Source organism: Monodelphis domestica, chromosome 6, assembly GCF_027887165.1.
Source record: "Monodelphis domestica isolate mMonDom1 chromosome 6, mMonDom1.pri, whole genome shotgun sequence".
Classification (NCBI taxonomy): Eukaryota; Metazoa; Chordata; class Mammalia; order Didelphimorphia; family Didelphidae; genus Monodelphis; species Monodelphis domestica.
Genome location: NC_077232.1, coordinates 1,754,429 through 1,824,847, shown reverse-complemented (window position 1 = coordinate 1,824,847; position 70,419 = coordinate 1,754,429). Strand labels below are relative to the sequence as shown.

The 70,419-nt window shown below is 42.0% G+C and overlaps 2 protein-coding genes across 4 annotated transcripts; one reads left to right on the top strand and one right to left on the bottom strand.

Moving 5' to 3' along the window:
* The first annotated feature begins 3,129 nt into the window (after positions 1–3,129).
* LOC130455156 (mas-related G-protein coupled receptor member X4-like) lies at positions 3,130–6,152 on the top strand. Its single transcript, XM_056803558.1, has 2 exons — positions 3,130–3,611; positions 6,116–6,152. The coding sequence occupies exons 1-2, from the start codon at positions 3,130–3,132 to the stop codon at positions 6,150–6,152; spliced, it is 519 nt and encodes a 172-aa protein (XP_056659536.1).
* A 27,357-nt stretch (positions 6,153–33,509) lies between these two features.
* LOC100016476 (zinc finger protein 260) lies at positions 33,510–68,663 on the bottom strand. Of its 3 annotated transcripts, XM_056801129.1 has the most exons (8): positions 65,963–68,663; positions 65,641–65,800; positions 64,489–64,686; positions 62,356–62,547; positions 61,560–61,612; positions 50,376–50,502; positions 48,847–48,942; positions 33,510–35,991 (listed from the first exon to the last, which is right to left on the bottom strand). In XM_056801129.1, exons 4-8 carry the CDS (start codon positions 62,423–62,425, stop codon positions 34,115–34,117), a joined length of 2,223 nt encoding a protein of 740 aa, XP_056657107.1. In that variant the 5' UTR covers positions 62,426–62,547; positions 64,489–64,686; positions 65,641–65,800; positions 65,963–68,663; the 3' UTR covers positions 33,510–34,114. The 3 variants fall into 3 exon arrangements, with proteins under 3 accessions (XP_056657107.1, XP_056657108.1, XP_007497832.2); XM_056801130.1 differs by lacking the exons at positions 65,641–65,800; positions 65,963–68,663 and adding an exon at positions 65,801–65,894 and having other exon boundaries at positions 64,489–64,658; XM_007497770.3 differs by lacking the exons at positions 64,489–64,686; positions 65,641–65,800; positions 65,963–68,663 and adding an exon at positions 50,847–51,007 and having other exon boundaries at positions 62,356–62,432.
* Between the last annotated feature and the right edge of the window lie 1,756 nt (positions 68,664–70,419).

Sequence of the window (70,419 nt, the reverse complement as noted above, 5' to 3'; positions counted from 1 at the left end):
AATAGAGTTTATTATTTTATAAGGATTTCTAACCCAAGCATAAAAACTGCTTCTAAGGGGATTTTCAACCCCTCCCTAAGCTTGTACTTCTCCTTAATCATAAGACGCCGACCTTCTAAGTTTTATGACCACAATGGTGATAAACATCTTGAGCCCCTCCCTATTTGGAAATAACCATCTTTCCCCCTTAGAACAGATGAGTCTGAGATAATGGTCATTGCCTACCCCAATAAAGGATATTGTCTTGTGACTTGACCTTCAGACTAATGTGGGCATTGCTAAACAAACTAACCAATCAGCTTTGTAGTTGGGTAACTGTTTCTTAAAAAGGTTTGTATATCTTGTGATATGTCATCAACCTTGTATGGAAAATAGTCATTTGTTATAATCTGGGCATAATAAATGAGGTCTCCTCCTTTGGGCATCATCTGTTGCCAGGGTCTGACTATGTAACACATGCAAGAGAATGCTTTTATTGGAGGAGTTGGCCCTAACTAGTTAATTCTAACTTTTTGACTCGACTTGGAGAGATTTGGCTCTTTGACTCAGTTTACCCAAATTGTCAATATTGGGATGGTGGTCTTCTATTGCTCAACAGTGTGACACTCTGCCAACCTGCTTTTTCCCAAACCCAATGACAACACTCCTATACGAAACATTCAGAACTGAAGCTAATACAACTGGGGAAGACCTGAAGAAATCTGACTTTCCTTCATGCTAAGTTTTCTCAAACTTCCTCAAATTCTATATTGTACTTCCTTTTTTCTTTAACATGTAATAAGGCTGCCAACAGGAGATACTCCCACAGTAGCCTAATAAATTGCAGGAAATGTGACTTTTAAGTACCAAAAGATGATGGGAAAGACCAGTGAATTAGGGATAATGGGCCACACTAATCAAACAGTGATTTCACTAATGCCTTTATGCATGGACAAGTGGTTAGAGAGAATCAAAGTTTTTACCAGAGAGAATCCATTTAGGAGCTTTATCTGGTGTTGAAAGGCCTTAGAAAGTTTGTCTCCTGGGACAATGCTTGTTACATATGCACCCTTTGAATCTGAAAGCCAATAAAAACTCTCTATGTTAGGTCTATGTGATAGGGGAAGAAGGATGGAGATATAAGGGAAGGAGAGGAGCTCGCCTGAATCCTGCTCCAAGCTCACCCAGGTCCCCAGTGTCTGGCCAAGAAATCCTGAGGCAGACAGATATAGACATCAACTTCAGGACCAGGCACAGGAGTCACAAGAACCTGAAAGAGAGAAGGGAAGTGCTCAGTCTGTGGCCTTTTCTTGTCGTTCTTTGTCTTTCCTGGATCTGCTGAAAATTGTTCTGTGAGTTTACTCCTCTCTTCATACATTTATATTGATGCTCTCAATGCGCACAGCTAACAAAGTGGTTACTATCGGGAGGTAGAGCCAGCAGTCTCCGCTGCTCTACTCTGATGATTATTAGTTGTAGTTTTTCCCTCAGAAGTAAGCAGCAACCCCTGAACCTGTAGACACTCCTTGATATGGCCCTGGCAGGGAGGAAGTTTTGTTTTGAGGCATTTAGTAGGTCTAACAGCACAAAGCTGCTGAAGTTCTTGTACTTTCATCCCCAAGCCCTGCCTCTGACTCAGGGAATGTGGACCCCATCTTTCCTTGGTTTTTCTCTGACTCTCAGTCTAGATGAACATTCCCACCCTGGCATAGACATTTGTCCCTACAACCCATCATTTGTCCAAAAAATGAGCTGAGGCCATAGGAATCCACAATCCCGAGACCTGCAGTCAGTCAGGGTCTGGCTTAGTTAGTTCCTTGGTTTGGCCTGAGATAAGTACCTGGGGCTGTAGCCTCCTCCCTCTGTCCCTGCAATGGGATATCAGCTACTTCAGGGCAGGTACCGACTCCTTGTCTTTGCATTCCCAGCACCAAGTCTGGTGCTGAACATTGTTCTGGGCTCAGTATCTCCAAACAGTAAGGACTAAACGAATGTTTATTGCCGTTTGGTACCAAAAAACAATTAAGAGATTATTACATTTCCTTCCCTACATTCAAGAAGTGGGTGACTAAAGGTGTGGAACACTGAGGATTATACTGTTGGACTTGGTTCTTATGATGGCTAATTGTGCTGAAATATTTTTATTTCCCTTTTTTATTCCTTGATTTAGAAATTGTATGTTTGGAAATAAAAATTATTAAACAAAAACATTATTGATAGAAATTTTCAAATATAAAGAAATGAATGGATAGTTGAATTTAGGAATGAGTAAATGAGTAAATGAACAAATAAATGTCCAGGTGCACAAATAAAGTTATAAATCTCTTTCTGTTGAAATGAGCTGAAGAGAGAGGGAAACGGAGGGGGAGTTGGAGACTGGACAGGGAAGAAAGGAGAAGTAGAAGGAGATCTAATCCTTTCTGGGAGGCTCCTTTCTATACCCCACTATCACATCATGACAAGAGACAGAGTGAAAGGGAAGCATGAAACAAGCATTTGTTAAGTGCTTACAATGGGCCAAGCACATAGCTGGGGCACCTAGGTGGCACAGTGAATAGAGTGCCAGACCTAGAGTGAGGAAGACATCATTGTGAGTTCAAGCACAGCCTAAAAAATTTGTTTGCTCCGTGATTCTGGGCAAATTATTTAACCCTTGTTTGCCTCAGTTTAACTCATCTGTAAAATGATCTGGAGAAGGAAGTGCTGAACCACTCCAACATCTTTGTCAAGAAAACCCCAAATAGCATCACAAAGAGGGGGACACAAGTAACCAATTGTCCAAACAACAGAAACATGCCTGGCACTGTGTTAAACCCTTTACAAATGGTATCTCCCTTGATCCTCCTTTAAGCCTTTGAGGCTGGTGCTCTTATTGGCCACATTTTAGAGTTGAGCAACCTGAGAGAGAAGGATGTTCCCACACAGATAATGTGTCTGGGTCTTCTTTCTTACTCTATGGCCAGTGCTCTGTGCGCTGGGATGGCCACCTTGCCTGGCCCCCAAAAGAGAAGGAGCAGAGCAGAGGAGGCCCTAACTTTTGACCTTCTAAACTGGAGGACACTCCTGGGAAACCCCCTGATGCATTTCCATGTCTTCCTGTCCTCAGAGCATCTGAGAGGGGAGGGCTTCCTGCCGCTGGAACCAAGCACCATGGCGGTGTCCTCCACACCTGGGCAGCAGGAATATGTTCCAGACAACACAACGGAGACGATTTCAAATGGGACTTTAGTTCCGGAATCTGTTGGCAAAGATGATTTACGTAAGTGGCTGAACATCCTCTCTCTGGTCATTGCCCCAGTCGGGCTGGTGGGGAACGGCCTGGTCCTGTGGCTGCTGGGCTTCCGCATCCAGAGGAACCACTTCTCCGTCTACATCCTTAACCTGGCCGCGGCCGACGCCCTTGTCCTTGGTAGCTTCTTTGTGTTCTACCCGTGGGAAACTGTTAAAGCGCATCTCTTGTACCTGTTAGAGGACTGTATCCTATACATGTTCTACTGTGTGAGCATGAGCCTGCTGGCGGCCATCAGCACCGAGCGCTGTCTCTCCGTGCTCTTCCCCATCTGGTACCGCTGCCACCGGCCCAAGCACACGTCCGCGGCGGTGTGCGCTGGCATATGGGCTCTGGCCCTCCTGTTCTGGGGCGGGTATTTGGGGGTTTGTTTTCATTTAGGCTGTCCCGAATTCTGGGACGACATTGGCCACCTCCTGGCGGCGTGGTTCATCCCCGTCACCTCAGTGCTGTGCGTGGCCAGCCTGACGCTGGTGCTCCGGGTCCAGTGCAGCTCCCAGCGCCGGCAGCCGCCCCGGCTCTACCTCCTGATCCTGCTCACCGTCCTCGTGTTCCTGCTCTGCGCTGTGCCCTTGGGGATTAAGATTTTCCTTTGGAGTTTGTCAGTCTTCGATTTCATGCCCTTTCGCCTCGCCCTGCTCCTGGCCTGTGTGAACAGCAGCGCGAACCCTTTCATTTACTTCTTCCTGGGCAGCCGAAGGCGGAGAAGGGGGAGGGAGCCCCTCGGGGTGGTCCTCCAGAGGGCCCTGGGGGAGGAGCAGGAATCGGAGATCCGGGACAGGGACGTTTCCCACACCCAGACTCTAGACACATCATCCCTAGGATAAGAACAAAAGGCTCAGGGGAAATGAACCCACCGATCCAGGAGTAGCAGCACCCCTTTCACCTTCCTGAGAGAAGAGTCAAGAGCCTTCCCCCTTCCCTGTTGCTGGATCCTAGGGTTTAAACTGTAATGAACAAGCATTTCTTAACTGCCTACTCTATGTCAGACACTGCGCTAAGGGTTTTACAATTCTCTCTTTTAATCCTCACCATATCCCAGGGAGGGAGATACTTTGATGATGTCACTTTATGGTCCTGGAAACTGAGACACGGGGAGTTCAGTGACTTCCCTGTGGTCCCAAAGCTGGTATCTGAAACTGGATTTGAACTCAGGTCTTCCTAGCTCCAGGACACAATGTTTCCTACACTCTGGAGTCTCCAGCTAGTTGAAGGACACTTGTCTCACAAGCCACAGCAGAGCCAATCCAAAAAATGCCTCTGTCTCTGTCCCAGGAAGTGGAGGAAGAGGAAACTATAAGATGCCTGGAGAAAAGTTAAAAATCAGAGATCTCCGCATGAATCTGATCCACTTGGATGCTCTTAGAAGACAAAATGGGAGGGGTAGAGAATTACTTTGAGGTGTTTGTTTCTTCCAGTTGTGTCTGATTGTTTATGATCTCATTTGGTCCTCAAATCAATGTGTCTGAAACTAGATTTGATCTGAGGTATTCCTAATACCAGGACCAAAGTTCTATTCACTCTAGAGCCCCCTACCTGGCTTGAGATTTCAGTATTTAATTGGGGAGTGAAGTCTATGGCCTCAAATGCCACCAACCCAGAGAAGGGTCACTTTGATGAATGGTCACTCTCCTTGTCCTGAAGAATAGAGAAGGCCCCATGTCTCCCCGCCCTTTCCTTGTCAGCTTCAGTAAATGAAAGGATAAAGTCACTTGGCTGGCATATTGAGTGTAGCACTTAAAAAGCATCACGTGTTAGTATTTTCAAGAGTTCAGCTGGAATTCTGTCACCTCCACTAGGCTTGTAAGCAAGGCTACCAAAGCCCACTTGACTCCATTCTCCAGAATGTCTAGCTCTAGAGCAATAACAACACTATCATAGTTATCAGTGGTGATAAGATATTTCCTATATAGTTCTTTACATTATTACCAACTCTTCTTAATATCCTCTACTTCTTTTAGGTTCTTACCATTTTTGTCTTTTATTATGCCCATTCTAATATCAAAACTTCCCTTGATATCTCTAATTTTCTTGAAGGGATGTCTTTCCCATTCTATTATTTATTTTGTTGGGTTTTTTGCCTTATTTGTTTAAGAAAACCTTATTTCTCTTTGTTGTTCTCTGGAATTCTGCATTCAGCTGGGCATCTTTTCTTTCCTCCTTTCTCTTGAACGTTTCTTCTTTCCTTAACTATTTAGAGTTAACAACATCTGTCCATAGTTCTTCAGACACTACCTACTAGCTCTAATCACTGATCTAACCTATTGATCATCTTCACATCATATTCATAAGGGATGCTATATAGGTTATACTGTCATGGTTTGATGACTTCCCCAACTTCAATTTAAGTCTAAATTTTGCAGTAAGAAACTCATGATCTGAGTCACAGTCAGCTTCAGGTCTTGTTTTGACTGACAGTACAGAGTTCTCCAACACTGGTTGCAAAGTATATGATTAATCTACTTTCAATATTAATCATTTGGTGATGTTCTGTGTTATTGTAATCTTTTAGGTTATTGAAAGAGGGTTTGCCATGACCATTGAGTTATTTTGACATAATTCAGTTAGTCTCTACCCTGCTTCATTTGCTACTTCAAATACAAACTTGCTGGTTATTTCAATTATCTTTTGAGTTCCTACTTTAGTATTTCAAATCCCTACAATGAATGTGACACCTTTTCTGGTATTATTTCTGAACGATGTTTTCGGTTTTCATAGAACCAATCAATTTTGATATCTTTAGCATCAGTGGTTGGAGCACTGATTGGTATTACTGTGATGATGAACATTTTGTCTTGGATTCAAGCAGGTGTCTTTCTGTCATTTTTAGACTATACTACAAAATAGATTTTCTCTCCCATTTCTTGTCCTTGAGGATTACTAGATTTCTTCTAAGATATTCGTACTCATACTAGTACGTGTAGTAATCACCTCAATGAAATGCATCCATAGCTATTCATTGAAATTCATTGACATTCAACATATCCAGGTTTAAACTTTCTCTCTCCTGTCTGACCACATTACTTTGTTTACTTTGGTTTCAGGATCTCACATTCCAAGTTCCTATACAATACTGATCACAAAAGCATCAGGCTTTCCTTTCATCTCCAGACAAATTCACACTGTGTTCTCCTTTGCCTTTGAACTTGTCGCTTTATTAGTTCTGGAGCTACTTTGGGTAGTTATCTGCTCTTCCCTAGGAGAGTTTTGGATACTTTCTGACCTGAAGGTCTCATCTACCAGGGTCACACATTTTCTCATTTTAACCCTGTCCATGGAGTTTTCTTGGCAAAGATTCTGGAATAGTTTGCCATTTCCTTCTCTACTGTGGCCTTTCTGTCTTGGATAATCCTGCATGGCACAGGTCATAGTTTCTTTGGGCTATGCAAGCCCCTCCAGCATGACAAGGCAGTGATCCAGGAGGGGAGTTAACAATAAATAAAAGCATTTCTCTTCAGTATTTATTAAATATATATATTTTTTGCAAAGACATGGACTCAAAATCTTTTCTCCCCTCTTTTCTAGAATATACACATGCTGGAATGACAATCAATCATTAGACAAGGCTCTTATTAGTCATGTACAGTCATACAGTTCCTTCTTTCCCAGAGGATTTAAGGAACTGATCAGGAAGAACTCAGTTCAAAGCCAGCCTCAGATGCTTTCTAGCTGTATGACACTGGGCAAGTCACTTAACCTCTGTCTACTTCACTTTCCTCTTCTGTTAAATCAAGATCAGAATGGCATCAGTCTTCCAGAGTTGTTGGGATGATTAAGCGAGATGATTGCCAAGTGCTTAGCAAGCTAGCAAGGCCATAATAAGTACTACATTAAAAAATTAGTTATTATCATGAGGACAGTGATAGAATTATGTGACCTTGCCAAGACTGAAGATCGAAAGAAATGGGCAAGTCCCCAAAGAACTTTGTAAAAATGTAAAAATAATTTATAGGTTCTTTTGCACATACCCCAATCACAAAGTTAGTATTATTCTTCATTTCAAGGTCAAGTATACCCAACTGGATGCTAAGACAGTATTTATATTATAGCAAACAACGTATCTAATAAATGGTAGCTCCAATTCATAATTTCACAACATTCAGACCAAAGAAGAACAGACATCCTAATATATGATACACTCTGGGTATTATTTTTTTAATTGATATCATTTCCTATACAATGTTTTCCCCAAATCCCAAAACAAAAGCATGAGCATGATAATAAAATAATATATTATGACCTTTTACAGAGAAACTTAAAACAAAATGGATTGCCAAATGACATTATTTCAGTTACTACATTTTAATCATCTTGAATAGAAAATTGTTTTATTCACCTATTAATTTTTACTTTCTCTAAAACTAGTTGCATTCTGTGATAAAGGATGAAAGGTTTGCAAATAACAATTCAAAGGCCCATATAGAGTAATAAAGATTCAATTGTTTTTAGAGCTGAAGAGATTTATCTTTCAAAATGCTAATCAATAAAGTAAATCATCATTTCTCCTGATTAATCGAGATCTGATATGAATCCAAATCTCATATTGCTTGATATTTTATTTTCATACATCAATCCTGGTACTATTTTTACATGAAGAAGAACGTGAAAATTGGTAAGGAAAAAATATGGGGTTCATGAGGAATCCCCAAATCAATTTTAACTATCTAAGGAGGATACAAGCAGTTCTCCAAATAGAATATTTATTTTATAGACTTGGAAATCATTCCATTCTCCTCTAATCTAAATGAGGTATGGGACTTAAATTTTTAACAATATTAGTTTACTCAATTCTCAGGATTCATTTGTCCTATGTCAAGTCTAATTATACAATACTGATTACAATACATATGCTTTTCCCTGTACAAAGCTGAAACTTCAAGGTTTATAAAGATTTTCTGATTTTGTTGGGAAAAGGTTCTAAAACTGAAATACATTAATAAAATTATTAAATGAATGAGCAATTATTGCCTATCAGAGCCAAGGATATGGTCTTACATTGGGCTGCAGGGGGAGGGGTGCAAGGAAAATGATCAAGGAACTATCCCCCCAAATTGGCAGCATTCAGACTTCTTCCTCTTCTGCTTCCCTGCCTGCCAGTGGGATTGGGCTTAGTCTAAGTATGGCCTCTTAAGATCCAAGAAGTCCTGTTGATCCAACTCTCACCTCTTCAACTGGGTTGCTTTCTCATTAGCCTTTGATAGTTTCCAAATAGCTTAGGCGAGTCAGGAAGGTTTCTTGGCAATAAGCTCCTCTCTTCAATGGAACCCTGAATCTAAACATCTTATAAATATCTTAAAACACATTACCATCTTGTCATCAAATCATTGTATTCTATATCAACTGAGATGAGGAGTGGAAAGAATGGGACACATCATGACTATATGGAATATTGGGGGGACCAACTGTATAAGTGAAAATCTGTTACCCTAAAAAAGAACTACATTTCCTGGGAGCTCACTGACTTCCTGTCATTATGTACTTCCTGTAGAAAGGGAATAAATATTCAGTGGGCAGTCCTGCTCACTCTCTTTGGTATACAGCCAGCGTGGTGATGCTAGTGAGTGGGTATCTTGAAAATGGCTAATCAGCAGCCATGGGCACGTGGTCTTTATTTTGTATCCTCTTTATTCCTTGATTTCTAATGATCATTTAATAAATCTCCTAAAATATAATATTTTTATTATTGAGATCTAATTTTAACTCTCTTGTAATACTTGATACTTTTCCTCTTACCCCTAAATTTTTTCTCCTCCAAGTGAAATAAACAGAATTCCTTCAAATAATCCTAATATGCCAAGATCCAGGGTCATTGACCTTGAAAGTCTTATCACCCTCCCAAGTAGCAATGAGAAGTTCAAGAAGGCATCTTTCATATCCTGGATACTGAAATAATTCTTCAGTGGAGCTGAAGTAATTGGTTGGTATCTTGACATTAAGACCAGTGATGACTCACAGTTGGTTGGAGACAGGATGTAGGCCCACCAGGTAGGCCTAACCTGTAGATGATGTTATAACACAAGCTGACTACTTTTAAGTTGTTATAAAACAGTATCTGGTTTATTATACTTCTCAATCTCAAAGGATAGGGTGGTCCTTTGGTTTCCCTAACCTAGATCATCTATTTTCTCTCCCCAGATCCAAACTATGGATCCTCAGGGACCCTCTTCTTAGAAATAAAGGCTAAATCTCACTAACTAACTAATCTAATTATTTAGATAGAGACTATTAAACAGTTTATCAGGTTGAGCTAGGTAGATTTGTTGATGAGTTCACCCTTGAGGCCAGAGACCTGAGCCCAGCTGGCTGGGCTGTTCTCACTGGGTCTTGGCAGTTTCACACACACACACACACACACACACACACACACACACACACACACACACACACACACACACTGGATTTCTCAGAATAGCGATGTTCACAGGATCTTGGTAGATGGAAACAGGGATGGGAATGATAATCTCTAGATGGAAGGAATTATCAGGAACCTCTGATTTCAGTAGAGAATGATCAGTTTCATCCTTCTGGCATATATGAGATGGCCACAGGAAGTAATCCTCCACTCTCCTTGGTTTCCAGGACCAATGAACTCCTTCCTCATTCAGGTTCTCTCTCTAATTCCTTCCCCAAATTCTGGAACTCCCTTTCAGTGCTATGCATGTACACAGACCCTGCTTTCCAAAACTTTGCTTTTTTCCCCATGCACAAGTTTGCTTTTCCTTCATTTCCCTTTTACACCCCCCCTTTGCACAGATCAAAACTTTTGTTATCTGTGCACCAATAAACATCCCTTGTTTCATTGTATTCCTACTGTAAATTCTTATCCCCAAATAACAAACAGCTAAACTTAATGAGCTATTCCTATCTTATCTTTTCTATTCTAGGGACTTGAACAAAGGAAAGAAAGAGAAAGGAAAGGGATTTACAACAAGTTGCAAAGATCCAACACAATGCAACATTTGCACCCTCAAAACTAACTAAAAATATGAATATAACCTACTAAGAATACAAATACAATAAAATTCAAAACTCAAAACCAGTTTGCTATCAAAACCTTATTATGCTGAACTAATACAAAAACAATCTTACCTAAAAAATTATAAAAATGCATAAAACTAGGAAAAATTACAATAAAACCCACTGTAGCATAAGCTTTTTACAAAAAACACAATCTATCTAAAAATGAATTAATGCAAAATGCATTTAAAAAATCTAACTGAACAATTCAAACAAATTCTATTCTAAATGCTATTGCTAATACATTCAACCAAACTGCCTACATAAAATTGTGAACTCAGTCTCCTCTCTTATGAATCTAAGGTTCCACATCATTTGATCTATGCACAGCCTTATTTTATATATTCTATACCTACACCTACATATATGTACAAATTTGCAAAACTGCATTTTCAGCAACTATAGACATTGAATTAAATGTTACATGCATGTACAGACTAACAGTCATGTGTACATATATAGACATGTGTGTATTACTTATATTACCATTTTACGAGCACGTACAGAGCTATATGCATGTGTGTATAACATGTAGTGTCTGTATTATATGTTCCTACTCTAACCTTCACATTGATTCCTATTTGTTCCTGATATTCCCCAAGCAGACTATCTCATTCAGACCTTTTATTTAGGTAGATCTTTTGGATCTAATACATACGATTTTACTACTAGATCACTCTTTCTTAAGTATCCATGTATTGACATGGATATTGTATCAAATATAGATCTTATAACATTTCTATGTATCCTTTATGTGCTCATTGCATGTAACATATTTATTCAATCTTTAGTTATTCCTCTTCTCATCTTGCCTGATGGGTCTCTTCTTTTGTATGTCTGTATGTACTGTTGCATGAAACTACATTGGAAGTGTGTTTGTGTTTAATGATGCATTTATCTCACACATTTTCTGTCCATTCCTCATCTGATCCTCTTCTCTACAGAATCCTTACAGTCTTTACTGTCCTTTTGCTGTCCTCCCACAGCCTTCTTTCATTCTGTTCCATTCTGGTCGGCCTGAATTCTCCTCCTTCTGTACCTTCTGCTTGTCATCTTAGTTGCCTGATGAATCTTTCAGCTTTCTTTTAAATAACTGCTTTCTATCTCATCTCTTTTTCCTTCTCCTCCTAAATCTATTTCTGACTCGGTTTCTCCTCTGTTTTCACTGAGTGAGTTTTACATGTGAACAATGATTCCACAGTTCTTTTTCTAAGACTTTTACCATTGAAGCTATTACTAGGGTAGCTTTATATGGTCCAATCCCATTTTCTTGTGTGGCTGAGGTTTTTGCAAAGTTCTTTATATATGCTGAGTCTCCTGGCTTTACCTTATGAAGTGAATAATCTAATGGCCCAGATTGTTGTAAAAGACCCATGTCATGTAGCTTTCTCATTCTAGCTTGTAAAGCTGTTAAACAAGAATATTTGCATGTCTCCTCCTAGCATAGAGAAATAGGCTGCTTTAGGTGTTTTTGCTTGTAAAGGTACATGTCCATACAGACCCTGCTTGCAAACCTTTGCTTTTTCCTATGCATACGTTTGCTTTTCCTTCATTTCTCTTTTATGATACCTAACATTGGGAAGATGTGAAGATTGGCTTTGGCTATCTCCTGATTGTAACAATGAAGATACTTAGCTCTTCCTTTATTGTGAAGATTAAATTGTAATCCACAATCAATTTTTAGATTTTAATCCCCAAAAGGTGATAACTCAGTATTTTAAGTAGATCTACCCATTTTAACTACAAAAAGGTGTTAAGTAACCCAAAAGGTATACTCTAACCAAAGAAGGTGCAAACTAAAGAGTGGGAAGTCCTGGAGAAAAGTGTCTGCTGTGATTGGTAGATGTGAAATTTAGGGGAGGTGACACAAGAGAAAAAGATCTTTAAAAAGAGGATCAGAGGCCAGAAGAGAGATATATTCAATTTGATTTTTGATTCGAGGAGAGACTGGAAGACAGACACCCAGACTTTCCATTTAGATAGTCACCATTGGTGAGTGAAAAGCTGAATTAGTGACCCTGCCTTTCATGGAGGTGTGAACCTCAGAGAAAGGCCCATTGTCTTGAGACTCTTTTTCCTGATTAGGACCTTAGAATTTCTACCTGGTTCAGAGAAAGCCGGAGTGTTCTCTCCTCTCCTCTCTCTCTCTCTCTCTCTCTCTCTCTCTCTCTCTCACTCTCTCTCTCTCTCTCCCTCCCTCCCTCTCTCTCTCCCTCCCTCCCTCTCTCTCTCTCTCTCTCTCTCTCTCTCTCTCTCTCTCTCTCTCTCTCTCTCTCTCTCTCTCTCTCTCTCTCTCTCTCTCTCTCTCCCTCCCTCTCTCTCTCTCCCTCTCTCTCTCTCCCTCTCTCTCTCCCTCTCTCTTTCTCCCTCTCTCTCTCTCTCTCTGTCTCTCTCTCTGTGTCTCTCTGTCTCTCTCTCTTAATATCTTTCCTCTATTGTAAATAAACTACCATAAATTCCATTTACTTTAGGAATTCATTTGGGATTAGAAATTAAATCCCTGGTGACTACATATTTAAATATTCAGAGTCCAACTACAATTAAATTTAATAAAGAATAAGTGAAATCTTGATTTTTATGTCCCTTTGATAAAAAAAACCTGCTTATATACTGATTTTTTCCCCAGAAGGGAGTTACTAATATGTATAACATTGGGCAAATCACTTCATATGTAGCAGCCTGCTGCTACAAGATCTTCTTGTTTCTTGAGCACCTGAAAGGGAAGTCAGGGAATATGGGTGGAAGGGTTAAAGATTAAGGGGAAAAGGACATGGATAGAGAAAACAGACAGAAAGACACAGGATTCTTTAGCATCATGTCCAGCCTGTCAGGTCCTCCTCAGATGGTCCGAGAGAGAGTCAGACAGCAGAACTGATTTTTATTGAAGTTTCAAGGATTGGGGGATGTGGGATTGCCGATCAAAAATGTGGTGTGATAGAAGCAGCATCATATTGCCAATCAACAACAAGGCAAAATATTGGATGCCAACACAACGGCATAGTCCATACCCAGAGCAGAAGCTCATTTGAAAGTCCTCCTTCCTGGCATCATCTCGTTCAGATGCTGAGTGTATGCTCTGACATTACAAAGAAGCTATTGAAATTGCTTCCAGACTGTAGAGAATGGGAGAGGTTTGAGTTCCACAAAATTGGAGCCCCAATTCAATTTAAGGACTCAGAAATCAATCATGTGAAATATTAGAAATATATCCCTAAGTCTGGTCAATGAACACTTTGCTCATTCGAGTCAGCTTTTGAGTACATCTTTAATATGTTCGTGATTTGTTCATACTGTGTAAGAGGGAAGTACCAGAAGGAATGGAAAAGACTAAATTTGAAGGAAAAAAAACCGTCTCCGGAAGAGATGAGATGGATCCCAGCTGCCATCAGGGGATGGGATGGAACTTGTTAGCCAAGCTAAAAAGAAGAGCAGTTGTGAGAGGCTAAAGGTTCTTTTTCTCCTTGGTTTGAAGGGAGGGGAGACTAACACTTTCTGTGAAGACTACAGACATCCCTTAATCCTTTTGCCTGAGAAAACAGAAGATCCTGTCCATTCCTCAGTGATATCTTTAGAATCAAGACTTTTCCCTTAGACGAAACCCGGAGCCTATTCTAAAGAAGACTCCCAGATTCAGACCCCTGAAACTATCTGTAGAAGGCAAATAGCTAGGGATTTCCTGTTTCCTCTATCCTCATTATACCTCAACCATTATTCCTAAATAAATAGATATTTTGGTTTTTCCTAAAGGCTCAATAAGAAGTACAAATTACATCATCTAAAGAAAAAGGAGACTGAAGGGGATTTTCACTGAGCCTTTCAGCTCTAGACAGATGTGACTCCATAGTTAACAGCCCTGCTAGGGGGAAGGGGAGGAAGAAGTGGTGCTACCTTCTATCTAGTTCCTTTTTCCTCAACACTTTGGTTCCTTCTTGATTTCCCCACTAATACAATACCTGGAGCCCTTCATCATATCTCTGGGAACTCACTTTACTCAACTGTAAAGCAGCAGAGTGTTCTAGATATTCCTGAAGGCCGAATCTAATCCAAAATGTTGTGATCTAATAGATGTATGCAGATTCTTCCACATAGTTGAATAGTCTTCAATAACGACTAAAAATCGGAGGGCCAGGCGCAGCCATGCAGACTCACTGGAGAGGCCGTGTATCCACTCGGGACAGAAAATGGGCTCCTAATCAATATGCGTATTCAAGTCAATTCTATAAACATTTATTAAGCACCTGCTATGTTCTGGGCACTAGGCTAAGTGGCTAAGGATACAAATAGGAGAAATAAGAGGGAGATGACAGAGCCACCAGTGGGATCCCGGGCAAGGGCACCATGCTCCTTGCAATTTGAACCCACTGGAGATGCGGATGGGAACTGGAGAGTTACTTGGACAGTCCAGAACCAGTCCTCACTAAATGAGACCTTTGGCAGGAGTTTAGTGCTTCACTCTCCAGTCCTCCAGGCAGAGGGAAGAGGATGCTGAGGGAGATGGCAAAGGTATTGAGAATCCAAAGATTAGTCCAACAACACCATGATCAGATTTCAGGTGAGCAGCTTATCCTGGGTGGGATATCATGCTGCTTAGAATTCAAACCAAACATAGATACTGATGGAAAGGGAAGACTTATCAGTCTCTTGGACCTTTTTTCTGAAGGGAGTCGGAAATCTTTCAGAGTATTCACTACACACTCACAACAGCGAAAGGGGAAATGTTGACAGCAAACCTGGCCTACCCTGTTCAACCCTGCCTCGGTCTACATGCTTTTGCAGCAGAGATCAAGGACCATATAAAAGACAGTTCATTATCTGTTCCCAGTGCCCAAAATATCTAGACCAGCCCCCATCTTCAGTTTAGGGTTGGGCCCCAAATATGAGGAGATACAGACTTTTTCTGGTGAAAAACATCCAAATAAGAACAAAAAATTCAAAGATGAAAATACAATATTAGGCAATCTGACTACTAATTGGTAGAAAGATTAGGGATTTTCCAGGTTGTGATGGGAAGAGTGAACAGTTATAAATCCTGAATTCAGGAAAAGACCACTCCCCCCAAGGATCTGTGAGGAATTAAAGAGACTTGGAAACAATCACCAACCGATCCATTTGGGGCCAGTTTTCAAATAAAACATATGGGTGGCTTAAGCTGGCCTTAAAACTCTCGCTAGCTGGGCAACACTAGGCATGTCCCTTAAGCCCCCATTGCCTAGCCCTTAACACTCCACTTCCTTAGTACCAACACAAAGTATTAGTTCTATGACAGAAGGAAAGGGTTTAAAAAAGCACACAGATCACCAAAAAATGACAAAATAAGCTTTAAATACTATGTTCAATCTATAATCTGACTCAATCAGTCCTTTCTCTGGAGAACAAAAGTGTTTTTTCATCATGTCCTTCAGAATCGTCTTGAATCTGTATTCCTGAGAATAGCTAGTCATCCACAGTTGACCATCGTACTATATTGATGTTATTGGGTACAATGTTCTCCTGGTTCTTCTCGCTTCACTTTGCATCAGTTCATGTAAGTTCACCTCTGATTTGAGAAGAGGCATCAGTAATTCTTGTATACGGAATCAAGATCTGAGTTCCAAACACATCTCAGAAACTTACTAGCTGTGTGTGACGGAGTAAATAACCTTAAAACTTACTTATTCGGTGTTAATTTCTTCACTTCTCCAATGAGATTAACAATAACTCTTGTCTCCTTAAATTTTTCTAAGAATTCTATGAGATAATGTATTAAAATTTATGTACAATCTGAAAGACTCCTACACAGGCCTGTCATTGTTCATATTATCCTAATTTTATCTTGGTCTCAGTCTGTCTCCAATAATGTATAGATCTTGAAGAGTCTATGTCTCTGGGGTCAGTGGAGGATTATTGGCAAACAAAATAGAAATATCCTGATGATTTATGGGTTTGATAATAGATCATTTTTGTCTTCTATTTTTTAACATGATAGATAAAAACGTGTACTGTGTACTATGCATTGCTAGCCTGAATAGGCCTCTCCAATAATGAAAATAATCTGTGGTCTCATATTTCCCAAAGAAATCCTAGTTGGGAGACTGAACAAAAAGAGGGATTTAGGACAAATCCCCCCAAATGAATTTGATCCTTCTAAAGACACAGAACTACACTTGAAGGTGAGTTATAGTTCTCTGTTTCTCTAAGGACATACACTCCATGATGCTTCCTCATGAAGGATTCACTTGAGTTGCATGAAAACAGATCAAGAGAGGGTCTCCATGTCGAGAATCACAGACAGAGAATGAATCCCCTGATTGTAACAATGAAGGTACTTAGCTCTTCCTTTATTGGGAATATTGAATTGTAATCTCTGTCTATTTTTAGATTTAAATCCCCAAAAGTGTTAACTCAGTATTTGAAGTAGATCTGCCTGTTTTAATCTACAAAAAAAGTTAACTAACTACAAAAGGTGTGAACAAAAGAGTGGGCAGTCCTGGAGAGGGCATCTATTGTGATTGGTAGATGTAAAATTTAGGGGAGGTGACACAAGAGAAAAAGGTCTTTAAAAAGAGGATCAGAGGCCAGAAGAATATTGATTGAAGAACTCTGACTCAGAGTTGGATTAGATGATCAGTCTCTCGAGCTTGGAGTGAAGAAGAGTCACTTGGAGGAGTTGGACTAGAAGACAGACACTTGAGGAGAGGCTGGAAGACAGACACTCTGACTTGGCTGTGGAACTTGACCTGGAGGAGCTCATACAGGAGACCTCAGACTGCTTTCCTTTTAGATGGTCACTGTGGTGAGTGAAAGGCTGACTTAGTTTCCCTGCCTTTCTGGAGTTATGAACCTCTGAGAAAGGTCCATCATTTTGAGACTCTTTTCCCTGATTGGGGCCTTAGAATTTCTACCTGGCTCAGAGGAAGCCAGAGTTTTCTTTCTCTCTCTCTCATTTCTTAATATCTTTCCTCTATTGTAAATAAGCTATCATAAATTACACTTACTTTAGTAATTCATTTTGGGATGTAGAAATTAAATCCCTGGCAACCACCAAAAATTATATCCAGCCCAAACACAATTAAACAGAGAGAATTCCTTTTCTTGCTTTACTCTGAGATCATCTCACTTTGACCTGAAGAAATAATTTACTCTGGGTCATTCTTTGTTATGTTCTGATCTGTAGATCCTGGATTTCTGCTGCCTGTTTAGTTCACACAAATTGTTTTCTTGTTATTCCTAGTCATATGGTCTTTTGTAAGTATCTGTTGGGAAGTAGACAAGATGATGGATGAGCTTAAGCAATCGGCTCACCTGCCCCCAGTAGAAAAGCTGAGGAGTGGCCTACAAGTTTGGCACATCTGGACAAAGTATTGATGTTGATTAGTTTTCAATATGGTGCTTTCAAGTATAATGTGATTTTCCATCTCATCCCTTTTTTTAATCTCTTTTTTATTTCCTGTAACCTTGTCTGAGATTATCACACCCTTATTGTTGTTGCTGTTTTTGTCACCTTGAGGTTCTAAGGATTCTGGGGATTTAAAAAGATGTAATTTTCCAACAAATAGTATCCAAACTCTTGTTAGGATCAAGGTTTTCAGAATCTGACAATTCTTAGGTTATCCCTCCCAGAATTTTTATTTTCCAAGTCAAGTGCTTTTGATTGTTATTGTTGTTTGCTTTGGGGAGTATATTACAAATATTTTCTTTGGCTTTCCCCACTCCCTCAATCTTTTGGCTTCACTTATTTTTTCCTCTTCTCTTTTTGAGATGTTCTGTTTTGTCTTTCCATTCTAGTAAACAGCAGGTAGTTCCTTTTTAAATTTTTATTTATTTAATTAATTAGTTTTTTCCATGATTATATGATTCTTGTTGTCTTCCTCCCCTCTTCAGTCCCCCTTCTATAGCTAACAAGCAATTTTTCTGAGTTATACATGTATTATCACTCAAACCTATTTCCCTATTGTTTATTTTTATAATATATATATATATGCATATATATATATATTAGTCTCTCGGTGATCGAGAATGACTATTGTCTTTGTGCATTATCATCTATTGATGTACCCTCATGTGGCTTTGGAGTCCAAAGGCTGAGGCGCAGAGTTTGTGGCACATGGGGCATGGGATGCCAGTTGTTACGGGAGGTGCAGTTGTGGCCTGGTGTCGGCAGTCACACACAGCAGCAAGACGTCGATGTCACTCATTTTCAAAGGTGGTGGCGCCATGGTGAATGTGGGCTCGCCAGCTGCTTCTGTCAGAGGCAGCGAGTTCTAGTTGCTTTGGTGTCATGCCAGCCCACTTCAAGTTGGACTTTAGCTGATCCTTGAATCTTTTCCTTGGTCAGCCTTGTTTCCTGAGTCCAGCTGACAGTTCACCATAGAATACCTGTCTTGGTATTCTCTGTGGGTCCATGCGGATGATGTGTCCAGACCATCGTAGCTGGGTTTTGAGGACCAGGACTTCGATGCTGGTGGAGTTGGCTCTGACGAGGACTTCCTGATTGGTGATTCGGTCCTGCCATGGGATCCTCATGATTGACCGGAGAGAGTGTTGGTGGGATTGCTCCAGCTGCTTCATGTGCTTCCGGTACAGTGTCCATGTCTCACAACCATACAGGAGCAAGCTGAGGACCACTGCGTTGTACACTTTGAGCTTCATCACAGTGCTCACACCTCTGTGTTGGAGGACTTTGGAGCGCAGCCGCCCAAGTGCCTGGCTGGCCTTTTGGATTCTGGCATCGATCTCGTGGTCTAGGGACCTGTCATTGGCGATGGTACTGCCCAGGTACTTGAAAGTGTTGATGTTAGAAAGCTGCGTGCCGTCGATTGTAATGCACGGCTGGTTCGTTGGCCTTCCTGGTGCAGGTTGGAACAGCACCTCTGTTTTGTTGAGGCTGACAATCAGGCCAAACAGTTTTGTTGCGGTGGAGAACCTGTCCACAATGGTTTGGAGATGATTTTCTTGGTGGACCATGAGAACACAGTCATCTGCGAAGAGAGCTTCCAGGATGAGTCTCTCCGTTGTCTTTGTTTTTGCAGTCAAGCGGCAAAGGTCAAATAGTGAGCCATCCAGTCGGTATTTGATGTAGACGCCCAGGTCTAGATTCATCACAGCATGTCGTAATACTTGGGTGAAGTATAGGTTGAATAGTACCGGAACAAGGACGCAGCCTTGTTTCACACCATTGGAGATGTTGAAGCGATCAGAAGTCTCTCCACCAGATAGGACTTCCCCTGTCATGTCGACATGAAAGAGCTGGATCAGTTTGACCAATTTTGCTGGGCAACCGAGCTGGCTAAGGATCACCCACAATGCGTCCCTGTTCACTGTGTCGAATGCCTTTGTCAGGTCTATGAAGACAATGTAGAGACTCAGGTTCTGCTCAAGGCATTTTTCCTGCATTTGCCTCACCGTGAAGACCATGTTGATGGTGCTGCGATCTGGTCAGAAGCCACATTGTGATTCAGGCAGGTTCTGCTCTGAAACAGATGACAGGAGTCTGTTGAGTACGGCACGGGTGAGGATCTTTCCAGCAGTGGAGAGTAGTGAGATGCCTGTATAGTTGTCACAGGCTGCTTGTGAGCCTTTGTTCTTGTATAGGGCTATGATGGAGGCATCTCTGAGTTCTGGGGGCATGTCTTCCTCTTCCCATATGCTGGTCAGCACTATGTGGAATGCCTAAAGCGCCTTTCCATTTAAGGCCTTGTACACCTCGGTTGGGATCCCGTCTTTACCGGGTGCCTTGCCTGAACTCATTTGTTTAATGGCTTTTTGAACTTCCTCTATTGAAGGAGGGACATCAAGTTGTTCAATGGTGCGGTTTTGGGGGATCTGATCAAGGGTATTTTGGTCGACTGAAGAAGGTCAGTTGAGAAGCTGACTGAAGTGTTCTTTCCACCTGTTGCTGATGCCTTTTTTATCTTTTATGAGAGTGTCACCATCAGAGGATAGCAAGGGAGTGATGGTGGATTTTAATGGCCCATAGACAGTCTTGAGGGCACTGAAAAATTGTTTGTAGTTTTTCATATCAGCAAAGCGCTGGATTTCTTTTGCCTTTTTTTCCTACCATCGGTCTTGCATTTTCCTGATCTCACGCTGTGCCGTGGCTTGGAGAGACTTGAATTTGTTCTTTTTAGGAGCAGAGTTTGGGTTATTTTGCCACTCCATAAAGGCTTTGTTCTTTTTGCTCAACAGGTCTTCAATAGCAGCATTGTTCTCGTTGAACCAGTCCTGGTGGTTGCGTTGTTTGGGGCCTAGGACTGCCCTTGATGTTTCCTTCACTGCGTCTCTGAACTGGTTCCATTTCTCGGTTGAGCTTCCAGTGAGTGGTCCCTTGACAGAAAGCTTGTTGTCCAGGCAGGAGTGGAATGTTTGCAAATAAGATGGATCTCTAAGAGGACTCACGTTGTAAAATGCGCAAACTGTCTGATCGTGTTTTGGATGGTGAGGCTCAATGCGCATTTGAAGAGTCTCTCTAACCAATCGGTGGTCTGTCCAGCATTCAGCTCCTCTCATGATCTGTACATCCTGGGTGTCTCGCCAGTGTACAATGATGTAGTCAATGAGATGCTACTGTTTTGATCGTGGGTGCATCCACGTTGTTTTATATTTGTTCGCCATTCTGAACACAGTGTTTGTGATGGTGAGTTCGAACTCTGAGCATTTGCTGAGTAGCAGTAGGTCGTTGTTCATTTTGCCCCTGCCGTGTTTGCCAAGCACTGCTTTCCATCTTTCATGGTCCTGGCCAATGTGGGCGTTGAAATCTCCCAGTAGTATCAGTCTGTCATTTGTGGGCACTGAGTACAGGATGGCACTCAGGTCAGAGTAGAACTGCTCGATGGTCTCCTCTGTGCTGGTCAGTGTTGGGGCATATGGGCTGATGATTGTGGCATACCGGTCTTTGCTGAGAGGCAAACGGATCTTCATGAGCCTCTCGCTGATGCCCACAGGCAAGTCTGGCAGCTGTTTGAGCAAACTGGTCTTGATGGCCAGGCCAACACCGTGGATTCTGTCTTCATTTGAGGCTCTACCTTTCCGGAAGAAGGTGTATCCAGTGGTGGGTTCGCTGAGTGATCCCTCTTCTGGTAAGCGTGTTTCGCTTAAGGCTGCGATGTCGATGTTATATCACGCCAGTTCTTTACCGATTAGAGCTGTTCTTCTCTCAGGTCTTGGGGTATTCTCTCTGGCAAGTAATGTCCTGATGTTCCATGCTCCTAGTAGGAGTTTCTTTGTATTTTTTCTTTGATTTCGACCTCTTAAAGGGGATGACCCGCCAGCCGCGGTGTGCTGACCGGGTATTTGTAGGGCCGGCAATGTTTGGGACACCTTTTCTAGTCCCCTCCCTTGAATAGGGTGAGCAGTGCTGTCCTAGAGAGGGCTGCTCAGTCGCCCAGGATGCTGCCGAACGTCCCTGCTGCCCTACAGGGCCCAGCGATGTGGGCCGCCTACGTGCAGGATCTTGACTACAACTGCCAGTGGTCACCTCCACCTGTTGCGTCGTCACTCCCCCATCGCTGCAGGTCTTGAAGAGGGTGGACAGGGTTAGGATAGATGAGTGCGCACAAAGATACTTGTGTGTGAAGGAGATTTAAGAGGAAAAGCCGATGCACCGAGACAGGAACCTTTATTACCGCTGGCCTTGAGGAAGCGGGAGAAGTACATTCGAATGCTGTCCAAGCAGCCCTTCCCTGCAGCCCTAACTTCAAGCCTAGGCTGGAATGTGTCCAAGTCCCTGGGAAAGCTGCAGGTTCCGGGAGCCTCGCAGGCGCCCCCTCGTGTTAACCATAAAAAACAGACCTACTAGAAAAACCACTATCTGAGGAAAGGGCTTTAGTGCTAACTCAGGCCTCCACATAGAGCTGCGCTAACAGAAAACAGAGTCAGAGGACTGAACTCCGGATGCTCTGGTCGCTGATCTCTGGGAGAGCCAACCTGGCTAGACTGACAACTCTGGGGAGCAAAAGAATTGGGGGAGCCTCTAGACCGTTTGGGGAGCTCCAGGGGCAGGGAAAGAAGACTGACATGACCACAGCTCTAAGGAAATGGGAGAGTTCAAACTGTACTGACAGGGCACAGCCAAGCTTGGGAAAGGAATCATAGCCTGAGGCTGGGGTCTAAGGGAAGGGGCTGCTTCCGATGGGGACTAAAAGGCTGGTCCCTGCCCAGGAGGGGGGTCTTCTTGGGAAAGGATACACTAGGGGAAGACTGCCTTAGGCAAAAAGGTACTGAGCATATGCTTAGCTCCACCTACCTGGGATCGCCATTTACCGCAGGGTCTATTATTCAGTCTGAAACTGCTGGCCTGCCATGCTTCAGAGGGGATTCTCACAGGAACAGGGAACCAGTACACGCTTTGGGATCTCCAACTTACAAGCTAGACCCAAAACTTGGGGTTGATCAGATCTTACTAGGCTACAAGTCTGGGGTTTCTAGATTGCATGTTGACACTAGGAATATGGTTTTTGTCTAACTCCCTGCAGGCTTCCTGGGCATGCCTGGGATTGTGGGGTTTTCTCTACTTTGCTCCTGCCTCAGGGTTCCTGAAGGGCTCTAACTTTGGGGGAATCTGGGTGTGTCCACGAACTGGCCCCAGACTGGCCCATGTGGGAGTTGGTCTGTCCCCCAAAACCCTGGGAAAAAGGGGCTCCAGACCTGAGCCCCTCATGGCAGGTCCATTCTCCCTGGTCTCTGCCAATCTCCCTCCCCCTCCCTTTCCACAGGCCAGGCCCTCAGCCTCTGGACCGCCCCCCCACTTCCTGCCTTTTCTCTTGGGCGATTGCTGCCCCTTCCCACCCTTTCCTATACCAATGGCCCATTAGCTGTGAGCCAGAGGTGGGGTTATGGCTGGGGCAGCATGGCTTTTCTGCCTGTTTAATTGTTCCGTGTTCTTTTTTCAGTTTACCATTCTGAAGTGCTTTTTCTTTAGTGCTGTCCACTTCCTAGAATTCAGAGATTGCCCAGGTCCTGGTGGGGTAGGTGGAACAGGGGTGCTTTTCCTTGGTGCCATGTTGCTCCCTTATGACATGGAAATCCCTTCTCTCTGTCTACCTTTCATGCTGTGTGTCCAATGGGAGAGCCCCTTTGCTTGTCCTGCGTTGACTTCTGTCCTTTTGAGATGCTTTTTAAAGATCAGTTTGGAAGGACATTCAGAGCAGCTTCAGGATTTCCCTGCTACTACACCGCCATCTTGGTTCTGCCCCCGGAGATTAAAAATAAAAAACAGCCCCAAACCTTGACTTAACATTTTAGAGTCAATAATATGTAGTAGTTCCAAGGTGGCATTGTGGTAAGGACTAAGGCCATCGTCCAGGGGTCATACAGCTAGGAAGCGTCTGAGGCAGATGAGAGATTTGCAAGGGTTTGTGGGTGACTCCGCAGAGCCTGGCACATGCACAGAACTCTATGAACCCCATTCTGGAATGGGAGGACTGCTTAAAAGGAGACACCAGGGGGTCTGTTGATTAATGGACACAGCGGAGGGCCGAGGGTTACTTCCGGTGGCCATTTTGTATCTGGCTGAAGGACATAGCTGAGATTTCCTGATAAAATCTTGGAGGTTCCTGGTAGCAAGAAATGTCTGTTTCTGGGAGCTGTGACAGCTTTCCTCATCCTGACATTCTGTGTATATGTATGAGCAGCAGAGATCCAGCAACTCTATCCTGAAGATGAGCCCGACCAACTTGGCTCAGACCTCTGGCCTCTAGCCATCTTCACCGCACAAACTGTGTGCTGTTTCTATTTTTTAGTGCAGCCGCTAGTCAGGATTTAGATAGCTAGAATTATCTTTAGGGAGTGAGTGTAGCCCCACCTATGTTCCATTACCCTGCAGGGGTCCAGCCCTCTCTGGGTTCGGGGGTCCCTTACAGGGCAGCATTGGTGGGTGGGAGAAAGATGAGAGAGTTAAAGCTTTTTCTTGCTGCCGTGTGTAATGGATGCTAGAATGGAGTCACCCACTACATTTACCCTTGAGATTAGAGTGAGAGAGGTGGGATGGAGCCAGAAGATGGCGGGACGATAGAGGATCCTCCCCTCTCTTCCCCTAGTGAAGACAGCACAAGTTGTCTTTAGGGGGACAGAATATGTCCCTTCAGGGATTGGGTCAATGATAGTCAAGGACTGAAGCTGACTCTCTCCTCCTTGAGGAGAAAGTATAGCTTTCCTTCCCTTTCTTGGACGTTATAAAACAGGCAACTTGATGTAAAGGGAATAACTCTTATTCTAAAGGGACACACAAGACAGGGAGAGTAGGGTTGTAGGTATGGGAAATGGGAAATCCCTAAGAGCTAACAACCTACCCCCTCCCCAAATCCTATGGGTTCAGGCTAGGCTGTCTGCCTGACCCTCCTTGGTCAGTTGTGTGATCTGTCCTGACTTCTATCTACCCTGGTTGTAGCATGAAGGTCGACAATTTAGGGAATGGAGAGAAATCTTCTTTGGGTGGATGGCTTTCTGATAAAGTCCCATCCACTCCTTTATCTTCAGCTGGATCCAAGGGGTTTGGGTTCACTGGGAGGTGGTCAATGCTCAGAAAGTCTTCTGTCTCAGAAGTTTCTCTTAAACCAAGCACTCTAGGGGAATTCCCAAAGAGAAGCGAGTTGATCTGGCAGTTTTCTCCTCAGCTCTTCTGTGTTCCTTTCTGGAATCCTCTGTTCTCCTTGCCCTTCCCCTGCTTGAGTTGCTCTTTTGTATGCTGGATCTATTTTTCTCTTACACAGGCATTGCAGAACTGCTCTCCTCTTGGCTTGCACATATTTATTTTTTATACTCAATGATTACACATACAGGTCACACGTTAACTTTTTAAAAATTGTTTGGTTGGCACTATAATTAGCCTGTATTCTTTGATTCCATAAATTTTGACAAAAGATGCAAAGCTTTGCAGAAAACATTTATGTTCTCATCATGGCTGCTCTCCTAGAGGTCAAGTCCTCATTGACCAGTGAAATGCCAGACATGTGGTTAAGCCAGAATAATTATTCATTACACTAATCAATTACACAATCAATCAGACTTCATAAGATACAACCAACATAACCCAGTTTCACACTTCCAAGGATACAATCAAGTGAACCAATTTTAGTATTATACCAATAACAATCTTTCATTCTCCAATGTTTTGCTAAGATATCCTTGACATGTTGCCTAGCCTACAGGGTTAAACAATCTGGTGGAATAGAATGTACCAGTCTTTCCATGAAGGGCAAACATACCGGATCAGGGAAACTTGTCATCCCTAAGCTCTTGTATATGGGAGTGTTGGATCTAAGTACAGTTTTGTTGGGGGCTTATTCCTAGGGGGAATGAGGTGGGTGTCCTCCTATCATTAAAGGAGCAAATGGATTCTTAGTATATTGGGACATCTGTTTCAACCCTCTCATCTTATGTCATTTGTATAACCAGGAAAATCTTTGACATTAAATCACTATCTGCCAATTATTTAAGAAGTGACTTTAAGGGGAATTTCTGTATCATTACATGTGAGGGTGAGATTTTCCTAAGGAATTTATGAAAGCCCTAGTAACAGCCTCCAGTTTCTTCTATATTTTATTGGGACTGAGTAAGAATATTAATCATAACATTTTCAAAAATAGGGAGTGTAGTGAGAGAGGTCACACCAGGGAGTCTGAGTGGGTATTTTCATCCTTCCTGGGGGCCACCATTCAGTCCCTGGATTCCACCTGCGACTGTGTCAGGAAGCATGGATTTGATGCCACCCAGCATTAACCCATTCTGTGTTTGATAAATAAATCGTTACTGTTGATAACAACAAGAGAAAGCAGTGGGGGCGGGAGGGGGGGTCAGCTGGATAGCTCAGTGGATTGAGAGTCAGACCTAGATATGGGAGGTCCTGGGTTCAAATCTGGCATCAGACACTGCCTAGCTGTGTGCCCCTGGGCAAGTCACTTCACCTCCATTTCCAAGCCCTTACCACTCTTCTGCCTTAGAACCAATACACAATATTGATTCCAAGACAGAAGGTAAGGGGTTTTTTCCCTTTTCTTTTTTTCTTTTTACTTTTTTTGGTCAAATTTAAACATTATTTTATTTGGTCAATTTCAAACATTATTCATTGAATTAAAAAATCATTTTCTTTTCCTCCCAACCCTCCCGCCACCCCTCCAATAGCCGACGATAGCAGACATGCAAATACACTGGGTATTACATGTGTCCTTGTTCTGAACCCATTTCCATGTTGTTGGTATTTGCGCTAGGATGTTCATTTAGAGTCTACATCCCCAATCATATCCCCTTGGCACCTGTAGTCAAGCAGTTGCCTATCTTCGGTGCTTTTGTTCCCAGTTTGTCCTCTGCTTGTGGATAGTTTTTTTTTTCTCCTAGATCCCTGCAGATTGTTCAGAGACATTGTATTGACACCAATGGAGAAGTCCACTACCTTTGATTGTACCACAGTGTGTCAGTCTCTGTGTACAAAGTTCTCCTGGCTCTGCTCCTCTCGCTCTGCATCACTTCCTGGAGGTTGTTCGAGTCCCCATGGAACTCCTCCACTCTATTATTCCTTTGAGCACAATACTATTCCGTCACCAACATATACCACAATGTGTTCAGCCATTCCCCAACTGAAGGGCATCCCCTCATTTTCCAGTTTTTTGCCACCACAAAGAGCGCAGCTATGAATATTCTTGTAAGAAGGTAAGTTTTAAAAAAAGGGAGAGAAAGCAGTCAGATTGTTACCATTGACATACTGTAGGTAAGGCCTAACATCTGAGCCTAAAGTCTATTGGAAACTATTTGAGGGTTCAGTAATCATCCAAACCCCTAAATCAAACCTATTTCCTTCTATCAGTTCCCAAACATACTTATTTCAGAACCCAGGACCTCCTGTCTCTAGGCCAGACTCTCAATCCACTGAGCTACCCAGCTGTCCCCCTCTCAAGATATTTTTTTAAAAAAGGAAACAGGATGTATATGTGCAAAAATGTAACAGCTCTTTTTCTAGTAGCAAAGAATTGTAAATTGAGGGAATGCCCGTCAATTGGGGAATGGCTGAACAAGTTGTGGTATCAGATTATGATGGGATACTATTGTGCTAGTATAAGAAAGAATGAGCAGGATGACTAAAAATCTGGATTTACATGAAGTGATGCAAAGTGAAGCAAGCAGAACCAGGGGACTGCGTGTTATATTCTGATGAACAAGCGTGAACAACTTAGTTATTCTCAGCAATGCAGTGATCAAGGACAATGTCAGAGGCTCCTGGAGAAAAATGTCATCTGCCTCCAGAGAAAGAATCGATAGAGTCAGAATGCAGAACAAAATGTACTTTAATCACGTTCTTTCTTCTTTTTCTTTGGAGATCTCTTCTACAAAATGACTGATGTGGAATGTTTTTTACATGACTGCACATGTAAAATCTCTATCAGATTGTTTGCTGGGGAGCTGGGGTGAAAAGAAAATGAGGAAAGAATTTGGAACACAAAATTAAAAAAAAAACGTGAATGTTAAAAATTGTTTTTACATATAACTGAGGGAAAATAAAATATAAAGTATGATATACTTACTTTCCTTTTATCTTTTATATCAGTTCCATTTTTAAATACATCTATACCCCTCCCCTACCCAAAACTAGCCTTAGTGGTAACCAGCTTAAAAAAGAGAAATGCCATCAGTCCAATAATAACACCCCATCAAACAATATCACCAGCAGTAGCAGCAATGCATATTCATTTAGCTGGTTTTTTGTGCCAGACACTTTGCCAAGCATTGGAGAAACAAAGAAAAAGACAGCACTTTGCTTGAGAACCTCCCAATCTAAAGAGGAAGACAGTGTGCCAACACTTATAGATGAACCAGCTACGTGCAGTAAAAATTAAAGATGATTTTAGAAGGAAGGCATTAAAGTGGAGGCAACTGAGAAAGACTTCTTGCAGAAAGTGAGATTTGAACTGAGTCTTGAAGCCATTTGGGAGAACAAGGAGGTGAAGCTGAGGAAGGAGAGCATTGTAGGCATAGGGCAGAGTCAATGCAAAGGCATGAGGTGGAAAGATGGAGTGTCATGTGTGAGGAACAGGAAGGATACCAGTGTCATTGGATCATAGATCAGGTCGAGGGATGTAAAATGTAAGCAGACTGGGAAGGTAGGCGAGGTTGTTTGTTTCTTTTTAATAGTTTTCAAAGTTCTTAAAGGCAAGGTTTTCTATTATAAAATGAAAGGAGACTGCCACAGGTATCTGGCTGAATTTGTCACAGGAAATGACTTGAAGTAGGCTGTAGAGAATAGCCTGATGGTTTATAAAGCTTCTATTGATGTTGTAGTGACAGAACTTCCACCAATGCATCCCATCCGCTTAGGTCTTGCTTGTATTCTACTAGGAAATTATTATTTCCCCTGACCATGCCTGCAGGCTGGCAAAAGCAGCCTTCATTGATGCAATTGCAGAACTCGATACACTGAGTGAAGAAAGCGATGAGGACGTGACACTTATGATGCAGTTGTTACATGATAACCTGACTCTGTGGACTTCAGATATACAGGGTGATGGTGAAGAACAGAATAAAGAAGTACTGCAGGATATGGAAGATGAAAACTAGTGAGAGACATCAAAGCCAACAAGAGAATCCATGTCTGACCATCCCACTTCTCCCCATACCCCCCAAACTCCCCATTGTCATTCACTGAGAACCACCAAATCTGACTTTTACATTTATGTCAATAAAACTCATCCCCACCCCCTCCTGAGTAACTTTACCTGTCTATCAAACATTCATGACATAGCAGAGTTGTGCCAGGTTTTGCATCCCTCTAGATGCTGTGCATCAATAAAGGTCAAGGCTTTGGGGAGAATTCAGGGAGAATCGAGAGAATAGGGGGAGAAGCCAGAAGAGAACAAAGAAAGAAGTCAGGATGCAGAGCAGGCAGGTATGGGGGGATTGAGGGAGAGACTGGCAGGCTAGGAACCACGAGGTCAGGTTACTTATAGGAATGTTTGTCTACCCTTCCTAATAAACTTTATAAAATATATATCTGGGTAGAAATATTATTCCAATTCTTAAACATTTGGTCTAAGATTTAAGTTCCTGCCCTGTTTGTTTTTTTTTTTAAACAGTTTTCAAAGTTCTTAAAGACAAGAGTGAATTTCTGTGGATTTTACTAGTCCCAGCTTTAAGGTTCTTTTAGGACACTAACAGAGCTGCATACAGGGTTTTTCAGAGGAAACTGTATTGTCTTCATGCCAGATGTGGCAAAATAACCATTAGAAACGGATATTACATTGGAATGCCATTAGACTTCAAAGTGAAATGAGAGTATAGGAGACAGGTTTATTGCACAATAGGGTGCATATGGTGGCATTTTTCCTTTTTATAATTGTTTAAACCAAATTTTATACCAATGTTTAAAATTAATTGGGTATTTATCTTACAGTTATAGGTTGTGTTAAAAAGTTTATTGTAGTGGTTTTGCTGTAAAAATTGTTTCCAAGCTGTGCTGAAATGATGCTGGTAACAGCCCAACAATCCATGGCTGTTCATTCTGACTTTGGCCTTCCATCTCTGCAGGTTGGCATCGAAAAGCCTGCATGATTGTTCAATTCTTTCGTTTTCTCCTTCTCTCTACCCCCTCTCCCCTTTCCTCTCTGCCCTCCTTTGCTGGCTCAACCTTTCATTTCTTTATTCAGTATGTGTAACGTGAAGCTAATGTGTAGGGTTGGATATCTGACTAGATCCAGATATAGATCTGTATTAATCTTACTGTGGTTCATCACTATTTGGGGGAGGATGGATTGGGATGACTGGTGTGATTATATCAGTGTCTGGAAAATCAAATGTTTTAATCTTTGATTCCAGAGTGATTTCTCCCCTCTCAAACCTTCAGAAAGGTCCATGTGCACCTCTCAGATTCCTCTCATTGAGGAGGACTTACATTTTGGCTATTGTGTGGACATGCCCCATTTCAAATATATTCATTTGCCTCATTTTGATTATTGGTTCTATCATTAGCATAATTTCTGTAATTTTTTCTGTAATCGTTCCTATAATTGTAATTTCTATAATTATTTCTCTCGTTTCTTGGATAGTTACTAGAATAGATGTTCCATTATTTCTAAAATTATTGAATACTTGATATACTTCCCTTTCCACCCCCTCCCTTTTTGTTCCCTTCTTATTTTTTAGGGTCTGTTAAGTTCCCTCCCCCCTCTCTTTCCATCCCTTTTTCTACTCCCCATCTCACTCTCTCCCTTAGTTTTCCCTTCTCACTTTCCCTGTAGAGTAAGATAGAATTCGATACCCCAATGGATCTAGATGCTCTCCCCTCTCAGAATTGATTTCACTGAGAGTAAGGTTTAAGTATTACCTATTAGCACTCTCTTTCTCTTCTTCTTATAATAGTATTATTCCCCTCCCCTTCCCATGTGCCTCTTTGTGTGATACAGATTATCCTATTTATCTTATTTCTCCAAGGTTCTCTTGGTACCATCTTCTATTCCCTCCTCCCTTTTTCTTTTCTTGCATATCTTCTAATACTATTTATTACCCCAAACTCTTCCTGTTAATGATTCTTATAATTACTAAGAGTGAAACTAAGAGTTACAAATAACATTTTCCCATGTATTAATATAAGCAACTGATCTTATTGAAGCCCTTAAAGAAGAAAGTTTGAATAAAAACAACACATTTCCCCTTTACCCTCTCTTTCTTATTTACCTTTTCATGTTTCTCTTGATTTTTGTGTTTGGATATCAAATTTTCCACTTAGCTCTGGTCTTTTCTTTACAAATAATTGGAAAATTTTCTATTTTGCTGAATGCCCATACTTTCCCCTGGAAATATATAGTCAGTTTTGATGTAGGTGATCCTTGGTTTAAGACTCAATTCTCTTGCCTTTCTGAATATCATATTCCAAGCCTTGTGGTGCTTTAGTGTGGAAGCTGCCAGATCTTGTGTAATTCTGATTGATGCTCCTTGATATCTGAATTGTCTCTATTTAGCTTCTTATAGAGTTTTCTCCTTAGCTTGAAAGCTCTTGAATTTAGCAATTACATTCCTTGGAGTTGCCTTTTGAGGATTTAGTGTAGAGGATGTTCTATGAACTCTTTCAATGTCTATCTTGACCCCTTGTTCAAGAACAGGGCAGTTTTCCTGGATAATTTCTTGTAATATGATATCAAGATTTCTATTTCTGGGTTTTCAGGTAGACCAATGGTTCTCAAATTGTCTCCTTATGATCAGTTGTCCCCATGTGTCATCTTGTCAGTGAGATATTTTGTTTTCTTCTATTTTGTGAGTTTTTTTACTTTGCTTTACTAATTCTTGCTGTTTTGCAAGATCATTGGCTTCCAGTTGCCTAGTTCTGGTCTTTAAAGACTGGTTTTCCTTTTCACTTTGGTCTATCCTGCTTTTTGTAGCTTCTAGCTGTTTCTCCAGTTGGACATTTCTGTCCCTTGTTATTTTCCTTTTGAAATATTTCCCACTTTTCTTGCTAGAATCCTTCTATCTTAATAAGCTCTGACTTAAATTCTTTGAGAGCTTCTGGCCAATTTCCATATTTTTTTTTTTGGAAGGTTTGGATGCATTTGTTTGTATGTCCTTTTCTGCTATTTCCTTTGTTATCTGAATTTTGCCTCCATAAAATTTCCAGGGTCAAAACCTTCTTATTTTTCTTGGTATTGGGGAGTTGATTTTCTGGGGCAATGTTTGCCATCACTATGGTTGTTTTTCCTTCCCTTTCCTATCAGAAATCGGAGCGAGGAGGGCAGGCTCTCTGTGTATGGAGCTAAGGAGTACAGTTTTTGCCTGAGGCCAGTTCTCGAGTCTCTGCAGCTACTACTGTTTACTGCCCTTATCTGTGCTATCTCCCTGTGAGTGCCCAAGGTCTGGGCTCTTCAGTTTGCTGGGGTCTCAGATCTAGCTGCTCTCAGGGGTAGGTCTTTGGTGGTTTGAGCTGCCAAGGACCTAGGGGTAGCCCTCATTCACTGTAGAGATGCCCCTCACTCACTCACTGATTCTAGATCATGGTGGCTCTGTAGGTGAGGTGGGGAAGGGTTGATCACCTTGCACTTTGGTGGAAGCTTTCTCACTCCCTTATAATGTGGAAATGCCCAAATCCCACTTACTTTTAATGCTGCACTCTACTGTAAAGTCCCTTCATCCATTTGAATTTGGTTTTTTGGGACTTTTGAAGTAGTCTGTATCAGTAGATGGTGAGGAGGGGAAGAATCCTACATCTAGACTACCACCATATTTACCCAGAAGTGTAACATTGCTAAATACTTGAGCCCAACTTCTAAAATTTAACATTAAATGTCCCCCTTTTCACATAAGTAACATGTTGGTTTTTGGTTTGTAGATTCTTCCAAAGGGGCCATAGCTACCCCAAATTGTATCTCTTTTTAAAAGTTTTCCCTTTCTTTTATCTCCTTTCTTAATGCTCCCACTAAATCACTATCATTGTCATCTTTCTTTTTATGCTCATTATACACATATACTGCTGCTCTCAATTCATCAAGGTCCACATTCAGACAGCTAGGAAACCTGGTTTTGAAATAGTCCTTGTCCACCTTGCAAGTTTTTCACAATCTGCCTTCTCAACTGTCTAACATCCTTTTCTCTGGTCAAATCTAGGTCTGTATATCTCCCAGTTCTCCCAGTCTGTCCATGACTTGGGAAGGATTTTCATCATTCTCTTGTCTGAGTTTGTCAAACCTTTTCCAGCTACCTGATCTGTCAGAACATGCCCTAATGGCTTTGAGTACTGATTCCCTAGCCTGACACAAACTAGTGTTTAGCTTCAATGTTAAGATCACATTTTCCATCTTTTGGAAGCCAATAAACTGCTCCTCTTTCCCAAACCTCACTAGTAAGCAAGATAATCTTATCTTTCTCCCTTTTTACTGACAACTCCTCTAAAAAATGGGGTGTTTGAGAGATGCAATCTTCAAGGTATGCAAATTGAGTGAAAATTGATCTTTCTCTACATTGTTTCTTGTGAGAGAACTAGGTAAATTATTTGGTAAATTTGGTACATCAGAAAAATACTCCCTCAAATGATAACCTGAAAAAAATGGAAACTGGGAGTTGTACCACATCAATACTCTCAGGGAGTGGGAATTGCTTGAGTTAGCCTGGAAACTCCTCCTTCACTACATGAGCCATAATGTTTAACATCATATTGAATTGCCTATGATAGTCTAGGAACAGGTTATTAACATGTTAATCAAATTCTTAACTGGCTCTGTAACACTGTAGCACTAACACTGTAAGGGTTAAATTAAGGATATCAACAAAGTGAGGCAAGCAGTTTAACAGAAACTTTCTTTAATTTAAGAAATACAGGTAGAGAGGAGAGTAAGGAGATTGCTAATTCTATACCATGTAAATATACCAGAACTTCCTAATACTTCTTAACATTCCCTAAACAACATATTCTCAATGCAGATTCTGCTTGGCATTCCAGGCCTAATTTCTTAGTCTATAAAATGTCCTTGAACTCCCTAACTTCTTAAAACAACAGACAGGCAGCACTCATTCAATTTTCTATAGAAGCCCAGATGGAAGTAGCCCCTTGCCTCAGAAAGACCTCTTGTTTTCAAGAGATTTCAGAGGCAAAAGGCATTTAACTGACCATGGATGCTTCCTTTCTCTCTTTACTGATCAACTGTCCTCCCCCACTTCCTTTAAGATGGCCGCCTACCTAATCCCCTCAGTCCTGGTCTCCCTTGTAATAGAATATTCAGCTCTAGCTCACTGACTCTCAGTTCTGATTTTCATAGAAATCTTCTCCACCAACTTCACACAGGACATATTAAGGGTATTGATTTAACATTTGCATTCTTAGAATTCCTCAGGATAGTGATTTATCTATTGTTGAGAAAGATAAAAGCACCAAATTAATGTCTCTCAAAACTACTTGCATTCATAAGGTTTCTCCCTACTATGGATTCTCTGATGTTTACCAAGGTGGGATCTCTGTCGGAATGTCTTTCCACATTGCTTGCACTCATAAGGTTTCTCCCCACTGTGGTTTCTCTGATGTACAGCAAAATTGGAGCTACAACTGAATGTCTTTCCACACTGCTTGCATTCATAAGGTTTCTCCCCACTGTGGATTCTTTGATGTGTATTAAGGTGGGATCTATGACTGAATGCCTTTCCACATTGCTTGCATTCATGAGGCTTCTCCCCACTGTGGATTCTTTGATGTATAGCAAGGTAAGAGCTCTGTATGAATGTCTTTCCACACTGGTTGCACTCATAAGGTTTCTCCAAACTGTGGATTCTCTGATGTACAGCAAGACTGGAGCTCTGACTGAATGTCTTTCCACACTGCTTGCATTCATAAGGTTTCTCCCCACTGTGAATTCTCTGATGTGTATCAAGGTCAGATTTCCTAGTGAATGTCTTTCCACACTGGTTGCACTCATAAGGTTTCTCCCCACTGTGGATTCTCTGATGTACAGCAAGACTAGAGCTCTGACTGAATGTCTTTCCACACTGGTTGCATTCATAAGGTTTCTCCCCACTGTGGATTCTCTGATGTGTATTAAGGTGAGATCTCTGACTAAATGTCTTTCCACACTGCTTGCATTTGTAAGGTTTCTCCCCACTATGGATTCTCTGATGTACAGCAAGACTGGAGCCCTGCCTGAATGTCTTCTGACACTGCTTGCATTCATAAGGTTTCTCCCCACTGTGGATTCTCTGATGTGTATCAAGGTCAGATTTCTGACTGAATGTCTTTCCACATTGATTGCATCCATAAGGTTTCTCCCCACTGTGGATTCTCTGATGTACTGCAATACTGGAGCTCTGCCTGAACGTCTTTCCACACTGCCTGCATTCATAAGGTTTCTCCCCACTGTGGATTCTCTGATGTGTATCAAGGTGGGATCTCTGACTGAATGTCTTTCTACATTGCTTGCATGCATAAGGTTTCTCCCCACTATGGACGCTCTGGTGTTTATTAAGGTCAGATTTCTGACTGAATGTCTTTTCACATTGCTTGCATTCATAAGGTTTCTCCCCACTATGGATTCTCTGATGTGTATCAAGGTGGGATCTCTGACTGAATGTTTTTCCACACTGATTGCACTCATAAGGTTTCTCCCCACTGTGGGTCCTTTGATGTATAGCAAAAGAAAAACTAAGTCTGAATGTCTTTCCACACTGCTTGCATTTATAAGGCTTCTCCCCACTATGGATACTCTGATGTGTATCAAGGTGGGATCTCTGACTGAATGTCTTTTCACACTGATTGCACTCATAAGGCTTCTCCCCACTGTGGATTCTTTGATGTGTATCAAGGTGGGATTTCTGACTGAATGTCTTTCCACATTGATTGCACTTATAAGGTTTCTCTCTACTGTGCATTCTTTGATGTATAGCAAAAGAACAGCTATGTCTGAATGTCTTTTCACACTGCTTGCATTCATAATGCTTCTCCCCACTGTGGATTCTTTGATGTGTATCAAGGTGGGATCTCTGACTGAATGTCTTTCCACATTGCTTACATTCACAAGATTTCTCCCCAATGTGGATTCTCCAGTGTCCAGCAAGACTGGCCCTGTGCATAAAAGTCTTTCCACACTGATTACATTCATTAGATTTTTTCTCAATATGCATTCTTTGATGTTCAGTAAGGAATGAATTTTGAACATCGACACAGAATTCTCTCCAAGGTAATTTATCTAGATCACCACTCATGAATCTTTGTTGGTCGCTATATTCCAAAGAAAGGTTCATATCTTTTGGTATCACTTCCATTTCAGGTCTGATCTCGTCTTCTGAAAGAAATACACACAAAAGATAGTTACACATCCACATCCATAACCATATCACCTTTGCTCCACTGTCAGAACATAAACTGCTTTATGTACTATTTCCTTGGGTATGTAAAAGGAATTCTTAATCCCTTTCTCCAAGTTACCTGGGGAACTGGAGGTCCTTTTGCCAGAGATTTGTAGGGATTAACCAGACCACAATGAAAGTAAGTAGACACCAGAGACAGATAGTGAGGCAAAAAGTGGACATAAAAAAACCAGTGTGAGGGCAGCAGGGTAGCTCAGTGGATTGAGAGGCCTAGTGACAGGAGGTCCTAGGTTCAAATTTGGTCTTGGATAATGCCCTGCTGTGTGATACTAGGCAAGTCACTTAACCCCCATTGCATTTAAAAAAATAAAAAATATAAGGGCAATATGCAATGTTGTATTTATTGTACTTTTTCAAAATTTTCTAAGTTTTCAATTCATGCATTACTATAGTAATAGAATCTTTCTGTATAATTTTGTAAGAGTAGAATTTTTATAGTTTTAATGTTGACACGAAGTTTTGGGTTTATATTTCTATTTTGATATTTTCTGTTTATTCTGCTTTAGCATGTTTACTTCATACTTTGAACTTTGTAACTGTTAATTGTATATTTTTTCTCTTTTTCCTTTCCTTGATTTCAATCCCTAGAATAAGGTATTATTAGATAATTAAGATACGTGAGTGTAGGCTGTTTATTATTTTGGGTAAGAATTTTGGTTTAGTTGGGATATAACTTTGTTAGTGTGGAATTTAGATTACTCCGCCCTACTTAAATCTTACTTTATGGGGAAGAAAAAGTTGTAATCTCCTGAATGAACAATGAAGGTACTCTTTGTAGCTAGAAGTTTAAGCTAAGTCTATTTTTAGATCATACTACAAAAAGGTGTTAAGTAACTATAAAAGGTAAATTAATCACAAAAAGGTTAAGTAAGTAACTAACAAAAGGTGAAATTAACAAAAAGTGTTATGTAACTCAAGATATAATCTAATCAAAGAAGATGAGAACTAAAGAATGGGCAGTCCTGGAGAAAAGCCTTTGATGTGATTGGTAGACGTGAAAATTTAGAGGAGACACAAGAGGAAAGGTCTATATATTTGGCGTCTCTTCCTTTCTTGGATACCTTTTTGTGGCAGAGGGGTGGCTGGTGGCAGTGCGTGGTAAGTTTCTAAGTTTTTCCTCCTTTATTTGCCAAACTTTATCCTCTTAAAAGCCTCTAATCTCCTTAAGAGACCTAGTGGTGGAGATTTTGACCTCCTCTGGCACAGGCCAAGCAGGAGAAATCCTATACCCTCTTCCCTTTCTCCTTAAATCCATCCCTCTATATTAATTAAAATTACCATAAATTTCCAGACTGACGGGTATTTTATTTTGGGATTTTCCCTTGGCAACCAATTAATTTTGATATTAAGTCACAACCCTAAAATTATCTTTACATTGGTGCACAAATACCAAAACATTGTGCAAATGGGGGAACTGTTATAAGGAAGGAGAGGATTTGAGTATATGAGCAGGATCTGCAAAGAATAGATGTAGAGGTAGGGAAAGGTTATCGAATGAACAGGAGAAGGGGAGACAGTTACTGGGTTTAGACCTTAGTCTTTCTCTGGGGTGGACCTAAGGAAATTGACTTTTTCTCTGTGGCTTTTGTCCAACCATATCTTTCCATCCTACCTGTACCTGTTTTATCCTGTTTCCTGCTGGCTGATTGATACATCTACTGAGCTTCCTGAACCATCCGAGTCATCTGTCTGTGAAAAATAGGTTCAATTCCTGTGTTTGTTAAAGTGTGACTTCTGTTACTGGCCCTAATTAACCATCTAAACCCATCCCCTGAACCCACCAATCACACACTCATACCACCTGGTATTTTAGTTACATATTTCAGTTGGCTGAGCCAAAAAGGGTGAACCTAGGGTAGTTTTGGGTAAGGCTGTATCCTTGGGTTTGAGTGACCTTTAGTGTTATTGAGTTTCAGTAGGGAAAAGGAATTGACAAGCTGTTGAACTTTCAGGAGATGTCAATCAAAGGAGCACCTGGCTGCTTGAGAATACAGTTGTCAGTCAAGTTACAACCAAGACAGCTGTTCAGTTCAGCACTATAGTCACACAGCCTTGAAACAGTCGGCTGTCCATCTCACCAACTGCTGTGCAAGTGCTGAAATTCACCAGTTCAGCTGATTGACACCTGTCTGTTAAAAGGCTAGCACTTCTGTTCATTTTCTAGTACTAGAGTAGTGATTTAAAAGATCTTAAGCACAGGTTTACTTTCTCACTGTGGCTTCTAATTTTACCCAAACCTTCCTACATCAACTGTTGTTTCCTCATTATTCTTGTATGGTTGTCAACATGGTACAGGGAATAATGGAAATGTTCTATAATTATTTAATGTGGATACCATATCTGGTGTTTCAAGTATCTCCAGGATATTGTTATACATTGCTTGGTTGTGATTTTTCAAGATCTTTTATGAGACTATCAATGCAACGTGTATGTTCCTATTTACCAATTCCTTTCATGGCTTTTACAACTGTGTATAAATAAAGATGTATTATTATTGTGTCTAAGTAAAATCAAGAGTGTGCTTACTTGGATATTCAGGGATTCAGGGATGAAACAAATGATGCTGTTAATGGAAGCAAAACTGGAAATGATGGGAAATGTTTTAATGAAAATCTGGAGAATAATAATGTTAATGGTAAAAATATTGGTTTTTACTATAAGAATGTTGCTTTTCTAGGTGTTGAAAATTCAGAGGGAAGTGATATAAAAGCAAAAACTCCAAATAGATTGGAAAGGGAAACAGAGGAACTTAACAAAAATCCTGCTTCCTTGTTCCCTTTAAGAGAAATGTCTTTCATTTCTCCAGTGCATGGAATTGTACATCTTAAATGTCATAAGCAATTATATACACCTGAATTGGAAGCCATTAAGCATAGAACACTTAAAATTTTTGATGAACCAAAGAAAGTATTAAGAGAATTTTAAAGAGCTGTTAGAATAAATGATCCAGACTATGCAGATTTCTTTTTACTTATGGAGAAATTGCTTACAAAAACAGAAAGGTAGCAGCTCATTGAACAGACGATAAATAATGACCTTTTAACACCATGGCCTGAACAATATGACGATGATATAAATTTAAAGTAAGTACCAAATTATAGGAATTTAAAGCAGGGAAGAGAGTCTATGACTGAAGTAATGGAGAGAAATTCTAAGCATCCAGATGCATGGTCTAGGTTTGAAAAGATCAAACAAGATATTGGAGACTCACCATCAAGTTTTTTTTTGATAGTCTGTCTAACACAGCGGAATTACAACTAGGGTTGGAGGTGCTTGCAGAGGAAATGAGAGCACACATCAAATGGTTATTTGTTAATAATGCATGCTCTGTAGTAAAGACAATTTTCAAAAATACTTGTGCAGACTGGAAATTAAGGAGTCCAGAAGAACTAAAGAGGAAGGCTACATATGTATTTACAGCTGATAAAGCTAAAGCAAATGGCGATAAGGATTTTTATAATTGAGGATTTGAGAAGACAATTGAAAGAGGCCAATGGAAGAGCAAAACATAGTGAAATTAAAGTAAAATCTGTTACAGCATTAAAATCAGTGCAACCTAGAAAACAGTATGTTTTTAGGGAAGAGAGATCTGGAGATCAGAGATGTTATCTATGTAATCGTGTTGGACCTTTTGTGAGAGGATGGTGCTATAGGGAACAGTTCTCAAGGAAACTGAATAGGGGAATGGGTATAATATTAATAATAATAACAATGGAGACAAAATTTTAATGGATGGCACAATAATATTATCAAGGACAGATTAATTCAAATGATTCTTCTAATGCATGCTGCCAAGGAGCTCAAGCACCAGATCTAAATACAATGCAAGATTGGGTGAAATCAGGAGCAAGACCAAAATAATCTAGTACTTAGTGATCATAAGGGAGATCAAAACAAAGGGGCATGTTCATTATGTACCTGGAGTTCCCAAATGTTTGATGAATCAATGGAAAAAATCTATTTAAGGTTAATGATATTGAATGTAATGAGAATAAAGTTAATGAATCTGTAAATAATGTGATTATTTATATAATAATATACACATATATATGTATATAATATAATATACAATGGAAATGTAATGTTAATAATGTGAGGAAAAAGAAAATTGTGATGTAAAATTGGTTGAAAATTCTAATGATTATGTAATAATAGAAAATAATAAAGGCCATAAAATGGATGAGGAAAATATGATTGAAAATGAGAACAATGAAACTAAGGTAGAGGTTAATAAAGGGACCAATGAGAGTAGTGGTTTTGTGATAGTTAAATGGTATATGCCTCATAAACTGTAAGAGTTAAAGTGGTTGAAGACTTAAATTGTAGTAGATAAAAGAGTGGGTGAGTAAATTGTGACCGCAGGAAATATGTTTTTCACCACAGTGTCTTCTTTTAAATCAAATATTTAAGGTGGTCGCCAGGGAAATATTCCCAATTATGAATATACCCAAGTCAACTGGGTTTTATAGATAATTTAATTAATAATACAATGAGGAATCAAAGAAAGAGAGAGAAAAAAAGGAAATAAATGAGAAAAGAATAGGCTGGCCCAGGCAGCCTTGGCCAACCTAGGCCTAAGCCCTAAAAGAAAAGATCAGTCAGTCCTTAATCACTCACCATAAGATCTGTTCAAGCGAGGATTCAGGGGGACAGTCAGCCTTCCTTGAGAGACGTCCTTAGAGATTGTCCTTCTCTCAACAACCTCCTTAGAGCCTGTCTCTCAAGAGACTGTTTTTGAGAGCTCCAGAGATCTCTTTCTCACAGCCTGTCCTTTTCTTATATAGGAGGTTTTCTCCTATGTCACCTCCCCTAAGTTCTTCCATCTACCAATCACAGTAGATGTTTTCCAAAGGACAGCCCATTCTGAATTCACACCTGGGTAGACTAATCCATTTAGTAATCCACACCTGAGTAGGCTAGAATCTCTGAGTAAGTTTTTTCCTCTTTGCTCCTTGTAAGTTCACAAGTTGCCTGACCTTTATAGGTACTTAGCACCCCTTTGTATTAATTCTAAAAATAGGCATGGCTTAAGTATGGGTTTAAGTATTTTTCATTGTTCAGCAAGGAGTTTTCTCCCTTAAAGCAGTCTTAAGTACGGGTGGAGTAGAGGTCTTCCCATTTTTTATCTAAGTAGAGTTCTCACATTTTAGATCTAAGTAGCTTCACTGTTTAAAATGGGGAATAGTCCCAATAAAAAATTCTCCAGTGGGGAATTTTTTAACATTCACAAGTCTGAGAAATTTCAAGATTCACAGTATATCTGATGATGGTGATAAAGATGCAAAATCCTGGGAATATCATGCAATTCAAGGAAATGTGTGTTTGGAAGGACAAGAAATGACTGAGCTTTGTACTGATGTTACTGTGTTAGCTCAGGTGTTGGAGACATTCCAACCACCAAATAGCACAGAATCACATGTGACTGTGACTATTGGAGGCCAGATATATGATGTTCTGGTTGATATGGGAGCCAATAAATCAGTTTTGCAGTTTTCCTGAGAACTGTAGAGCTGTTGGTACAATGGGAGTAATAGAAGCTACTGGAAAACCTCAAAGAGTAGCTAAATTACAACCGAAAATTATTACTTTATTTCCATTATCTGTTGAACATGCATTTCCTTGTATGCCAGAATGCCCAATAAATCTCTGAATTGTTGTGTAAACTAAGGTCTACTATCCACTAGACTCCCACTGGAGAAATGTCAATACATCTTCCAGAAGAATCTCTGAAAGCCTTTCCAATGCTTTTCATAGATTCAGTGAGTACAGAAGGTGACTTAAGTTCAATTTATCCAATATCTGTGGCTGTCCCTAAAGATCTTCGATCAAAATCTTCTACAGATGTGAGTTTATTGAAATCAGCTACAACAGTCAGGGTAAGAAGGGAGGACCATTTTCTTGGATACCTCAAAAACTCCTGACTAAAGAAGCAATTGAGGGAATAAGACCAATAGAATCCCTAATCCAACAAGAGATTATCATTCCCTGCTTTTCAGAATTTAACACACCTATTTTTCCAATTAAAAAAACAAAGTTGGATGAGAATGTCAGACCTGTATATCTTTTTATTCAATAATTAAAGGCTGTCAAGTGATTATGTGATCAAGACGCATCCTGTTGTACCAAGTGCAGCTGCTATAATTCCTTCCATTCCAAGCCAGGCAAGATATTTCACTGTGGCAGACTTATCCTCAGTTTTTTTCTCAATTGCTATTAATGAGGATTTTCAAAAGATCTTTGCTTTCATGTGGGAAAAGACAAAATGGACTTGGACTCGTTTACCTCAAGGGTTCACAGATTCATAGAGTCAATTTAAAAAAATTTTAAATAGAGATCTTAAAAGTATACAATTCAAGGAGAGTAAAGTGGTGCATTCTGTGGACAATATTCTTGTGTCACAAATGCAAAAGTGTGTCTAAGAGATAGCAAGATTCTTCTGTTAGTCTTGGCAGATAGATTCCTAAGTATTTTATATGGTGTAGGGTGAAATTAGAATATCTGTCTGGATCGCTTCTCGGCCTTTTGGCTAAGATCAAGTGTAGAATATCTGTCTGGAGTGGGTCTGTTAGACTGTCACCTACATTCTGTTGGCTTTCCCAAAACAGTGTGACTTCTATTACTAGCTCAAAGTAACCATCTAGACCCATTCCTTGAACCAATGAATAACCCAGTCATACCACCCTGGTATTTTAGTTACATATTTCAGTTCCAAATGAAGATGTCTGCTATTTTCTTGGCCTGCTATGGCATTTGGTGAGGTCAAGAGCAAATCATCTACAAAGTGTATCAAACAGCTTTCTTTAAACTTAATATTTTCTAAATATTTTGTTAAAATCTGCGAAAATAGTGGGGTTTCCATGTACCCTTGGTGCAAATGACACCATGTCCATAGGAACTTTTCCAGGTGAAGGCAAATATATTTCTGGAATCTTCATCAATGGGTACTGAGAAAAATGCTGAACACAAATCTACTACTGTTAAATATGAGGAGATAATGTGGATGGGCTTGGAACCACAGTATGTCTTTTGTTGACATGACTATTTATAGCCATTAAATCTTGTACAAATTGACAGACAGATTTTGAATTTACATCTAATTTTGGCTTTTTAATAGGCAAGTTAGATATATTCAGACTTACATGGAATTATTCATTTCAGCTCAATTAAAGAATTTATCACTGTATTAATTCTCTCAATTGCCTGTTTTGATAGGGGATACTTTGAATTTTAGATTTTCTCCACCCTGCTCAGTCTTAGAATTCTAGCAACCAGGAATGTATACACCCCTAGTTAAGGATAAAGTGTTGAGGAGGATGGTCTATGACCCTTGTGTGCTAGCAAGTGACAAATCAGAAACAACTGACTAACCCCCTAGGCTGTCCAAAAGCAAAGTTTAGGCCACCACTGGTGCATGTGAGACACAGAAAGTGATGTAAAGAATGGTCTATATATTTCTCATCACTTCATCTTGCTGGGCTCTCACCCTCATTTTCTATTGTGGAGACTTTGGGCTCTTGCAGCATTGGGAGCTTGTGGCAGCATTCTTAGTGTGCTTGGTGAGTGGTTTAGGCTGATTCCTCTTTTCTTTTACCTCCTAAAGCACTATCCTCCTAGGAGGACCCTGGAGCTAGACTGAGAAGGACCCTTGGCCTAGGCCTCTAAACTCCTATCTCACTTGCAAGAGAAATCCAATTCCTTTTTCTCTCTCTCTTCTTAATTTCTTCCTACTATTGTCATTAAACTACCATAAAAATTCCAAACTGAGGAGTATTTTATTGGGATTGAATTTTAATCCTTGGTGACCACTAGTATAATATATTCAGCCAACAACCCTAAATTTACCCTTAACAATACAGAGGATTGCAAGAACGTGGGCCACCTTTTGTTTTGATTTGCATAGGAACAGCTGATTTCAGTAAGCCTATATAAGGATGAAGATGTGGCCCAGCTGGTATTTCAAAAGTGGGAGGTTTGTCTATCTCCTGACTGTCTAAAAGAAGTACAGGGAATAGATTTAAAAATTCCTCAGACAATTCTAGCATCATAGCACTGTCTTGAGAGAATGTTATCGTGGCTCTAAGTTTACATAAAAGATCTCTCCGTAACAAATTCATACGGGAATCAGGCATTATAGAAAAGAATGTTGTAGTGATAGAGGTCCCACAGATACCATTTGAGGAGAAAGCTTTGGGACCTTCAGAGTTGCTCCTGACATCCCTACTACATTTAGAGAACCAATGGAATCAGAATCAGAATCAAGTGTATTCATCAACATTATCTGGAAGCACCAATATCTAAGAGGCAATCATAATATGTATGGGCTGAGATAACTGGTGCTAAGATGTTAGTGTCAGAAACCAAAGGTTTCACTCGCTGATTCCAGAGTCCTTTTCCCCTTTCAGACCATCATAAAGGTCTTTGGCCAATTCACTGGCAAGATCCAGGTCTATATATCTACCTACCAGCTCAATAAGTCTATCTGTAAATTGTAACAGAATTTCATCCAGTTGTCATTTAAGATTTTCACATTGCATGCATATACCAGGCCTATCAGAGCAAACTCTCAATGAGGTTAATAATTCCTCTCTAGACTGGCAGTCTTGTGTAACCTTGCTCACTGACTCAAATCCTGGCAGCTGAGACCATCCTTGAGATAGGACATGCTCTGTTATTAGTACTAGAGAATTCACTTCCAATCTTTCCTTTTTGCTTTTATTTTCATTGCCTATCTTCATGGTATGATACCACTGAGAGCATGAATACAACATATACTTATCTCAAAATCTAGCTCATTTCAAAGCATTATTTAATTTTTTTGTGATTGCTTTCAAACTTTTTTTGTTGTATTATCTGAAATCAAAGGAAATTATCAGTGCTCTTTTTTTCTATTTATCCAAGTCTTAAAAGATAAAAGAGGGAGCAGCTGGGTAGCTCAGTGGATTGAGTCAGTCCTAGAGAGAGGTCCTAGGTTCAAATCTGGCCTCAGACACTTCTCAGCTGTGTGACCCTGGGCAAGTCACTTAACCCCCATTGCCTAGCCCTTACCACTCTTCTGCCTCGGAGCCAATACACAGTATTGATTTCAAGATGGAAGGTAAGAGTTTTCATTTAAAAAAAAAGATAAAAGAGATGCCTCTTTTCCCTAAAATAAAATTCTTCTACTAAATACATTTAAGCAGAGAAATGGCAGTTCCCATTTTAAAAAATGTCTTATATAGTAACTTGAGTCCATCACCCTTTAGAAGGAAATGGATTGCATGCTTCAATATTAGTCCTTTCACGCCCTTCCCAATTAGTGGTTCATAAGCCCTTTACATTTGTGAGATAATGTTCAAATAGATTTGAGCTAAAAATTCGTTACTGGCATCTTAAGTAGTAAATAAGGGCCCAATGTTGCTATAACAATATTTTTCCTCTTTGACAACAAGTATTTCAAATGTAATGGGCTTTTTTTCCTACAGAAATTCCAAATGATTATAATCAGGTATAGGATGCTCTTGGGGCACATTCAATGACAACCTCAAACTGACTGTTTCTCACCAAGTGTAACACATTCTTCTAAGTTTTCTAATTTGACATCAAATTCTTTCCAAACTCCCAGAAAGTTTGGCCATTCATGCTCACAGGCATCCAGAGACTCTCCTTGGCTGCCGCTACACACTAACATAATAGTCCCATTCCTCGGTTACCCTGCAATTGCATTTCATCAACTTTATAATTACAAGATCAAGATATTATTTGGGTTTGCATCCTTGCAGCAGAGTCAGTAGTCTTTGCAAACCCAGGTCACTAGACAGGCAGAGAGGAGGCTGTTTTGAAACCATCATTGACCACAACATTTTTACAAAAGGAGACTTTCTCAGACCACTGCAATGCTACAGTTGTTTTTTGATTTGAACTTACCTCTATTTATGTTTCCATTCTTCTATCTGGGAGTATCAAGAGATTGTTTGCTAACTTGGGTTAGTCATCAAGTGATTTCAGTGAGAGTATAGCCAACTTACCAGTGGTAGACAAAAACCTCTCCTTACAAAGATGGTTTTGTATATAAACATTGTTTAAAAAAAAGATATATGCCACTGATCTCCAAGTTTAGTTATCACTTAGGAAAAACAAATCTTTCACAGGATAGTTGGCAATTCTGCATGTTGTTGACAGGTTAGAGTGGTAAAACCAAAACAAGAATTTTTATCCCTCAGCAAGAAAACTTGTACAAGTCCCTTCCTATTTTCCACCTAATAAAGATACCAACATTTTGATGATATTTATAAAAATCACAATTTTGGTGGTGGTGCATTTTCATTCTATCTCAGAAACTAGCTAGGACTTTGTAGCATACCAGGCATGTTGGCATCTGGGAAGTGATTGATGTATTGATATTGTATTACCAGACACATGGTCCGACCTCTTGATGGTCATTGTATGGAAAGGGATAGGCCAAGGGACTAGCAAAGGATGGGCAAATTCATGGGCTGGGCCTTGACAGAGGCCACACTGCCTCAGGTCCATGCTGCCTCAGCTCAGAGTACTTTCATTAATACTTAACTGAATTCCTCTTTCAACCTTTTGGCTCTATCTGACTATCTCTCCATGCCCTAATCCCCACCGTCAGCTACTGCAGGATCAGACAGTCACTCTTATCTTTACCCCCTTCCCCCCCCACTCCTCAATTTCAAACTCTGCCTCCACGACAACTTAATGCAGTATTACAATCATTTTAAATTTGTAGAAGAAAGCAGGTAAACTGTTTCTCCAACAGAAATTAGAGATAATTCTGAAAGTACAGAAGTAAATTTGGTACAGCCTAATCCCTGACTCCTCAAGAGATTTAAAGCATGGTAATTCAGTATGATAATGAAGCTCCTTTCACTAAGGATTGCTGGGCTAGATAAGCCAGCAATCTCTAAGGCCAGATCATTGATATCAACTGAAACTAAGCTTATGGTGGAAGATTTCTTCATTTAAAAACTGCTTATTTCAAAAGTTATGCAAGGAACAAGCTAACAATCATAAGGAAATTCATGTGCCCATGCCCTTTGAGAAATTATTTGGCACAGGTAAAGTTTGAAGTCTTAATAGGTAATTGTCAGACTCAGAACAAACCATTAATCACATTGGGCTAGCTTCCCAGATGCCAATATGCCTAGTATGCTAGACTTCACAGGAATTGTGCCTCCCTCTCCTCAACTATAACATGGGCATAAGAAGCTCAAGTAACTCCCAGGGTTCCTATGAAGAACAAGTGAGAAAATATTTACAAAGTGTGTGACACATAGTAGGTGCCATATGCAAATGGTGGCTTTTATTTTATCACTATAATTCTAATTATTTCCTCCTTTAATTACATGTCTTCTTAAACTGACATTGTCTTCATTCCTCTATTTCCTCATTTCCCTGTTTAATGAATACATTTACATTCCCCAACACACTTTTCTCCCTGGATCATCTTTTTAAACCACCTAAAACCTATTTTATGTTTAATCCATGTTTACTGGCTGGGCCCAGAGTTTATATCAGGCCCAAGACACTGGGGGGAGGGAAGATAGGGAAATAATGTGATTTTTGTAACCAAGGAATAATGTTCTAAATTGACAAAATAAATTAAAATTTAAAAAAAAAGAAAAAGAAAGAAAATGGATGCTCTGGCCTCAGCCATGTTTCTCTCTTTCTGGTCCTAATTTTCTCACAGTCAACAGTCAACAGTACCTCTGTTGGATCCTGAGCAGACCCAATCCTGAAGATCCCAGAGGCTTCTTTCTAGGCTCTCATCTCCCTAAACTAAGGGGGTGTTGATCACCTGCTTCTCCAAAAACATGACAAAGATAGATGCCCAGAGACCAGGAGAGGGCCTGAGGCAGATGATTTAGACAAAGCTTGGCCTTGGATTGCTTCCAAGGAAGACAGCAGTCCTCATGCCTCCTCATGTGCTGCAGGTCAATAGAGAGAAGGAAAACCAGGAAACCAGCTGCCTGACTCCATTCACTCTACATTGATGCTCCCTGATCTCAGCTGGGTCCTCACCATGGCAAGGCAACTCTGTGAGGTCTCTCTCATGGATTCCCTTTGCCACTCACCACAGCAGCCTTCCAAAGATTTCTCTGGTGTCCAGCTCTCCCTCATGGCATCCTTCCACCCATGTCCACACCTTCTAAACTGACAACGTGGCCTCATATTTCACTGAACAAAAGTTGAACCTCTTTGCAGAGCTCTCTTATCCTCCACATCTCAACCAACTCAGCTGTCTACTTTTCCTGTTTGGCCTGAGCATCAGAGAAAAAGGTCATTCCTCTCCTAGCTAAAGAAAATCTCTTTCCATATGCAAAGAATCCCACCCCATCCCTCATCTCAAATGCATTTATTCCTTCCTCTGGTCTTCATATTTTTTCTTAATTTTCAGTCTTGCCCACACTAATGAACTCATGGCTCTTTTCTTATTGTAACCAAAAACCATTTCTCTTTACTTCTCCAAACACTCTCACTAGATCTCTACATCCCCATGAGATATCATCCAATGTCTGTCCTCAGATTCTAGGCTAAACTGCTAGAGAAGGCCATTTGCAGTGAGTTGTGCCAATGCCTTACCCTTGTTTTCTCTGCCATACTTTCCCCCAGCATCCTCAGTCTGGTTCTCCTGAAGCCCCAGGCCACGTCCCCCCATTAGACTTCTCTAGTGTTCCTTCCCTTCAGAGCCTTCCCTCTCATGCTTCACTACAGCACAGAGAAACTTCTGGTAACTATGGCTCTCACACACCACTTTTCATCTCACTCACCTGTACAGGAGCTCCTCAGGCCTTCTTCCTCCAGCATCCATGGGGCTTCCCTTCGCTCCAAATAAGAGATCACATCTACTCTGGGAACTGCAAGCCCTGGGCATGGGGAATTCAGTTAGGGAGAAGGATGGAAAGAAACTTGTCATTCAGTTCTCTTTAGAGAAATCCAAGCAAATCCAGTGAATCCATTTAGAGAGGGGTTCATGGGGTCCCCACATGAGTCTGCACTCACCCCTATGTGTTTGCAATGTTAGAAACCCAGGATAAAATGTGCCTGTTCCTCTGCCCTGGGACCTGTCATGAGCAGCAGCCAAATCCTCTGCCCCACTCCTCAACATGACAGGCCAATCCTGTCATGTTCCCTTTTGGCAGGAACAACTAACCCCAGGCTGGGGAAGAGGGTTATTTTTCTGGATCAATCTGAAGTCCCAGACATGAGACCTTGAGGGATCAGCTCTTGTCCCATCGCCCTACCTGCTCCTCACTTCCTGAACCTCCTATAAACCTTTGGAATGTCTACTTTGGTTACTCTGTGCCTCTTCCACTGTGGAACTCAACCAATCCTCATGTTCCCAATTCTGTTTCTCAGCCACTCAATCAGTCCTGACAGTGACAGAGGAATGCAAGCAGTGACAGCAAGATGCTTACAAGGACTCCTGAAGAAGTTTCCAAAGCATTTATTTTTGGATAGAAGAAGGGAAACAAGATCATGAAACAAATTTGGAATTAGAAAATTTGGTTCTGGTGCATTTTCTTTGTAGAAGGATGGACTCATTCCACAGTTTTCCATTTTCACAGAACAGAGACCTGAGGTTAGAGTGCAGAAGGCCTCAGCTTCAATTTGACCACAAATGATTATTATGTGTGTGTCTCAGAACAAGCCACTTAATCTAATCTCTATTTCTTCAACTGTAAAATGGATATAATCATGTGGGAAAATTAAAGTGAGGAAGAAGTGACATAATCATAATTTAAAGAAAAATCTTGGCAGAGTATCTGGCAGGTCTTTATAAATGCTTATTCCCTTCCTTCTCTTTATCATCAGCTGTGTATGCTGGAGGTTTAGGGCAAAAGGAAGAAAGAAAAAGGACAAACCTGCTCTATTCTGGACACTTAGGAGCTGTGAGCTACAAGTTTATGTTCTTTAAAGAAAAAGATATTCCAAATAGTAAATGCCCCCTAGAGAGGGAGTTGTTGGGAGGAAAACATGCCTGAGCAGTCTTCTGAGATGGGTTTGGGAGGCACAATTCCAGGTTAGGTAGAGGAGAGAGGGAACCATCTCTGAGATTACTTCCTGATTCTTCCACATGGATTAGATCTCAGACTTTAGGAGCACCAAAAGGAACCCTCAAGGTCCTATTACACAATGTAAAGTCCTTTGTAGGAAAATTAGGCAGCAGAGGGGCCTGTCTCCGCATACTAGCATTTTCCCCTTCCTCTTAACTGATAAATATTCCAAATCCTGCCAACTACTAATGGAGAAATTCCCTTCAATGGCTGACTCAGGCAGCAGAGAGAGGGCTCCTTACCCACAGAGAGCAGGTTCCTGACATTCTCCAGCATCACCTCCCTGTAGAGCTCCTTCTGGGGAGGGGTCAAGAGGCGCCACTCCTCCTGGGTGAAGTCCACAGCCACATCCTTGAATGTTACCACCACCTAACCATCAAAAGTCAGAGGACAGAGGATTGAAAGTCATGTCAGGATTAATAATCCAACTCTCATCAGTTACAGGAGGAAACAGAAGCACACAGAAGGGCTGGCCTCCAACTCTTTATTAGTGTCAGGGTCAACCCTCAAACTATAGTCTTTCAGAGTCTGATCAAATTTTGAGAAAACCACCCTCATTGGAATAAAGCTGATGAGCATCTAACTACCGAAGGATCTCCCTATGAAATCATGGAGAGAGTCTGTGCTCTCTCTGGCAATTGTATGGATAGGTGGAGGAGAAAAGAGAGAGCAAAGTTCTTTCTTCCCAGAACTTAGAAGGGATCCTTTCTCACCTGAAATCTGCGAACAGTTTGTGGGAATCTTGTAAGTGTGATGCACTCTGGAGGGAAGAGTTTTATGTGATGCCTCAAAAGAGAACAAAGTTCAAGAAAAGCCATCCTTTGTTTTCCTCATGACTGAAATGGAGTCTCATCTGGATGAAAGCAGGAGGTTTCTAAAGAAAGGAGTGATCTGAGATAGTTTTCAGTCAAGTGAAGGAGAATTGTCTGTTGTTACATTCAGACCTTGAGGTTCTTGGTAGGATGGGTCACAGTGAAAATCTTTTGTTTCACAATTGCTTCCATTTGTATACAGTATCTATTTCTCATTTATACTTCATTACACAAAAATAAGAGGGGCTATTGTTGTAAGGATCAGCTCTTTGCTAAAAGCAAGAAACCTTACAATGCAGGAAATCCTTCAAAGCTGAAAGATTCCGGAACTCAGAAAAGAGAGGGGCAGTTGGTTTCTACTCTGGAGAATATAGGGAGTGGTGGAGTTGTTCTCTGGAGAAGGAGACTTTTAAGTACTTATTAAAAGGGGTTTTCATAATCTCTCTGTCTCCTTGAGAGGCTGATTTCTAACTAGATCAGGACTGACAGGAGTCAGTGAGCCAGAGCAGAAGATTTGGTTACCATGAAGACCAGAACTGAGGGGAGGAAGTAGGAACTGAGGGGGTAAGGTTAAGGTTAGTGAAGATCTTTTGCCACTGGGATCTCTAGAGAGCAGGAGGTCTATCTCTGAGGCAAGGATCTGCTGGCAGGTGGCTGACAGTTGGGCTGTTAATAGAAAACTGATTGAAGGAGTGAGTGAGTGGTGGTTGTCTATTATTTTAGGGAGTTAGGGAGTTAGTCAATCATTTATAGATAGAGTAGAATAGATTAGGTCCAGTGTGCCAGGCAGAAGAACCTGTTCTAAGAAGACAGAGATAGGTTTTAGGAAATTTTAGTTAGTATTGGGAATTTTAGGTATATTTACAGGGTGTAAGATTAATAATCTCTCTTTCCTCTTTTCTATCTTTCTATCTGTACTTCTTTCTATGATTAAAAAAAATTTTTGTTAAACTGCTCTCCTCCCTTTGTCTTTGAACTCCTTAATTTAACCCTTACATGCTCAACATGCAGAACTGATACCTCTAAAACATACCTGTATGACTGCCAAAGGTAAGAAAGCAATAATTTATACACTCTAGATATGCCATTGGAATATGCCATGAAGTGGGTATGTGATAGCTGCAAAGAGGGGTTTTAACCTCTGCTGGAAAATGTATCACAAACTCAGAGATCATTAATGAAGTGCTTTCTACTCCCCAAATACCAGAAGCTCTAGCTGTAGTCCATTGTTCTGCTCACGCTACTGACCCTGTCTCTAGAGGGAACCACCAAAGAGATACTGCAATAAAGCTTGCTGCTTTAGAAAGACCGGAGTTGATTTTAGATTTGACAACTAGAAATGACTCAAATGTATCTCTCTCTTATAATGAACAGAATGTAGAAAAATGGAGGAAATTTTTAAAGCAAAACAGATCAATGGGGTATGGGTGTCATCTGAAGGAAAAACCCTACTACCCAGGAGTTTCTATCACCAGATATGCTTATCCGTTCAAAAGAGCTGTCACTTTGGCACTAAGGGTATCGTAGAATCTGTTCAAAAGGTCTGGATAGCCCCTGATACAACCACCATAATCTCTAAAGTCTGTGCAGCCTGCTCACTTGCCAGGCATACAACCAACATGCTTTACATGGCAAAGTTTTGGTGGATGTCCTCTGGCTTATATACCTTTTGAGCATTTACAAATTGATTTTATTACTTTGCCTAAAGCTGGACATAACAAAGTTTATCTGGTCATAGTGGATCAGCTGACCAAATGGTTGAAAGCATTTCCTAGTGCCCGAGACATAGCGGCTTTTGTTGCTAAGGTGCTCTTGAGGGAGATCATTCCTCTCGATGGCCCACCAGCACTAATTGATTCAGACAGATGAAAATACAGTCTGGACTAATCTTTGAGATTTTATTCTCTTCCCTTCCATTGGCTGTCTCCTACAATCAGAATGTTCTCAATCTTTGTGGCCTCTAAGCATTCTTCAATTCTCTGCTAAATTTCCACTTTCTAAACAAATGATTCTTGGTCAAAGCCTTCCCTCTCACAAAACCTCCCATAAATGTTTCAGAAAGCTTGTTTAAAAACACACAGCTATAGATTTATTTATTCCATCTGACTGAGAGGGGATCTGGAAGGCATGAAATGTTTCTTCTTTCTTTGTTTCGAATAGTGCCTGGCACAGAGTAGGGCTTTTCTACATACTGACTAACTAAACCAAAGAAATGTTAAAGAGGAAGGAGACAGAGAGAGACTTGGGAAGACTAGTATGACTTGAGGTTCACAATTGTGATATCTCTCTCTCTCTGGGGAAAAATCTCTCAAGATGCTAGTCTATTCAGAAAATCCAATATGAAAGGAGTCAGCCTTTCACTCACCATGTGTCAGTTCAAAGGAAGAGATTTTAGAATAGCCTCACCAGGAACCAGGTCAGCACATTCTTCACCAGCCTCCACTTCAAAAAATGAAGAAATGCCAGTACAGCTCCACTCAGGAAGTTGTTACTCCCCTTTAAAGACACTTTCTCTTGCGTCACTTCCTGTGCCTTCCCCTAATTCTATGTCTACCAATCACAGTTGAAGCCCTGCTTTAGGTCTGCCCAGGAGGCAGTCAGTCAATTCTGATTCATCACTCACTATCACACATAAGGGTTACATACCTCTCACTTAATGATTAAGTGGGATGTTTACACTTTTGGTGAATAGATCCAAAAATGGGAAGATTTTCCCACTCAGCTTTAAGTAGGGTGTTTACACTTTTGGTGGTTAAATCTAAAAATAGGCAGGGGTTACAATTTAATCTTCACAATCAGGGGAGAGTTAATTATTTGCATTTTCACAATCACTGGAGAGTTCAATTTAATCTTCACAGGTGACCTTGGAAGATTCTGGCAAGTCCCAGGGAGTCATGTCTAGTATTTTTACACCACTGACCCATCTCTCAAAGAGGCCAGGTTTGCTATCCAAAGTCAGTGCCTTGGTCTTGCATTCAAAAAAGAATCACTTTTTCGTCTATGGAGAAAAGGAGGGGTGGGACATTGCTGATCCCTTATTATTCATTATTCCAATCAATCATAGTGTCTGCAATTATCTCAGCTCCATTACCAATCATGTTGCCTGTCTCTTCTTGTTTGGTACATTAATAGAGGCAAACCACTGATCCCTTTTATTGATAAGCAGCATTCCCCTATGTGAATAAGGGGATGTCCAAGAGCAAAGAGAAATATGAAGTTTGAAGAAGATGCTTCAGAAGAAGTGCAAATGGAACCTTCACAAGACGTGCGGGGGATGGAAGAGTTCCATCAAGGTTGAAATGAAGTTGGAGCCAGAGAGAAAAAAATCTTCTTCTCTGGGCCTCTGTGGAGCTGGGTAGAAAAAGTGCCAATCTCAAAATCCTTTTGCTTGAATTGAATGAAGATCTCAATTATCTACTGAAGCTAATTTTGGGATAAAGACTTTTTTTATGAAATCCTCAAGAGTTATATTAGGATAGAAATATTAGGGATCTTCCTCTTTCCCTCTGCCATTTCTCTTCCTTTCCTCTTCTTTCAACAACCCTATATTCCAATAAATTAGACACCTTGAGTTATACCAGAGATTGATTCAGAGTTTATGTAGTAGGAAGGGAATTTAAATCAATCAGTTAAGAAGGAGGCTGTAGGAGAACAGACTTATCCTGTAGTCTAAACTGCCTGACTCCATTGATAACAACCCAGCTCAGTGAAAGAAAGAAGTGCCACATAGAATTCAGTCCTCTAACAGCTGTTGAGTGTTTCCTTCCTTTTTCTAAGTCTCCCTAGCTATTACAATTTGGCACACACCCCCCCGGGGGGTGGGGGGGAGGGCAGCTAAATGGCTCAGAGGATTAAGAATCAGGCCCAGAGATGGGAGGTCCTAGGTTCAAATCTGACCTCTGACACTTCCCAGCTGTGTGACCCTGGGCAAGTCACTTAACCCCCACTGTCTAGCTCTTACCACTCTTCTGCCTTGGAGCCAATACACAGTATTGACCCCAAGACTGAAGGTAAGGGTTTAAAAAAAAAACAAAATAATTTGGCACCCCAGGAAAAAGCCAGAATCCATCCCAGGCAATTGAAAGGAAGACTGTCAGTTGGAACCCTAAAACTAGAGTAGCCATTTTGAAGGGCTAGGACAGAGGAGTTTGGAAAAGAAACCATAATGCTGCAACTTATTTTCTGGGCATCTGTGCTCATGGCACTAGCTATTTATTGGGTGTATTGTATAATCTACAATACTGTTACAAGTGTCATAATGGATACAGTTTGTCAAGTGGAGACCCAAATCGACATGATCCTCATGGCCACCATACAAACCGTCTCTTACCTAAGATCTGTTTTAAGGATGCTATCACCAAGGAATTCTGCACAGATACTAGTATTAGACAACAAATTAGAAGACTTGTTACAGAAAATGTGTAACGAATACTTGGCAAGAAAGAAAAAGGATAATGCTAGGGAAATGGCAGAAACAACTAAGGATATGGTTGGGGATAAAGTTGATTTAGGAAATGATAAAGGCAAGACAAATGACACCATGGTTAAGGAAAAGGTTTCTGACAATACAAAGGACAATAGCAAATAGGAAAACACAATTGAGGTCATAGGGGCTCATAAAATCCTGCCTTTTCATGATGTGACAAAAAACACTGATGGAGCTGGCATTTTATACTCAAAAGGGCACAAGTCTTTCACCACCCAAGACTTGGACTACCTAAAAAAAGGATTTCTGAAATTCTGAAACCTACAAGTATCTCAAAGAGCTGAAACGGGCATTCAAAGTTTATAAGCCTGATTTTAATGATATTGATCTTATTATGAAAGAGGTATTCAGGCCCGATGATTAGAGACAGTTTATAGAAAAGACCAGGCAAGATGAGAGCTTGACAGACTGGCCTATGGCACACAAACATGAGGATTTCAAATTCGCTAGACTAGCTAATTTCACATATCTTAAGAGATGAAGAGAAGACCTCTTGCAAGCAATAAAGTCATTTTGCTCTAGACAGAAGGCTTGGAGCAAATTTGACAGGATGGTATAGGAAATGAATGAGCACCCTGCCACTTACATTGACAGACTAACAGAAAACATAGACTCCATTATAGGAATTAGCTAGGACTCACAAGAATCAGTGGCCCATATCAGAAGGCAGTTTTTGAAGGGATGCAATATGCAATTAAGAAATTTCTTCAGGAATTTCTTCCCTAAGTATGACACCATCTCTATTTCTGAACTAAGGGACATAGCAACACACCTCTATGAAAATCAGAAAGAGCAGGAGAGGGAGAAAGAGGAGCTTAAACAAAAACTACAAAATACCAAAGACAGGCTGAGACAAAAGGAAATTGAGGTGAAAAGCCTAAACACAATCAAAACATACTGTAGACCTTCTTACCAAAATCAAAGGGGTCAGAGAGAAACAAGGAAATGCTTTTTATGCAACAAGGTCGGTCACATAGTCAAAGATTGCTATTTAAAAAAGAAATATGAATAACAGAAACACAAGAAATCAGGCAAATAAAAAGAGCGAGACTTATAGGAATACTACCACTTGCTGATCGCATTGCTCACTTAAAGAAATGCCAGACTTAAAATCTATGCAGGAAGCTATACAAAAAGGTACAAAACCATGCTACTCTGATGTTGTGGCAAAAGGGAGATATACAGAATGAAACCAGGACCCTAAGTTGTTAAAGCAAAAGATTGTGTATGGGAGAGATGATTGGACTAGTGTCAACAAGAAGAAACAAAAGGGATTGAAATTAAAATATAAAAAGAGAGATGTTACAAAGGTGGTACCTGGAAATGAATTTATAGGTTCTGTGAGAGTTTCCCCTGAAGAATCAAAGCAAAACATTAGTAAAAATCAGAGAGAAGTTATGGAGATGGAAACAGAGATTAGAAATACAATTGCAGAGATGAAACAAGATGTAGAAAGGTCAGAAACAGGGAGCATAGTAACTGAACAAAAGAAAACCAGAGAACAAATTAAAACATATCTGGAGAATTTCTTTCAGTGCAGATTTGGTTTAGGGGTTGATCAGAGAAGAAAATGTTATAAAAACTAGCATCAACAACACCATAAGTTGACATCAGCAAAAAGGAAATAAAATCACAATTCTCTAAACCAAGTCAGCAATGTGAAAGCAGAGATAACTGTTACTAAAACAACTATAACTGTAGAAACTGAATACAAAGGCAATACTTTCACAGAAATGAACAAATTCCAACTGGGACTAATTGAAAGGACAAAAGGCTGCTTAATGCAAAACTCCTGTAGAAAAAAGGACTAGTTTGAACCCTGAAACTAAAATATTTCATCCATTACAGTATAACAAAGAAAATTCAAATTTAGGTGATTATGCATCTGGGTAAGGGATTGATAGTACAAATCAAATTCAAATTCTTGACAGGTTGACATCATTATCAGAATATGCAACAGAAAATTTGCAAATATGAATGGAATGCAGGACATAGCAACTGCCAAGGTGGCTCAGTGTTCAAACAGCCAGCATGAACTCAAAGTTCTAAATACAGGATACATGTCTGATCCTCTGAGTGAGGCAGCTATTCATGGTTTTGATTCATTTTCTCAGTCAGTGAAAACACCTTACAGAACAGAGTATTAATGGAGATCAGTCAGGAAATGAATTAAACCAAGAAATTTTAATTAGTCCAACCATACAGAAAACAGATGATGTAGAGGCAGTGCAAATCAACATGACGGCTGGTTCGTTAACAACTCAAACATCTGAACCATATGTATGGAGTAAAGTGGGATAGAATGAATACACAGATCTCAGTGATACAGGGGAAAGTGCAGCTATACTAAAGTCATTCCCAGAAGATAACATCATAGAGGGAATGGTTTCTACCTCTACAGATTCAAAAGAGGGGGCATATGAACAAAAACCTGAGATAAAAGACATGGTAGAACCTGTGTACTTTAGAAACAGCATAGCATATATTCAGGAAGCAGTAAAGCCTCAAATATCAAATCTGTCACCACAGAACACAGATCGAGAGCATATTACTGGGCAACAACTAGAAAAAAGAATTTGGATATATATAAATCAATGACATAGGGTTAGACCAAGACATAAAACCTGAGTTAACAACACCTGACACAAGATTACACGGCACTGAAAAAAATTCACTGAAAAATCTGAAGATTATAGAAATCAGTGACCAAGAGTCAGACTCTGACCTGGATGACACAATTCCAAATGGTAGAATAATAGTTGATCAAAACAGTGATGAAGAACAAGAACCCTATGAATACATCAAGCTTTATGATGAAGTTCACAGAGATGGGGATGTGTGGGACACAAATTGGCATAGTGAACACCTAGATTCGGAAAAAAGCTTTTCTGAATATGATTCTGATGATGAAGCAATTATAAACATAGGAAACTCTTTGTCAGTAGAGGAAATATTTACTATTGCTGGAGTCAATAGTTATGAAGAATTTGTAAAGACTTCAGGGGGGACAGTGACAATGCATTAGAAAAAAATATACTAGAGAACAAACTGGAGAAGAGATAGATATTATCACATCTATTTCCTCTAACCATCAGCATCATAACATAACAAATTCCATCTGTTGAGAAGACTTCAGACCAGGATTAGTTTCAGTTCCATAGGGTAACATACAACACGAAACCTTATGAGAACCCAGGCTAGTACTAGGTATAAGATCTGACATAAGAACCAAGAAGAAAATTTAATCAAATCAGGAAAATCCCCATAGCTCATATTGACAAAACCATAGCTACATAATTGAGACAAGTCCAAAAGACCCCAGTAAATGAAGATGGGAAACATCTAAGATGCTATTGAAGCACTTTACCCACACAGGATGACACCATTAATCTGTTATCAAAGGCATTTAAAGCCAACTGACAGATGAGAACTGTATGATTGAAAATCTGTTACCCTAAAAAAAGAACTACATATCCCAAGAGCCCATTGACTTCCTGTCATTACATACTTCTTGTAGACAGAGGATAAAGGACGTGGGCTTTGGAGGCTCCTTCTCTCTGATGTAGAATCAGCAGTGATGGTGGTGAGTGGGGATGGCTAAAAATGGCTAATCAGCCATGGGCACATGGTCTTTATTTTGTATCTTCTTTATTCCTTGATTTCTAATGATCGTTAATAAATCTCTTAAAATATATTATTATTGAGATTTTTACCCATATCACTCATCCTCCCCTTAAAAACCAACCTCTACAGGGGAAAGAAGAGAGGGAGGGTATACCATGAAGATATTACCTAATAGTTTCAGGAATCTCACAAGAAACAACATTATGGCCAGTGGAATTCCTTGTTGGCTAAGAGGGAGACTGTTGGGAGTAGGGGAAAGAAAGAGCATGAATTATGTAACGATGGAAAAATATTCTAATTAAATTTTTTTTAATCAATTCTTTGGGATTGTCTTAGAACACTGTATTGCTGACAAGAGCTGAGTCGTTCACAGCAACTGACTACACAACATTGCTGTGATCATATAAAATGTTCACCTGATTCTGCTCAGTCTTTGCATCAGTTCATGGAAGTCTTCCCAGGTTTCTCTGAAATGATCCTGCCTGTTATTTCTCATGGTACAACAGGATTACATTATAATCACACACCACAACTTGTTCGACCATTCCCCAATTAATGAATATCCCTCCATTTATAATTCTTTGATATTACAAAAAGATCTGCTATATAAATATATTTATATAAATAGGTTCTTTTCCTCTCTTGAGGATCTCTCTGGGACACGTGCCTAGGTTAAAGGATATGCACAGTTTTAAGGTTCTGGGGCAGTTCCAAATGGCTCCCCCAAATGGTAAATCAATTCACAACTCTACCAACAGTGCATGAGTGTCCCAGCTTTCACACATCTCCAAATTGATCATTTTCTTTTTCTGGCACAATGGCAAATTTGACAGGCATGAGATGGTACATCAGAGGAGTTTTACTTTGCAGTTCTAGGACACAAATTCTTAGCCAAAATTGAGATTAAGGCAATTATAGAAGTTTGATTACTTAAAACAGAAAGACTTCTGCACAGAAAATACCCATGCATCCAGGATAAGAAAGAAATTGAGTGAATGAGAATAACTTTGGGATCCAAAGAGTCTGGTATCCAAGAGAATTTGCCAAAAAAGGGCCAAAAGCCACTCTCCAATAGACAATCAGGGTTCTGAACAGAATTTTCAAAAGAAGTGCTGAGGATCCATGGCCTCATGGAAAATGGTCTAAGTCACTAATCAAAAGAAACAGGAACCAAAACACGGCTGAGGCTTCATATCATACCCTGCAGATTGCCAAAAAAAGCTAGGAAACCATCAGTGTTGCAGGGGGTTTGGGGAGGGCAGGCACACAAACATAGTGATAGTAGTTATAAAATGGAAGAAATTCATGAAGATCTGATTTCCAATCCCACCTCAGACACTTACATGCTATGCGACTCTGAAAAGTCACATAACCTCTGTTTGCCTCAATTTCTTCAATTGTGAAATAATGAAAATAGGAACATTCACCTCAGATGGTTATTATAAAGATTGCTGAAAGAATATTTTTAGGAGAACATAAACATTCCAGTCTGGCTGTATCCCTTTCTTTGCCACTGAGCCAGATGCCTTTGTGACAAGACCAGGATGTCTCCCTCAGGACCTAGCTAACCCTATTTGCACAGCAAACTCCCAGGCCTTCCAGAAACTCGACTCTTTCTCTTCAGCTTCTCCAACAAGGGAAGGACTAGACCAGTGAGGACTTTTACTGAACAGAGAAGGAATGTTTCAAACTCCCAGTTCTGATACAAACAGCTCTCTTGAAGAGCACTCAAAGCTCCTCTTCAGAGAAAAAGGATCCATTTCTGTGTAAGGTCCCTTCCTGAGCTCACCCCAAACTCCTCTGACACTTTCTGGGTTAGGGAGCTCAGTAGCAGAAGGCCTGGGGTGGGTGCACACTCTGGAATGGATGCAAAAGCCATAGGATAGCTCTCAGGATTCCTCCCCAGCTGCCTGATTCTGGCTGTCACTAGCAAGGACTCTGATCATTCCCGCAAGAGGATCTAGTGGCATATAAGGACCTTCCAGCTCCTTCCTATCTCCTCACACATTCCTCCTCCTTCTCTGACCCAGGACATAGTCTCTTTGCTGATAGTTGGGAAGGGAGGGAGGGAAGGAGAGATGGAGGGAGGGAGGGAGGGAGGAAGGGAGACAGACAGAGAGAGAGAGAGAGAGAGAGAGAGAGAGAGAGAGAGAAAGAGAGAGAGAGAGAGAGAGAGAGAGAGAGAGAGAGAGAGAGAGAGAGGTGAGAGAGAGTGTGTAAGGAAAGACAAAGGACTGAATGGTCATCCTGGGCACTCACTTGTGATGGGGAGAAATCCAACATTGGAAGCAGCACTTAGGGGGAACTATTGGGTTCTGAGCTGCCCAAGGGCCAAGGAATCACTTGAAAACCCCAAGAAGAGAGCCAGGAAGTTTTGTTGCTCCTGCCTTGGATGAGGGTACAGAAATGACCCAGCAGGAGGAAGGGAGCAGCTTTGGTGTCAAGAGCCAGGGAAGGGCATCATTGGCTGATGGGGCTCCAATCTGGGGCTGGAATGCACTTACCTGGGCTGGGAGTCTGTTCCTTTCAAAAGCCATTCCCTGGGACTCCAGGCTACCTGTAGAGGCAGCAAAGTAGCCCCAGTGAGTCCATGTGGTGAAGCTCCTCCATCTTTTCCAAGCCTTGTCTCCCCACTCAGGGTCCTGCCTCCCTGGCCCCACCTCACCCCACTTCTTGGCCCCCTGAATGGAGCTCCAGCCAAAGCTCTTCCTAACAGGCATCCCTTGGCCCAGGGAATGTCTGACTTGTCTGCACTGATGAGTAGCAGGAGCTGGCCTGGAACCCCAGTGCAGTCCTTCCCAGCTTTCCCCCAGAATAGAAAAGTCCTTTTTCCTTACTGTCTTTGGCCTCACTCTCTGGGCCAATTGCTCTTAATTGAACCTGAGAAAAAAGCTGTCCTGATCCCTCCTTGGGCCAGGCCCTGGCCTCTGAACCCTGAGCTAGAGATGAAGAAGGGACCCAGAGGGGCAGAGGTTTGCTCTTCCCTGCCCAGGTCCAAGGCTGCCCCAGGGAACTGCAAGGGGTGAAAGGCCACAGGAGTTACCAAAAGCCAGGCATACGTCAGGGGAGAGCCTTCTAACTACAGAGGGATGGAGGGGGGCAGCTTGGGAAGAGAAGAGGGTCTGAAGGGGCACATGAGGCAACCCCCACTCCTCTTCTGACACCTTCTCCCATCCTCCCAGACCCCCAAGAGGAAGCAGGGTCTTGGGATCCCATGTGGGATGAGCCTAGGCAGAGCCTCCAGGGCTCCTGAGGCAGAGCCCTCCGCCCTCCTGGAACCCCCCTCCACAATAAACCCACCTGTTCTTGCGTTAGTAATTTTTTTCCCTCCTTCGAGGTTTTCTGGGCAGAGACTGGAGTTCTTTGCCATTTCCTTGGGCCATCTGAGTTAATCCTCTGCCTGACTCTCCCAGAGGTCAAACCAAGAACTGGGAGCACCCCGAGGGGAGCAGGATCTGGTCTTGTCTCCTTCCCAGGACGAGGAGGCCTGAACTGGAAGGAGGACAATCGAGGCTGAAGAAGCAGAGATCTCCTCCAGCCAGCCCAGCTCCTCCTACACACAGAGACTGAAGGAACTCTGCCCTGGCCTTGCCTTCTTCCCCAGGATGGAGACCAGGAAGACATTTAACCCAGAAGCCACCTGAGATCCTGTTGTTCTATTGCCGTCACTCTGACCCACCCCAGGCAGTGGCCTTCAGGGAATTCACTCAGATGTTGTCCTCCCCACCATGTCCTAAAGCTCTGCAGACCCCCAGTGTCTGGAGATCAGAGAAAGGTCCCAGCAACTCTCTCCCAGGGCTGAGGTCTGCTGAGACTGGAGTGGCCTCCAGGGGGGGCTTATGTGCAGAGTTCTCCATCACCCCATCACTTGCCCCGAGTATTAGAACTCCCATCATCATTCTCTGAGTTTGTAGGGTCACACCTCCAACCCATGTTACAGATGAGGAGCTGCAGCAGGACACGTTAAGTGACTTGCCCAGGGTCACACAGCTAGGAAATGCCTGAAGCTGAAACGGGGGGATGGAGGGGCACTAAGATTTGGGTCTTGTCCAAAGAATCAATGACTCAGGCAATGAGACAGCCCTGGAGATGGCAAGGCCTAGCCAGAGAGGCCTTGGAGTTTTCGGGAAAGCTTTCTATCCTGATCACTGACTTGTTTGGTGCTGGTAGCCCTGTCATTCCCAAGGCACTGAGGTCATTACCCATGATCCTCTCTGTTTGTCCAGGGAAGGGGGGCAAGCACACCCCAATGTAAAAGGGAACTAATAATAAGCTGACCCCCCAGAGTAACTTTGGGTCTCATTTTGCTCTCTTCTAGGCATACCCTAGGGAAGGCAGCGATGGGGGAAATGGAGCAGGCCTGGACCTCATCTCTAGTGCCCAGGGAACTCACTGAAAGGCCCTGGGTTCTGTCTGAAGACTGCTGGGAGGAGTTTTTCACAGCTGTGACTCTGAGTGTCCCATCTTTCTCCTATGAAAGGAGGCCTCCAATAACCCACAGTGACCTTCCCTGTGTCCTATGGGCTGTGTATGGCTACTTGGCAGGGCCAAGGCGGTGGCCTGTATGTGGTCAAGAGGTCAATTTGGGCCCAATTTAACAAAATACTAGAGTCGACCAAAGTCAAACTCCTGCTCTGGGGGAGGGCAGGAAGGGGCTGCAGGAGGACTCAAGTACCTGCTGGAGGAGCCCTTCTGCTCCTTCCTGGAGGCTCCCTTGGACTGGAGGAGTGTCACTGAGGTCCCTCCCAGTGCTCCAGGAGGAGCTCCTCCAGCCAGGAAGCCAGCAGCAAGTGGCCCAGGCCAGGCTCAGGGGACAAAGACAAAACAGGGTGCTGCCAAGAAGAGAAGTGGCTTGTCCTGTGTCCTCGAATACAGCCTAGACCCACGAAAAGCACAGCCTTTCTGGCCACTCTGTATACCCAAAATGAGTGACTTAGGATCAGTACTAAGAATCTGAGGCAGAAGTGGGCAAAGGGCCAGGCACATGGTGTGAAGAGATTTCAGAGGAAGTGTCTGAGGTCAGATTGGAACCCAGGTCTTGCCCACTCTGGGTCTGGCACTCTCCCCTGTGCACCCAGGCAGCACAGTTGGGGTTCCCTTGGCCAGAGGATAGTCCTCCCTGTAAGAAGGCACTCCTCCTCCCCTGAGCCCCACATCCCTGCCTGCAGGGCCTTCCTGGTACTCTGTTGGCCTCCAGGGCTCTCTTCCCCCTTCCTGCCAGCCTCCATCCAGCCCTTGAGGTGACTATCCTCCCTTCCAGTTTGCCCTGTCAGAGGGTGGGGGACCCCCATCAAATCACCCATGATGTTCTTTGGCACCCCCAGCCCTAATGACCCCATCCCCCGCCTCCCTGGGCTTTATCTAGGGGGGGGGGGAGTCCAAAAACAGCTCCTCCAGCTGATAAGGATGATGACAGAAAACAGCACTCCTTACATTAGTTTAGAGAGAAGTAGAGAAGCTGGCTTGAGAAAGAATTGGAGTTTCAGACAGAGCTGAGACTGTCAGCTTCGAGGCTGGCCGGTTTGCTGTGACAGTTACGCTCTCCGGGGGTGGCAGTTGGTGTCTGGCAGTTGGCAGTCACTCAGACTCAGACTCTCTCCTGTCTGAGGTAGAAGGAAAGGAGGGAAAGACCTGAAGGAATTAAGTGTTTTCTTTTTCCAACTTTCAGGCCGAGCCTCCCTCCTCCTCAATCCCCTAAGATGCTCCTTGGCAGACCCAGCCCTAATGACCCCCCCCCCTCATCCTCTGCCCTGGGACACACCAGCCTCCTGAGAGGTCGATGAAGAGCACCTCCAGCTCTTGGCCAGGAGCACCTTCTCTGGCTCTCCTTCCCCAGCTCAGACCACTGCCCTCCCTGGCTTCCCTACAGTCCAAAGGACAATCTCTCCTCCTCCAGGAAGCCCTCCTGAACTCCTCTTGGCTCTCTGCCCTGCCTCTGCAATAGGGCAGACTTGAGGTGACTGAAGCAGAGGCTGCCCAAGGGGCAACAAGGGACGTGCACGGGGTGGAGGAATTGCAATCTGAGGTCCCCACCCAAGACTGGGGTGCAGGAGTGATCCCCCTGCCAGGACAGGAGGGGAGGCAACAGGGAGGTGGGGCGAAGATGTGAGGAGGCCAGAGGAGCCAGGGGTAGGGAGGTTCCAGAGGGCACAAGGGCTGCTCCCACAGGGGCAGGGTCTGATCAAGGCAGACCTGAGATTCAGACAGCATCTTGCCTGGGATTCTGCTACCCTGCATGGGGTCCGGTGAGGGGGGGGGGGGCACTCTGAAGGAGAGGGAGGATGGGGGGCAGGGGAGCAAGAGCTGGGTGATTGGCCCTGGGCCAGGGAGGCAGGACTCCTGGGTCCTTACAGGGGGCGGTAAAATGGCACCCTGTTCTCATCTCATGGCCACCCCTCCAGGTAGGCCGTTTTAGCAGGAAAGATCCCAAAGGGAAAGCGAGAAACCGCAGTCGACCCCCATCTGAGAGTAGAGCAGCCTAAAGGATGGGAAATTCACAGGCAGGCAAGGCCTGTCAGGCTCTGCTCCGGCCCCACCTCCTTTCCGGACCCCAGCCAGCCCCGCCCACCTCCAGAGCCACAGAACCTGGGGGAGGGGCTCCCGACTTTGGGCTGATCTGCAGTCTCCAGGAATTAGCCTCAAGGAGGCACAGAGAGTTGGTCTGCCCCAAAGAGACTGGCAAAAAGAAGAATTCGGACTCGGGCCCACCCGGGGGTCCACGCTGCCTGGGGCTCCCGGCTCTAACCTGTGGGGAAGAGAATAATGTCCTCTGCTGTCTCTCCCGGCCCCCGCAGGAGTCAGGATCCTCTCCATCCGGCTCCTCCCACTCTGGGCCTCTTTTTGGTCCCCGTGTGATCGCCGCCCCCTTTCCCGCTGTCCCCCCTCCACCAGTTCACAAAGTACTTACCCGTTCATTCCGTGGGGTGCGCGGGAGGATCCGCGGGGGATACAGAAACAAGGCGGGAAAATCTTTGGAAGCCCAGGAGGTGGGGACGACTGGGCACAATCGTGACTTCCGGCTTCCTGCTTCCCAGAGGCCTCTGCGCTGCCCGTGGTTCCGGGGCTGGATGGGGGAGACACAAAAATACTCTCTTCTCCTCCTCCGCACTCTTGCAGAAAAGGAGGGGGAAGAGGATCCCGAGGATTAGGGTTAGTCTCCTTAGCCAAGGCAGAGGAGTGAGACTTATTGGGGGTCTGCAGGAGAAAAGAGCCACAGGAAGAAGGAAGGAGAAGGCCCCGCCCCTCTTCAGCTGCTGGCTCTAGCCACGCCCTTTCGCTCAGGATCTTTGGACACGCCCCTGTCCTCAGACATTTACCCAACCAGGTTACCACAGCAACCAGGGCCAGGCAAAGCACCTTCCTAGACACGTGGGTTCCGGCGGCTCCCACACTGGCTCTGAATAACGAAGGGAATCCCAGGGGCCAGGGCCTGTCAGGAGCCCTTGAGGACACCCCGAGGTTTTAGACACCTGTTGGGGGAAGAGCAATGTGCGGGCCTCACTCTGCCCAGGCGGGTGGGGTGAGTATGCACAGTAGCTCTCCCTAAGGAGCCCCAGCAGGAAAATCTTTGGAAGGGGAGGAGGGGGGAGGAGCACTGGGCAGGATCTGGACTTCCTGTTTCCCAGAGGCCTTTGCGCTGCCCTCTGTTCCCTGAACCTCTGGGTGACCTTCTCCCTGTTCTATCCTCCCGCATCTCTCTTCTGTGCCTCCAGTCTGAGCCACGTCACACAGTGGAGCTCTTTGTGGCCACATTGGAACTGAGGCCTCCCTGCCTCTCTGCCCAGGTCCCTGCCAGCTCCTCTGCTCCCCTTCCAGCTGCCTCCTGTTTCCACATAAGGGAAAATTATGGACAGAGTCCAGCCCTCTTTGAAGAAAATGCCAAGAACCAAACGTTCTGGTCCAGACTGGTTCCCCGACCTTCAACCCCTTCTCCCCACACTAAATGCTGGGGAGACTCTCCTCCAGGAGGCCCTGGGATCCTCCTGTAGGCCCTGCTTGCACCCCTCTGTCATTGTCAGGGTGAATGTGAAGTAGCCCCAAAAAGACCAAAGATGGAAAAATGAAAAAGAGATAAGCCCCTGTCCCTATTTTTAGAGAACAGACCTGGCTGTTTAATCAGATAAACTGGTTTCTGCTTAGCTTGGGGAGGGGGCCAGGAGACAAAAGAGGAATTTCAGGAATATCAAAGGGTCAGCAAACTAACTTTTGACTAAGTAAGGATAAACACTCCTTGGATAACAGCCCCAGGATGGGCTTCTTGTCTCCAACCTGGCATTCCTGTGTTGTCAGATAAGAACCTGGATAACTCTGTACCTATATAAGTTATCCTGTAATGTCAGTCTGACACAGTTTTCCATTAGGGAATTCTGCCCCAGCTGGTAGATTCTTTATTTCTCTCTTTTAGTAATAAATTACGGTTCCAATAATCGAAATTCTATGTGTTTGAACTCATTTGTGAAGTGTCCCACTTCAAATGGACTGGCTGAGAGACTGCATTGGGCCAAGGAGGATTGTAGAGTTCCCCAGGAGCAAAGGCAGAGACTCCCAGAGAGAACAGTCCAGGAGTCTCAGAGAGGTGTCTGGTAAGGAGGAGCAGGCAGGATGGCAGGACAAAAGCTGATCCCTCCAGGTCCCTGTGTCTGGGGCTTCAGCCTGACCCAGAACACTGACCCTCAGACACACTTTGGGAGTTTCTGCCAGAATGGACCTGAACAGGATGGGAAGGGCAGGTCTAATTAGAATCTATTTCCCAGGATTCTAAATCCCAGCTTCCCATGTTCCTCCTCCTGTTATGTCCTTAGGTTTTGGAGATAAAGTTTCTGTGTGACCCTGCCTCTCTCTCTTTTCCAACATACTTGGTAGGGAAAGCTTTCTTTATTCAGGTTTTTAGTTTTCTTCTTTTTCATTCTCTACTTCAAGTGATTATTAATAAAGCTTGTAAAATATAATGCTTGGAGTTATTGGATATTAATTTTAATCTAGTGGAGGGGGGTTGTTGCTTATTCCAGGCCCCACAGCAGGGTAACAGGCACATCCTAACCTGGGCTCCTGCATTACAGACACCAAAATAGCTCTTAAAATTGCCTTAATTTCCTCTACATTACAGGTGTAATCACTCTTTTCATTCCTGATACTGCTAAATTGATTCTCTTCTTTCTTTTTAAAAATTAGATTAATGAATACTTCATGTATTTTATTTATCTTTTCACAATACCAGCTCCTAGTCTTATTTTTTAGTTAGTTCTTTTACTTTCAATTTAATTAATTTCTACTTTGATTTTTACAATTTCCAATTTGTTCTTTATCTAAGAATTTTTTAATTTGTTCTTTTCCTAGCTTTTTAGTTGCATGTTCAATTCTTTGATCTCCTCTTTCTTTTTCTTGTTGCTGTAGACCAGTGGTTCTCAACCTTTCTAATGCCGTGACCCCGCAATACAGTTCCTCATGTTGCAGTGACCCCAAACCAAAACATTATTTTGGTGGCTACTTCAAAACTGTAATTTTGCTACAGTTCTGATTCAGAATGTAAATACCTGATATGCATTATGTATTCTCATTGCCTCAAATTGAGAGGTTGAGAACCGCTGTTCTAGGTAGTGGATTTGGGAAAGAATATAAATCACTCCATTTTCTTATACTTACATCATACCTCTGCCTTTGAGCCTGATGCCTCTTTGCAAGAACTGAATGTGTTCTTCAGTACCTCTTCTCCCCTTATTGGAGAAGAAAATTCTTCTAAGCCCTTCAGGAACTCATTTCTTCTCTTTATCCTCTCCACCAAGGGAAGAACTGTGCCCTTAAAATGCTAAGTAAAGAATAGGAACATACCTAGACAAAGAACAGGGAGGAAGTTCAAATATGATGGGATGATATCCAAAACAAACAAACAAAAATGCAAAACGAAATGAAGGCATAAAGACAGGAATACACTGGGAAAAGAGAAAAGAAGAGAAACCTGGGAGTAAATTATCTCACATGAGGAGGTGAGTAAGAAGCAATACAGTAGAAGGGAAAATGGCGGTGGTGAGAGGGCAGTGCTTGAACTTTTCTCTTATTGGAAGTGGTGCAAAGAGGGAATAATATCCACACACAATGAACTTCAGAAACCCATCTTATCATACAAGGAAATAACAAGGGGAGAGGGAATGAGAAAAGTGGGGGCTGGACAAAAAGGTTGGGTGAACTTGGGGAGCTGGTGGTCAGAAACAAGAATATTTATGTACAGGGAAAGGCTGAAAGGAGAGGAAGAAAAGGAGAAACAGGGGAAATTAAGATAGAGGGAAACACACAGTTAGTAATCATAACTGTTCACAGTTATGTGAATGAGAGAAAATCACCCATGTATACCCGGAGATTTTGTACTTTGCACTAACGACTGTAAAGATTAAAATTTAGAACTGAGGCAGTTAGAAATTAGTTTCTCTCTGCAAGGAGTATTGTATTTTTAGAGGTTTATTGAAGATTAAGGATTAAAGAAAATACAGGATAAGAAAGCACATGTCTAGGCCCAGAGGCCTAGACAACCTCACCTACATTACGAAAAGAGACCCGTCTGCTTGGAAGCTGCAACAGGAAAAAGAAGAGACTGGGAGACCCTTTGAATCATAATCTGCTCTCAGCCCAGGTGAGAATCCAGTGAGATTGCAAAGCATTCTGGAGAAGCGGAGCAAGGATTTCTGGGGATTGAAGTCCTGGATTCAAGTCTCTATTTTTACAGGACCCCAAATTCCTTTCTCTATTACCCAGAATGCTTTTCTCTTTGTCCACATTTGCATCTTCACATATGGGTTATAAGTTCTGAGGCTGTGCCTGGTTCTCTCTCTTCTCCATGAGCCAGGCTAGGTTAGCTAGCACCTTTTCCCTCTACTTTTTTTGTGTTAGTTATTATTAGTAAATCTTATTAAATAGAATACTTGGAATATTGGCTATTAATTTTAAAACTCATATTCCTGGCTTACGAGGACTGGATAAGATTTAAGATAGCTGAGATAAATTGTGTTAAGCCTGCCTTCCCGACATTTTGTTTCTTTTTTTCCTGTGCCCCACCCCACCCCTGCTGCTTTTCCCCCACCTTGACTCCACTTCTGCTGCTACTGTTCCAGTTAGCACTCCCTCCAAGGCCGCCCTACCGCAGAGGTGTGCTGGGAAGTCTAAGAGCTGCTCCGCAGCTGTCTTGGAGTTGAGTCTCAGCATCTCTTCAAAATTCAAATTTCTCTTTGATCCTGGTCATCCCCTTGTTCACACTTGCCCCAATGACCGGGGGAAGCCCAAGGCTCGGAGGCATCATCCTGCCTGGGATTCTGCTGGGGGGAAGAAGTGCGAGCAGCAGAGCAGAAATTTGGGTGTCTGGGGTCCAGGGGCGAC

Excerpts from the sequence above, each read along its gene's own strand:
- LOC130455156 (XM_056803558.1), top strand. The coding sequence starts at position 3,130 with ATGGCGGTGTCCTCCACACCTGGGCAGCAGGAATATGTTCCAGACAAC. Across the intron at positions 3,612-6,115 it reads ATATGGGCTCTGGCCCTCCT|ATTTTCTCTCCCATTTCTTG; the intron begins GTTCTGGGGCGG and ends ACTACAAAATAG.
- LOC100016476 (XM_056801129.1), bottom strand. The coding sequence starts at position 62,425 with ATGGCAAAGAACTCCAGTCTCTGCCCAGAAAACCTCGAAGGAGGGAAA. Across the intron at positions 61,613-62,355 it reads AATTACTAACGCAAGAACAG|GTAGCCTGGAGTCCCAGGGA; the intron begins GTGGGTTTATTG and ends CTGCCTCTACAG. Across the intron at positions 48,943-50,375 it reads CAGGAACCTGCTCTCTGTGG|GGCTTGCAGTTCCCAGAGTA; the intron begins GTAAGGAGCCCT and ends CCCCATGCCCAG.